The sequence below is a fragment of the Tasmannia lanceolata genome, unplaced genomic scaffold, assembly GCF_043159265.1.
Source record: "Tasmannia lanceolata isolate RefF3 unplaced genomic scaffold, GAP_Taslan_0.1 ptg000037l, whole genome shotgun sequence".
Taxonomy (NCBI): domain Eukaryota; kingdom Viridiplantae; phylum Streptophyta; class Magnoliopsida; order Canellales; family Winteraceae; genus Tasmannia; species Tasmannia lanceolata.
The window spans coordinates 56,087,595-56,159,683 of NW_027518714.1; the positions used below are offsets into that span (position 1 = coordinate 56,087,595).

Genomic DNA, 72,089 nt, shown 5'->3' on the forward strand with positions numbered 1-72,089 from the left:
CCCTTCAGCTGCTTTTAATTCTGACTCGAGGCAGGTTTCCTATTTAATTAGCTCAGTTCGTTGTGAGAATTAGAGTTCCATAAAATAAACACGAAAAATATTAAAATGAGTAGAATTAATATAGGCATTGAATTCCTGAATATCCTTCTTTCTGTAAAATGAATGAAGGCTTGGAACATCTCCTGACAAGTTTTTAATCATGTTTGAACAGAAAATCAGGCATTTGGGTATGTGGGTCGGATTTAAAAAGGTAAAATAAGAAAGAATTCATGGAAATTAGCACATGGTTCTTTGAAAAAAAAAAAAAAAAACAATGGAGTTTGAAGAAGAAGTTGTTTTTAAAAGATAATCTTCAAATCAATCAACTGATTTTGCTAAAACACATTAGCACACTAGATTCCTAGATGGGTTGGTTTGGAAAATAGTAAAAAAGAGACTATTGATGTTGACACTACCATGTTTTGATAATAGCACAAACTCAGCTTGTCTTTTCTTTTTTAGTTGGTGTCTAAGAGCTTTTGGGAATTGCAATGGCCTTTAAAGGACAAACTGAGTTTATGCTATTATTAAAATATGGTAGTGCATATATCATTAGCCCATAAAAAATTATCCCTTTTCTTGTCTCTATTTTCAGCTAGTTAAGATCTCATAGTTATCTCTAACAATCAATGCAAATACAAAAAAGAAAAAAAAATGCAAGTACAAATTATGAGGGTGGTAGAAAAAGGGCTTTTTACTTTCCTTGAATGGGAAGTATTGGTATGTTTTTCATGATTTCTTTTTACAGAAAATGTTTGAATAAGGAAAGAAACAGACAAGCCTGGATATAAGTTGGACTCTTTAATAGCCCCACCCTCCCCAACAGACAAACAAATAAAAAGAAAAAAGAAAAGAAGTAAAAGCATTGATAGGAGACCAGTCAAATGCACAGACATTTGCATGAACTTATAAGATTTTAAGCATTTCTCTCTCTATATATACCACCTTTATATAAACCAACTCCTCCCCTTACAAAATACCCACCTTCCTTCTCTACTACTTCACTATCCCCCCTTTTCTTACTTTTCCTTCTCTCAAATGGAAGCCTTTTCATATCAAAACCACTCTTTTCTTCCTGACTCTATTTTCTTTCCAAACACCACTGTTAAGATGACTGATTTACTAGAAGGAGATATGAATCCTTCTACATATTCTTATTTCTCATCAGATCCTCCTTCAGAAATTTCAATTCTTAGTGCAACCCAAGAAAGTGGAGTGATGGATCAAAAGCAAACAGAGGACATTTCCTCCATGGTTATTGAAGGCGTAGATAATATTCCTCAGCAACAGAATCCAATGGAAAAAGGGGAAATCACAAATGGGTATCACTACAATTCTACTCAACCCATGGTAAACAGTCAAATTTTCTTGGATTTGAGTTTTTTTGGATTGTGGGTAGTTCTTGGTTTTCTTAATTTGGATTCTCTTGTTCTTATTTTTTTTAGGATACAAAAGAAGCTAAAGGCAGGAAACAAAAGAAAAGAAATAGTAGCTCTGTTGAATCAGAAGAGAAGAAGAGGAAATGTGATAAGAATAAGAAAAAGGGCTGTGAAGAGGCCCCCACTGGCTACATTCACGTGAGAGCAAGGAGGGGTCAAGCAACAGACAGCCACAGCCTTGCAGAAAGGGTAGGTACTCTAATAATAAATACACTAACCTTAGTAGTACTGACCATTCAACTATTTTTGCATTAATCCTTAAGATTCATCCCAATAATTGTGAAATTCAACTGGGGTTTTTTAGGTAAGAAGAGAGAAAATCAGTGAGAGAATGAAACTTTTGCAAGAACTTGTGCCTGGTTGTGAGAAGGTGAGTTTCAGTCCATGATTAAGTGTCATTTTTCTACTTTTTCATGTGGTTTCATGTTCTGACATTTTCATGTGGTGCTTTATGGATAGGTGACTGGCAAGGCCCTAATGCTGGATGAAATAATCAATTATGTTCAGTCCTTGCAGAATCAAGTAGAGGTAATGATTTAAAACAGAGAGAAGATTGATAATGACTTCTCAGCTTAATTGTCTTTTTAGTATTTTAATGAAATTAATGGTGCTTTTCCATGTCCAGTTTCTCTCCATGAAGCTCGCCTTTGTGAACCCTACGTTCTATGATTTTTCTGCTGATTTAGAAGACTACTTACCTTCATCAGAGGTAAATAAAAAATAAAAAAAACCCTCCTCATTCCTCTATAAATTGAAATATAATGCGTATTTGGCACTCTCCCTCTCAACTTTTTATTGTTTTGTTACATTTGTAACGTTAAATTTCAGAATTTGGGGACGTTTCAATTACCATTGCCATCTGCACAACAATCCAACCACACCCAAACGGCAGCTTTTGCAGATGAAACGACAATAGCAACAACAAAAACAGCCTTCCCTTCAACAAATAACTACCCTCTATTGGGCACTTCACCTTGTCTTTCACTACATGAGCAGATGCCAAATACCTTCTCTCAGGTACTAAATATGAAGGGAAGAGGACCCATTTATTCTCTACAGCCCTGCTAGGGAAATTCAGAAAAAAAAGACCCCCCGTTTTCCTGACATAAAATACATATTTTTTTCAGGACAATCATAATCCATCTTGGGATATGGAATTGGAAGACCAGATACAGAGGGTTATTGGTCAAGCTGGATACAACATATGTAGTTTTCAGTAAATAACTGCCCTACAAACATTTGGTAAGACTCAAATATCCAGCCACTAGATAACCATGTAAATTAAGTCTACTGATATTTGCACCACCATGTTTTGATAATTGCACTATGTCACCTTGTCTTTTCTTTATTAATTGGCTTAAGCTTTGACAGCTGCTTAAGTAGTAAAAGACAAGGTGAGTTAGTACAATTATTAAAACATGGCAGTGAAAATATAAGTGGCCTAAATTAATGTTCTAATGTGTTTTAACTTTTAATTGCTTTTTTTAATTCTGTTTTTTCATCTCTACAGTTTGTAAGGTGACATTCGTTGGCCAACTACAACAAAATCAGAGAATAAAACCAACATCAGATCAAAGCTTTTTGATCAATGTCAGTTCCAGTGGAGTGGGTTTCTACAGGGCACTGAATATGAGAGAAGAACACAATGAAAAAAAAAAGAAGAGAAAACAAGATAACAAGAGGACAGATAGCCGACCAAATAAAAACCATATCTTCATGAGATTTCTTCTTGTTGGGTTTTTGACTATGGGTTTGAAGCACAAATTCCAAGGAACTGGTTGTTATGGTGAAAACCATACATTAAATAATAAATTAAATATAGAGCTAAATAATTGTTCATTTTTTTGTTTTCTCCTCTTGTAAGCACTACTCAGAGGGAAATAGAGAGTAATTGTGTTGTATTATAACGTTACTGTGGCTGATATGACTACTTACTGCAGTATTTTCTCTTGTTTTTTTATGGGTCTCTTTTGGAATCTTCTCTGTTATGTTATCTTTTTTAGTGCTAAACTGAAACCCACCTGGGTAACGGTTGTAAGAAGAGAATCTAAGTAGAAAATCTTATGAACTCCTTTCCTTAGATCTTCTGAAATAGAACCAGTCGTGTGGATTTGATGCCCTCAACTTAAATTTTCTCATATCTATTGCAAGATGCTGTACACATCTTTTCCACTACAGCCAATAATATAATATTTTTTCCTTGGATTTTCTACAGTGACATGACCATCAAGTTCCTTTGCTTTGGAAAACAAAGACTGACATGAAGATATGGTCTGAAATATTGAAATGGGTATTTCTTGTTTTTTAATTTTAACCAACTTCTACTCTCAAATCCCACAAGAATCAAAGGACAAAGTGAAATTTTGAATGAGAAAGGATCCCCACACTCCCTTGTTTTCATAATGGCACTCCTCCCTTAATTTTGCACTCATATAGCTGTCTATCAAAAGATAGAAGGAAAAATCGTCAACGGGGACATTAAAATACGAGAATTGCCAACGGAGACACACTTTTGAAAAATTGTTAAAGAAGGTTGGTAAATGGCGAAAAATGAAATTTCGGAAAATTTCAGTTTCGGTCCCCACCGAAATTTTGGATTTTAGTCGAAATTTAAAACCATGCTCATAACCTCCTTTTGGAAGTTCGATAACCCCATTTAGAGGGTTGATAACCCCCTTTTAGAGACTTGATACCCCCATTTCGTCCCTCTCTAACAATTTTTCAAAATGTGTCCCCAGTTGGCAATTCTCGTATTTTGATGTCCCCATTGGCAATTTTTCCAAGATATTATAGTTCACAAAAAGCTGTCAACAGCTTATCAAAAGGGTGGATTAAGAAGTGTGTCATTATCGAATAGAGAGGTGCAAATATCAAAGATAGTAGGAAGCAAACAAATTGGGATGATATCCACTCACTTTCCAACATGTTCACTCCAATTGTTTGTCTTTCCTTGGAAAAGACTGCATTGCCACCATCTTTTGTTTGTCTTTTTCCTGCAGATGAAGTTATTCTGAAGAGAAATACAAATGTGGGTGGAAACGCTTAGAAAGGAAGTGGAAGTATCATTTTCCATTGACAAACTATGTTTGTTAATTAAAGAACATTGATGGGATTTTATTGAAGTGTTTTATAATGATTAAGACACCGACAAATGAATATATCAAGTGGTTATGTCAGATTTGTTAATTTTTAATTTCGGCCTATTTATACTTCCTATTTTCACAGAGAAATGCTAAAAACTGGTGCATCCCACAGAAAACTGGAGATAAACAAATGCGATTGAAGGTATTGTTGATCAGGTAGTGGGCTCGATCTGGTATGACTAGTGTGAATGTATTAGATCATATTTAGAAAGATAACTAAAATACATAACCAGTTTAGAGTGTATCATTTTCAAAGGTAAATGACAAATTCACCCCTTTTCTTTACATGGGACAGCCTCCGCTGTACAGTGTACGTGGCAATCAGGCCGGTTGAATCCTTACCACGTGAAGTACATCAGCCCATCTGCAGTCATAGATACACTGGACAAGGCTGACCTAAGTAAAAAAAAGAAAAAAAAAAAAAAAAAAAGAGGCTGACACTTCCCTTTTCAAAATACGTAACCTAGATCAAAAGATCTGATCTAATACACTCTAACCACTAACCATTCATATATATATATATATATATATATATATATATATATATATATATATATATATATATATATATATACACACTCTAACCACTAGAACTGGTTTAAAGTGTTTTTTATTACTTTTCTTCCATGATCTATGTCTGCTGTGTTTTCTTGTCTTTTTTATTTGGCTCATTTCTCACCATCTCGGATGTGTTTCCCCTTCCTTTTTTAGTATAATGTTATGAAAAACCCCTCTAAAATTAGCGACCTACGATTTCAGTGGCAAAGTAAAACTAAAGGACAAACACAAGCAATAGCATAAAGACACACAAATTTACATGGTTCGGCAAAGCCTACGAGAAAATCCACTATAAGATCAAGAGAAGATTGGTATCTCTCACCAAACCCACATGAAACCCTAGCACACCCTTTTACACCCTTTTGAGCTCTCAACCCTCTTTACAAAGACAAGTCCAAAATAGCCCTTAAATCCCGGGGTCAAACTTACTCTTATTGGGCTGAAATCACTTAAAAAAGGGTTGGGCCAAGCGACGAACTAGTAAATTAGAAAATAATCGCATACCAACTCAACAAATAATCCCCTAGCTATTAAAAAATATTCCTTTTTAATATAATCTCGTAGCTATTGAAAATATAGTTCAATTATTAAACATCATTGAATCACATACTGGTAAATTAGCAATTGAAATTATCACAAACTGGTTAAGGATATTTCGGGACTTTGTCGCTTTTTAAATAATTCAAGTTTTATTCTTTACCAGAGAAAAAAAAATGCAGCACAATTGAAGTGATTATCTGATGATTAGAAGACAAAACACCATGGTGCATATGCCCGTGGTGTGGAAAGAAAAATTACATATAATAATTGGAGAATGATAGAGATTGTCTATCAATAAAAAGAACATAACAGCTCGTAGTTAAAAGCACAACAAAATGTCCAACTTTTGAGTCCTCATAAGTCCCATCTGCTCCTTGCATTGATGGCGAGCCCACATGTTCTTACTTATTTTTTGCTTATATATCTTTAAAAGTATGTAGTGATCTTGTATAAACTACATCATATATGTTAAAACTTGGTGTATGGGTTTCCATGATCTTTGTCATCCCATTGGTGCTTATGGATTTAAACCAGTGTTCCAAAACTTAGGCTTGGACGAGATCTTGCCTAGGTAAAATTGATTCTATTTGCCCAAGTCAATGATTGATGTGATTAATTTTTCATTACCCTGGGCATGTAAGAGTTCTGATTGACTTATGCCATGTTCGTTTGGGATTGACAACCAATTATCATAATAGAATCACAATTTCGGGTCCAATAATCGGATTGTGGAGTAACAATCGGTTGCAACAATCTCAAACGAACAGGGCCTTAGTGTTGATAAAATCCGTCTGGCAAATCCGATCCGATCGAAAATAAAACAAGCCACAAGATTAACACAAAGATTTACATGGTTCGGCCAAGCCTACATCCACGAGTGAGAAGCACGATCTTCACTCTGAGAAAACAATATAGAAGGATTATAATGGGTTAAACCCAAAACCCACAAACCCGCAACCCTTTCCTAGCTTCTCTCACCCAAGACCATACACCGAGAGTAACCTAAGAGAAAACCCCGAGAAAATTCCCAAGAAAAAGCCTGAGAACAAACCTAAGAACCGTACAGAAAAGAACCCAAATCTCTCTCTCTCTCTCTCTCTCTCTCTCTCTCTCTCTCTCTCTCTCTCTCTCTCTCTCCCTCTCTCTCTCTCTAGGTCTCTCTCTCTAGCCCCCCCTCTCTCTCTAGCCGAAACCCCACAAGCGATAGAACGTCTCTTTTTTTATCCTAGGAAACCGTTTCTAATTTTGCCTGTTGTGTTCTCTTGCTAGCTGACTCTTACCTCTCCCAAGAATCATTGAATAGAAAGATATTTTACACTTAAGTTTCCAACAAACCTAAAATATCTTCTTTCTTATTTTGCCTCCCACCGACTGTGGGAAACAAGGCAACTCTCCCAACAATCTCTACCTTGGCTTTTTCCCAGCCACCCGAAGATTTTCCCTTTGATGTCATTACCAGTTCGCTGTCGCCGCAAACCACCATTGGCTTTTTGAGGTTCCAGCTACACACCCTCGAAGAATCTGGTTTTGACTACTCTTGATCCGTTCAACATGACCAATGAACATGTGTTGCTGCCAACCAGTTGACTCACCTACTCAACCCTAGAGAGGGATCTCAATCAATCCTCCCCAACGCAGGTACTGTCACCTTCTCACCATCGTCTGCAACCTAGAATCCTATCTTTGAGCCAACTGCGAAAGAGACCCTACGCGTGCACGTTCTTCCACTTCATTTCCAAAAAAACCATCGAGATCTTAGGAACACCAGTCATCGTGTCCCTAACCGGACTATCCATCACACTTCTCTCCTTTCATCAGAACCATACAGCCGTGTGTGACTGTCATGGCTCCACCTGCAACCCCTAGAGTCCAACCGGAAAAGTGATACTAGATTCATTCGCATCTTTGAGACATATGCCACACCACCCAAAGTACGAACCACTTCATCGAACATCTTGATCTTGACTGTCCCAATTCCTGTGACATTACAAGTAGACCCATCACCAAAGGACACTACACCCTCCCTTGCCTCCTGGAACATATCAAAATATTTTCTCCTGGAGCATACATTAACAGAGCACGCTGAATCTAGAATCCACTCATCTTGAGTAGAAGTGTGATTACCCATGGAGACTATGAGAACGTCTCTAACCTCTTCGCTCTTCTCATTAGTTATCACCACCACAGTATTCACAGCACCATCTCCTCCCGGCCAGCTCGCTTCGAACAATCCCGCTTGATGTGGCCATATTCCTCACAATGGTAACATTGCATGCCCTTTTCTCTAACCTTGGATCTTGACCTGCCCTTTTCTAATCCCCTGTCACACGACCTCCCTCTTTGATTCCCACCATGAACAACCAACTTATTCTTTTGACTCCCATCAAGAATATGTTTCTTCCGCATCTCATTCAACAAGAATGATGCTGTGACTTCCTCTAACTTTATTGTATGCTTTATTGTATCCTTACCATACAATAAAGTTGTCACCAAGTTGTCATACTAATTAGGAAGTGAAGTAAGAAGCAAAAGGGCCTTGTCTTCTTCTGTATCTCATTCAACTTTTCATCAATCTTGTAGAGTTAATCCACAAGCCCGTTGAACACCGTAATGTGTTCTAGAAGATTTCTGTCTTTCTGCATCTTCAGCCGGTACAACTGCCACTTCAGATACAATCAATTGGCCAAGCTTTTTGACATGTAAAGCTTTTCCAACTTCTCCCATAATTTACGCGCTTCATCTTCTTCCATAACATTAAACATAACATTTTCAGCCAGACATAGCTGAATCATGCTGACCGCCTTTGACACAATGTCTTCCCACTCAGCATCCGTCATCTTCTCCGCCTTCAATCCCTTCCCTTTAACACGTTAGCCATTCCTTGTTGAACTAAGATGTCCTTCACCCTCATCTGCCTTAGGGCGAAATTGCCTTTTCCGTCAAATCTGTCAATGCTGAACTAAAGAGAACTAGATTTTACCGCCATCTCAAATTACTCAACACTTCTGAGTGTAGCGCTCCGCCTTGAACGAGAATCTCTTGGACAATCTTTCTACCCTTCGATGATCACTGTAACCACTGTCCAATCACAACACCCACTATCAATGCACTCGACCTCGATGATCGCTCCAACCACGACTCTAATACCACTTGTTGAGAAAATCCGTCAGAAAATCAGATCCGATCGTGCACAAATTAATGTAAAAGATGAAAATAAAATAAGCCACTAGGTGAAAACTGAGATTTAGGTGGTTCGGGTGAGCCTACATCTACGGGCGAGAAACACAATCTTTACTATGAGAAAACAATATACAAGGATTATAATGGATTAAACCCAAAACTCACAAACTCTTAACCCTTCCATACACCGAGAGTAACCCAAGAGAAAAACCCGAGAAACCCTTCTTTCACTTTTTTTCTCTCAAGACAAAACCTTCTTCTTCTTTCTCCTTCTTTCTCTCCTCTCTCCCCTCCCCCCCCCCCCCCCCCCCCCCCTCTGCCCAAAAAAAATTAAGGCCATGTTTGACAATCATAAAACTCAAAAGTACAAATACTCATGTCAAACAATGTCGGATTGACAATTCGGATAATTAATTGCAATAAAAGAGGATTGCGAAGTTATCATTCGTAAATGTTTCATCTCAAATATCCCTAAATTGATATTAATTCCTTTCAATTTGCTTATCAAGATTGTGTCTTTCTATTAGTAGGATAGTTTGCATCATTTCAGGGTAACGTATTTACAATTCTACGGTAGTGTATCAAGTCGTTAGACACACACTAACTGTGGAAGGGTGAACCTCGGCCAATGGGAGGCCTAGAGGGAGATTGGGCTTTTGCCAATGTTGCATTTAGTGTACTTTATCCCTAATTCAAAGGAACCTGTAGGTAAACTACACTTTTAGACCCACACAAATCATAGACTTGGTGGGGATTGACTGGAATCGCCACCTAGAGTAGGGCCTAGGACCCGATATGACTTCACTTGACATAGTCTTGCCTCCCAAGTTCTAGGTAAGGGCATGGTTACATGGATGGAAGGGTCTAGGCACCACCCGTGCCCGGGAATACCCGGTCTCCTAGTCCAATTAGGCTAACTTAATGTAATTTAGGTACTGGAATTCGAACAATTAGTTGCTGGGAAACGGAAATCCAAATTTCAACCCCTTTTGCAGGCTTATGATTGTAACAATTATGGTATAATCTTAAGCCACTAAAGCATACGATTATACCATGAACTTACAATCGTAAGTCATGAGAGAACTTGAAACTGTGGATTTTAATGGAAATCAACTATAACACACTGAAATTTCGATTGGCCTGGAAATCTTCATGAATGCTGGAAGTCCCAGAGGCCTTTTTCAAGCAAATATTCCCAAGTGGGATACTTGTTTCTCAATGTTCCCTCAAGGAGAGTTAGTAAATTGCAACTCTTAGATCACATAACCCAATAAAAGGGGTTGATGACCCAAACTTGGAATCAATAACAGAAACTAGGGGATGCTAGGCTTCATTCTTTGAACCTCATGGGAGTGATGAATCCCTGCACTTAACCTCCATGGCCCATAAGAACAACTGGAGGACTAAGGCATCAAAGAAGAGGGATAATAGCCTGTAACTATCTTTTACCTGCTTGAAATGGGGAAATTGCTCTGGGGCTTAGAGCCTAGAGTGCCCCAAGCTCCATGGCTTTCTCCCAAGCTAATTGACTACCAACTACTAGTTGAAATGACAAAACAAGATGGAAAAGGGAGGGAATACCAAGGGATTGAGAAATCCCTCAACACTCCTCTCCAAATGGGGGCGCCACTCTGACTCCTTAGGATTCCGACGGGATTCCAGCAAGGTTTCGGCCTCCCACAAGCACTCCTAAATCTCCAAAGACATTAAAGGGAACTAGGGTGTCCCACACAAGTGCACTTGGGAGCCCAAAGTGCTTCTCCTTGAATGCCCCACCCACCTACCTATTTAAAAGCGCGGAAAACAAGGATGATTCTCGCAACTTTCGATGTGGGACTAAAAGTTGTATTTTTTTTACAATTTTCTCAGGGGATTTACGATTGTAACTCAATACCACTTACGATTAATGTATTGAGTTACAAATCGTAAGTCAGGTCAGATGGGTGAAAACTGGGAATGTTCGGCATATTTGCCTATTTCTGGGTTTGGTCTCTGGACCTCAGATTGGTTAAGCTCGGGGCTAGGTTTGCATTCTGGTTGTGACAGGTTGAGACCGATAATTGGATCTTCTTTTAGGTCACAGGGTTTTGGGAGTCCTTCCATTCTCCGTGCCTCTAAAGGGGCAAGTAGTCAATTCACTCAGGGAGGTGAAGCCTTTGGGGACCATCATTGGAGTCATCATCGTGGCAACCTATCATTAGTCCGATCTTGAAAAAATGGGGTGTCTACACTAACATAAAACTATGCAGATATTATGTTGGAATTTTTGACTAAAAATTTGAGGGGGTAAGAATCTCCCTCTTGTTTTTAAACTCCTTGTCTTTTAGTGTTGCCTTGAAATTAACTTGAACCCAAGACCACGTGTGTTTGAAATTCAATGCAAAACATTTAGTCTCACATTAGAAAGTTGAATAAATCGTTGCCTCCTTTTAAGAGGTGGTGTGAAGACAAAGGCTTGGGCCTTTTAAGGGGCATGGGATTCAACCTAGCTCCTTCCTTCTTCATTCAGCATCCAATTTTCATCCAAAGTCTGCACCCAATCATCAGCTGACGTGGATTCAACCAAGCTATAATGCCCCACTTGTGGACCCCTCATTTTCCAAACTCTTCTCATTCTCAAAAATTATCTAAAGAAGGCACGAGAACAAGGGGTATCCAAAGGTCCCGTCACTCGTCTCCCTCAAAAGCAACCCCTTTCCCATGTCATCCATAATCTTGACACGTGTCTCGTTACATAGACATCCCATCCATCCCCGGCCATATTGATCCATTACCATCATGTATGTCATCATCACCTCATCATTCATCCTTAAATATGGGACTTCTTGACTCCTTGCCAAGCCCTCTCCCATCATCATCATCATCCTTGCCCCCACACATATAGATGTGGAGCTTTCCATGTCATGGGGATATCCAACATGTCATGACTCCATGTGCCAAGTCATGGGGCCCGGGGCGTTCCCCTGTCTCTTAGAACCCATGCAATCTCTTAGAACCCAAGCAAAGTCTATCAAAAGACAAAGCATAAACTGCCACGTGGCATCTGCCGACATGTCAATTTCCTAACCAACAGAAATCACTAATGTTGAAAGAAGCTGTTAGAAATACAAGTGGATCCTTCAATTCAATATTGAAACCCCTTGGACAAAAGGAAAATGGTCCTATATCTGATCTTCACCAACTAGAAAGAAATCTAGGTCTAGTTAATATTAGATTGATAAGGAAAAGGCTTACAATAAAATTGGATGGAGACCCATTAACAAGTCCTAGATAAATTAGACTTTCATAGTAAATATAGAGAAATTATATGGTGGACGGCCGTGCACGCAAGTGCAACCCAAAAATACAGTGGGGCCACATTATTTGGGAGATCGAAACTATTCATTTGTTGGGTTAAGACAGATATAGTGTGCCAGGACAATCTTCTCCATAGGATGATCATAACCCTCTGATTTCTGGAGGTTTCTATCTACACCTAATCCCACAAATGAATGGTTTGGATGCATGGGGCCCATTGTATTTTTTGGATGCACGTGCATGCTCGACTGTCCACCATATAAGTATTAACCTTCTTAAAGGGCAGTGATAAATCGACTCCCTATGTGTCTTTCTCTTTCCTCTGGGTTAGAGAGAGAGAGAAAGAGGAGAGATATAGACAGATGGGGGTCAATTTAAGATATATGGGAGTCGATCTATCACTCCCCTTATTAAAAACTACATCACCAATTTAGAAATAGCTTATGATTCTTATGTCAACATGTCTTATGGAAGATGGATAGGTATTGATGGTAAGTTTTGTTTCAAGGTGTCAAATAAAATGAGTAGTTGTTTGTTGGAGATATACACTTAGAGACTGAGTTGATTTGGGATATGTATGTGACAAGTAGTAGGAGTCTTTGATGTCTTACGTAGAGCGTTTGTGTGAGTTGTATTAGAGGCTTTTTATGGGAATAGTTGGTTTAGTTGAATAGAGTCATGCCATGGGGCATGGCCATTGTATTTGAAACTATTCTATCATTCAATGAAAGGGATGAAATTTGAATCTCCTAACTGTGGAAAGCACATATCATCTTTGGTATCAGAGTCAGGTTGTTCTGATCAAGGTTTAAAATTTCGGTTTCGGTACCGGTTTCGGACCTTGAAATTTCAAAATTTTGACCGAGATTTCAGTCGAAATCTGCTACAAAACCCAAATTCAATATTTTATTCAATATTAAATTTCGGCCGAAATTACTGAAATTTCGGTGAAATATTAAATTAATATTTAGAAAAACAGATTTTTTGGGTCAAATTTCGGAAAAACCAAAATTTCGACCAAAATTTCGGCCGAAATAAATGACCCTTTCGGTTTTCGCCGAAATCCGAAATTTCGGTGTCGGTCTCCACCGAAATCCGAAATTTCGGATTTCGGTCGAAATTTAAAACCATGGTTCTGATATGGCTGACAGATCAAGACTAGCCAAGCCCGTTGAAGCGATCACTCAACTCAAGGAAACTTCTGATCGACAAGGCCGTGTCTCAGCGATATGCGGGAGAACTCCACAAGACACAATCAACTACTGACCGTGCTTCTTCACAAGATCACTGCCATGAGCACCAAATACGATTAGTTGTCTAGAGATCTGGGACGTGATAAAAAAGAGGCGTCAACAAATAGTTAATTTTGTCAATCGACAAGATGATACCCGTCACACAACACATGCTGGGACTATCCAAACTCAAACAATGCAGTTGGATTTTTCTCGATTCGATAGCCAAGACTTGTTTGGGTGGATTTATTGAGCAGAACAGTTCTTTGCTTATCACCAAACTCCAGCCGATCAGAAAATAATGATCGCTTCTTTCCACCTTGATGGACCAGCTCTTCAATGGTATCGGTAGATGGAGAAGTTGGGTGACATGGCAGACTGGCACGCATCTTCTCGAGTTTATCTCTTGAGTTTTTCTCAGAATTCTCTTGTATACAATCTTGGGTCAGAGGACAAGGAATGGTTTGCGGGTTTGTGTGTTGGCGGGGTATTTCCATTGTAATCCGTGTATATTGTTTTCTCATAGTGGAAGATTGTGTTTTCCCCTGTGGAACTAGGCATCTTGGCCAAACCACGTAAAGTATCGGTGTTAATCTTGTGGCTTGTTTACTTTATAGTTTACACTTTTCCATTTATTTGTGCGTGATCGGATCGGATTTTCTCAACAGTTAGAAATCAAGAAGGTTCATTTCTGTTACAGTAACTAAAGTTTTTTCGAAACTAACGATGTAGTGGAATACCTAGCCCTCTTCGGTCTGTTTGAATACCGAGAATAGGAGGAGAGGGGAAAAGTAAGGACGTGGCGACTTAAATGAATGGAATGAAAAAAAAAAAGCCCCAAACTTACGAGACAGAAAGACGTACTGTTGTGTCTTCTTGAGTTGAATTGAAGAATGGACTCGGGGAAGCTAACAGTATTGCCGACCTTCTAGCTAAATGTATGCCAATACTATTTCAAGTAATCAAAAGGCTGTTCCACCACCACAAATCCGTTTGGTATTAAGACAAGAAAAATCAAATAATATGTATATCCAACTATCAAGTGTATAAATAAATTTTATTTTTGCCAAGAAAAAATATAGCTAGGGGAAGTGAAATGTTATCAGCGGAACCTTATTTTGATATTTGCACAAAGCCACCTGTCTTTTCTTCTTTAATTAGCCGGTGAGAGTTTTTTAGGAAATGTAATAGCCTTTTAACAGCTCTATAAATACTAAAAGACAATATGGGTTTGCAAAAATATCAAAATATGGTTGTGCTGATATCATTTCCCCGGGAATAATATTTTAACCCCCCTTGTCCAGCATTAACACCTATATTTCTTTGTCTTTTCCCTAAAAAAGGATCCATTTTCACTTCCTTTTGTTTGTCGTTTTTCTTTAACTTCTAGTAAAATATAAGCAAAATTGCTGGCTGAGAAAAGGGGGTGGTAATATCTTTTCCCCAAAAGATAAATGTCAAAGTATAAAGGAAATGATATATCCGCTCCTTTTGATCACCAGGAACACCCCCTTGTACATCAGTGTATCAATGACTAAAGAGGGGCTGCTGCACTTATGTCAGAAGAATCCAATACCCCTATTGCCACAAACACTGGCAGGGTGTGTTCTTGGTGATCAAAAGGGGCGGATATATCACTTCCCAAGTATAAAAGATTAAATACTACCTTCTCCAATAGCTTAAGCTTTTGGAGTAATTTGTAAGTTTCACATGGTATCAGAGCAAATGCCTGGGTTCAAACCTCCTTGATAGCAAAATCCACATGCAATGGCAAAACCCAAAAGAAGGGGCCACATTTGCCACATGTAGGCCAACCCCCTAAAAAGAGGGGTCACACGTGAGGGGGAGTGTCAAACTAAGGTGAATTGACATGAACAGTGTGCAGGGAGCGCATGCATAATGCGCCTGGGGGGGGGGGGGGGGGGGGGGTATCATCTCCCTAAAATTGGTATATCATGGTACCTACCCACGCCCACATCCATTCACTTTTTCCATGTGGGGTATTTGCTTTTGTGTGGAACCCCCAACGTTCCCTGTTCAAGTTATGAATGCACTGAGTTCACGGTTCAAGCTAGTGCTTAAAAACTCAAACTCGGACAAGAATTGTGATACAGTAGAATAGAGAGTCGGCTCGGGTGAGTCAATGATTTATAAGGCCAATTTTATATCAACTCAGCTGAGTTAAGCAAGTGTTTAATTGACTTGGTAGGCCTAAATTCAGATTCCTAAGATAAGGATTGAGTCAATGATTCACTCAGTGAGCTTTTGAGCCGAGTCATCGCTCTGGAGTTTTTATACAACTCAACTCAACTAAGCCTTTGTCCCAAACTAGTTGGGGTCCGCTAATGTCCTTTAGAAAATTTTCACGAAGAAGGTGAAAGGATTTACCCGGCTCGGCTCAAGTTGACTAAGTCTAATCTTCACTGGTTATCTAAGATGCTTCATGAGGCCATTTTTGTCTCTCATTCAAGCTTCCCTCTCCACAAAGAATACGAACTTGATCGTTACAGCTTACTAGCAACTAATACTACTACTATGTACAGACCCACAACACAGTATTTGACAATCACTCTTGTTTTTTCTTGCTTGGCCGGAAAACAACCACGTAAATCCCAATCCCTCACCGGAAACCTCGCGAAAACACGTAAGCCAAAGGTCGGGCTCATGTCCCTCTAGCTGTTTCCGGCTAGCTGACATTGGACAACAATGGGATGGTCCATAGACTAAAAAATAATTTAAAAAAAACTTCCCAACTCTCTTCTCTTCATTGTTTTTTAGTGTAAGAGATAAGGACATAAGGTCCTCAATTTGCCATGAGAGAGAGAGAGAGAGAGATAAGGGTGGTGATTTTCAAATTCATTATCGTCTTACTCGGAGGGGTCAGGGGTGCACCCGGTCCCGCAAAGGGACAAGGGTGCTAGGCGGTGCAGGGCACAGTTGGGACGATTGGGACCGGCCCCATGTAGGCGCTTGTCGTGGGGGAGGCATGCCCTTGTGGCATGGGGCATGCTCCATTTAATCCCTCTGTCGACCATGTCAGGGAGAATGGAGATTAAAGGAGATGAAGGTAATGAGGACGAAGAATGAAGGTGACATTGATTTAATGTAATGGTGTCCACATCTGTTCTAGCTAGTCATGGGCTGTTTATCACCCCCATGTACATATATTGTTTCTTTTAATGGAAATTTTTTCCATAAAATATAAAATTCTTATCATTTTTTAAATGGCAAAGAATTATTTTCATAATAAAATTGGAGAGCACTCTCAAGATTGAGATGATCAAGTACACAAATCTATATTGTTGTTGTGCACTAGGCTAGATATCTTAAATTTTAGCTTCTTTTTTTTTTTTTTTTTCGGTGACGTAGGGTGTCCCCACGCCCTTTGGAAGTAGGACTATTCCTTACGGATGTGCGTAATAGCCCGTAAACCACGTGCATCGGGTAAACCCGGGTGGGATTCGATCACTCGTCTCCGGGGGCAAACCCGTGACTTATGCCGAAGAGCCACACCCGTCCGGGCTCAAATTTTAGCATTTTGTAAACTCATTTTCAAAGGAAATTATATATATTCCAAAAAAAAAAAAAAAAAAATTCCCCATTTTAAGGAAAATTGCAAACAACTCGGGATTTTTTTCCATGGAATTTTTTATACCTCATGCATAGCATGACTGGGGCCACTGTTATACACAGCATTTTTTTGATCGGGTGAATCTCACCATCTCCACTCTTTTCTGTTCTAATTAGCTTCTAAGTTCTGATAGCTTTTTAGGAACTGTTATTACCATTGACAACTGTTTAAACAATTAAAGACTAGATGAGTTGGTGCTATTTTCCAAACAAGGTAGTGCCAATATCAGTTGCCTAAATTTAGCGTTACATCTGTAGACTCAATTTTATGCATCATAATTTGGTTTTTGTCTTGCACATTGCAACGTCTGTCTTGTCGTATGAGGATTGCTACTACGCTGTGCGCGTGATGTATCTCATATCAAATAAATTTTGAATTCAGTTTGCTTAAGCTTAGTCTACTACAAATTAATCATAGTTTGCTTAAGCTTAGTCTACTACAAATTAATCATGGGTTTCTTAAAGCAAATTAAATTACTTGATTTCCAATACTAAGCTATGAACAAGTTGAGAAGTCCCTAGTGTAATCTGTGTGAAAGGGAGTTACATGTATTTTGTACTCGGTCTCACACGTCATATGATTCAGGAAGGAGATTTGCCTTATCAAGGACTCTCAAGTCTGTTACTTCATTTTTTTTGGTAGGTAAGCTGGGATCAAACCTCCGACCTCTAGGTTGAAAAGCAAAGCCTTTACCATTGATCTAGAGGCTCAATCCCTTGCCTATTTACTTCATGAGTAACACTTGTATCGTCATCTACAATTGTAAGCATAAAAAATTTCCAAACTTGTATCATCATCTGTGTTATTGGTGAAGCCTGATCTCAGTCTAATCAGGAAAGTACTGTACACTCTACCCCGAATTTTTTAGGGTATTTTAATACTGGGGGTAGTTTCGTACTTTCATGAATTAGGGTTTTTTCTCTTTATTGTAACGCGTCTTAAAACGCCATATAAAAGGAATGTGTTATCAGGAGATGCCCTAGAGAGGTGTGAGGGATTTGTAATCTTTTCTTCAGAATAGTGGAATCGTTGGCTTGTCGCTCTGCCGTGGACATAGCCCATGCCAAACTGGTTGGGTGAACCACGTAAATCTGTGTGTTCTATGTGTGATCTTTCGTTTTATCTTTGCATCGTTATTTTGCTGCGTTGTTAATTCTTAACAATCTGCAATTGCAAGCATAAAAAAATTTCCATGTCTTTGAAGTATGGAAACTCCACTGAAGAAAAGTGAAATGCACAAGATTGGAGAAAATCCCATTTTGGCCGGAATGCTTAGGAGTGGGAAAACCCTCGCTGGAAATAACTGTAGAGAAAACTCACAAAGATAACATCTATAGGGGAATCCGATCTCACAAATTTGTGGAGGTACCCTTGGTACAAAGGGAAGTGAGATATTGCCATTTTTTTCTACTTGGTAGAGTCCCTCTAGTGTATTTATGACTACTCTTTTACTACTCTTTTACACTATAAGTGGCTTTCCCACGTAAAAAGGGGCAATTATTTCCTTGAAATCCTCAAATTTGTGAGGGTTTTCTCTTGTGCTGAACCTCACCATATGTGTGCATGTTCTCCCCTCTGCATATGTATTTTCAACGAGTGTGGAACCTCAAAGTCATGGAGCAAGAACATTTAGTGCAGATCCTCAATGATGGACCTGTAACGTTCAAAGACCGAGCACTTCACATCCATGATCAGACCATTACGGACCATCGGATCGCCCGACAGTACAAATCGCCGATTAAGCACGAGATGGTGCTGGATCGCATTTTCCAGAGTCGGATCGTTCTCATCAGATCGGAAGAACAGCCCATAATTTAGCCATCCCTTAATGCATTTAGAACCAAACATCCCATTAAACCACTATAGAATTCCCTACATAAAGTATTCTATTATTTGAGTAAAAAAATTTCAATGCCCTTTTTCTTTCCTTTTCCTTTAAGTTCTCCCTAAGAGCCTATCCTACATAATTTGGTATTCGAGCTTCTGCTCTCCGCCCCTACGTAGCTACGTCTTTGGCATCAGAGCAATACGTTGCGTCGATTCTACATCACTCAACTTCATGGAGATCACTCTTTGTTGCTATCCAATCTCAAAATACCACGGTCACCCACCAAAAACAAAAAGAAAAAAAAGGAAAGTAAAGGCGGCCCAGTGCACGAGGCTCCAGCCATTGCGGAGTCTGGGGAGGGCTAGATGTACGCAGTCTTACCCCTGCTTTGCAGAGAGGCTGTTTTCGTGACTCGAACTTGTGACTACCAGGTCACAATGGAGCAACCTTACTGTTGCGCCAAGGCCCGCCCTTTAAGGTCACCCACCAAAAATGTGAGAAAAAAAAGCCTAGCCGGTTAAAAACCGGTTTAGTATTCTTTTTTAATTTGGTCCAAGAGCGTTGTTGAAATTTTGATGCCAATTTTTCATTGCTACGATTTGCAGAGGTGGTATGGGAGAGAGATTTTAAATCCTATTTTAAAATAGTGTGCGCGTCAGACCAGTATTTTTCAATAAGTACACTGGGACCCACTTCGTTGGATGATCCAAACCGTTTATCGACCACAACCTGTACCTAATAAATCATCTCCATAGGGATGATTCTAACCCACCGTTTTCAGAGGACGGCACATTATAGAAACCTCTAGATTAAACGATTAGGATCATCCTAAGGAGATAATTTATAGGGTACAGCCTACTTACGTTGTAGCCCATCAAATGAATGGTTTGGATCATCCTATGAAATAGGCCCCACTGTACTTTCTAAAAAATACAAGACTTCAGGCGTAGAATATTACCCTAGATTTTTCATATGCTGTAAGGCCGCCGTATATCCAATATTTTTCTAAAAACACTGTGCGGCTTACACCATAGGATGATCCAAACCGTCCATTTGATGAGTCACACCCTAAATACCTTGTGCCCCCAAAATCATTTCAATAGGATGATGCCAACCCTCCAATCTATAGATCTTAGCGCTAGGATCATCCTATGGAAATGACTTTTTGGGCACACCGTATTTACACTATGGCACATCGAATGGACGGTTTGGATCATCCTTTGGTGTAGGCCGCCCAGTACTTATTGAAAAATACTACTGGACTGCAAGGGCTTACACCATAGGAAAAATCTCCCACCGGTTTGGACGATCCTAGCCGTCTGATTAATTGCATCCAAACGCGAAGGAATTTTTTGGGAAGTGATATTTACGCCCCTTTTGATCACCAGGGACACCCAGCACCAGTGTAAGTGGCAATCAAGGCCACTGGATTCTCAAGTCGGGGTCTCGGTGAAACCCTATGATATCAAAGACGACGAAATTGGTGATAAATGGACTTCGGAAGAAAGGTGTAATATTTCTCACAAACTTAAGTTTGTTCTGATCGATTTACAATTGTTATGTGCAATGTAGTTAATTTATGATTTGCTTTTAGTGTCTACCCAAATTGGATTAGTTTGTTCTGAATTATGTACTTAGTGCAGAATGTTATATGTGATGTAATTCATATGAATTGAACACAAAGATTACTCAAATAGATGAATGGACCATCCACCTTACATTGCTCTTGGGTAATAGTCTGAGAGAGCTATAGGTAGCAGTCCACTAGTCCACATTTGACTACCAATTATCTGTTTGTTGGATGGTTTTCATTGCCTTAGAAAAGTTATGTATGGTTCATTGGTAATGGATGGTCCAGATCTAACACAGCAGATCAAACAGGAAGGCCGTAGCCAAAGCGTACAACCTACAATAATCTCTAGAATCCAATAGAGAAGAAGGAAAAGAACCCTAGTTGTTTGTGATAAAAACAAATACCTGTCCTATTCTACCACAAACCCAACTACAAGACTAAACAAACTAGGGGACTATATCTTTTTCACTTCAGAAATCCTAAACGTAAACTTACAAAAAAAACTACTAGAATTCTGGTTAAAAGCAAACCATAAGTCCTAGTGTCCTACATCAAGCTTGTTGTGTTACTTGCTTTGTTAGGTGTAGGCTTCTCTTATCCGCTCTGGCCCCATCTTGGTTATACTTGGGTGAACTAAGGGTGCAAGTTTGGCCCTGTCAGCCCTGACCCTCCCCGAGCCTGAACAGGGTCAGGGCTGGATTTTCCAACCCTGAGGGCGGGTCAGGGTTCAGTTTTTTAGACCCTGACTCAGGTCGGGTCGGGTTATGGGTTAATGCCTCGGGTACCCTGACCCGACCCGACCCTAAGTTTTCTATTATAGAATTGAACCATCTATGCATGTTTCTTTTGCTAATGTTTTCTATTATCTTGGATTGGTGTTTCTTTAGATTATTATTATTAATTGTCTTTGTTGCCCGTCATGTTGTTGAATTCATATTGTCTTATTTTGTTCCCTTTCTCTGTTTATTGATCATTTTGTTCTATATGATAAGTGGTTGCTTTATTTTTGGCACTCTTAACAGGTATTTGTACTAGGATCAATTAGGGCCAGCACTGAGCCCTGTTGGGCGGGCCATGGGTTGAGGTTTTTCGGCCTGACTCAAGGTCAGGGCGGGTCAGGGCCGAGATAATGGGATCCAGGGTTGGGCTAGGGTTTTGAAAAACCCGACCCTGTTGCAGCCCTAGGGTGAACCATTCAAATCCTCTTCAAGTCCCTTAACTATCTGGGAGGTGGAAAGTCTAGACTCCGGAAAGTGGAGAATACACATATGAGAGTTGGAGATAGGAGAATCAATAAATCGAAGTCGATGTTGGACAAAACCACTACCTTCCATGATGCTTCACAATTCACTAGTTTTTTGTGAATTATTGTGACGCAAATTGCAAACCGATTCACAATATTGTGTAACGTTGATTGGACCAGAGCACAATATCAGCATCTTAATGGCTAGTACGTATGGTTTGCACCATAATATGCTGTACATGTGCTGCATTCATAGTTGTAAATTTTGTTTCGTTCGCCGTTTCGTAATGTAAATTTTGTTTCGTCGCCGTTTCGTTTTGGTCGGTGGAATGGAATGTTTCAATGTTTCGGCCGTTTTAGCATTTCGTTTCGGAAAAGATGTTACATTTGGAGAATTTTTTTAGTATTTAGTTTTTTTTTTATAAAATCCAAAAAAGGAAAATGGCTAGAAAAATGTAAGAAACCATTATATGGACCAAATTTAATATAAAAAAAACACATTTTATGGCTGAAAACATTAAATGTATTTCAGTACATTAATAAAAGAAAGAAAATTAATAGGAACAGGAAGACATCTTCACTTAAAATCGGGAGCCGGGAGGGCGGCGAAGCAATCTTCTATAAAATGGGAGCTATTTCTCATTTGGAAAATGTTGTCATCAGGAAATGGGTTTTAAGAATTTTTATAGACTTTTACAAAAGATTATGTGACTAATTTTTATATGGAAATCTTTCACAGACAAGTCCCGCCGTTGTAAAATGTTATCTTTCTCCCTTCTTGGCCGATGATGTTTCATTTGATCCTTGCAGGTGCTTATCCCATTGGCATTATATTTGAAGGTGTGCAACATCTTCGAGTGTGTGGGACGGAATGTTAAGGAGAAACGTTTTGTCTCTAAGCGAGGGATTAGGATTAATTACGAGTGTTTAGCCCACGGTGAGCTCCAAGAGGTTCGACAAACGTTTGCTCGTGTTGTGTTTGACACTATTTATCCTCCCAACAGAAATCACAGTTCTTGAAAATTTAAAATGAAAGCTTTTTTGTTGAGTTTTAATCAGTCATTATTGCCTTTCTTTAAAGAATAATAACATTTAAAATGTGCAGTTAGAATGTTTCAAATGCTAGCTGCTCTCTCTGCCTTGCATTGAGGGTTGTGTACGATGGTTTAGTCTTCGAATTTGTAGTTCAGATTCTCGCTTTGGGTAAATGGAGAGAAGCTCTCTTGGATGAGTAGTTTATTATTCCAAAAATTGCCAAATAAGAGACAAGTTGTCCCCTAAACGGCTACAACAAGATTGCCCCTACATACAGTAGAAGTAGCTTACATATCCGTTATATGCTACTCATCCCCATTCCCCATTACATTACCCAGTAGCCTACGTGTGTCGAATCCAAGCAAAAGTGCCATATTTGAGGGGCCCACAAAGTCATGATACGTGTCCGCTATGCCACACAGACTTCTCCACCTCATTCCAACTGGCGATCTCTTAGATGAGTGTTTTTAAGTAGACTTCAAATTCTTTTTTATTCAAGAACATTGTTCTGGTTGTTTTAGGGCCGAATTTAGAAGGGGTGTAAATGCTTGTTTTAGGGCCCAAAACGAATGGGGGCCTTAACCAAAACAATGAGATATTATATGATCCGTATAAATCAGTATTTTTCAAAAAGTATCGTACGGCCCACATCATAGAATGATCCAAACCGTCCATTTGATGGGCCAAAACGTAATTAGGTTGTGCCGCAAAAATCATTTCCATAGGCTGATCCCAACCCTATGATCTAATTACGTTGTGGTCCATCAAATGGACGGTTTGGATCATCCCATGATGCTATTTTTTGAAAAGTACAGCTTTATACGACCAAATTGTCCTCCCAAAAAGATAGGCAATTGATATTTGCACTACCATCATAAAAGACAAAGTGAGTTTGACCCATTATTAAAACACAGTAGTGGGAATATCAGTAACCAATGGAACCCAAACCCTAGCCCTACCGTCTATATAAAGAGACGCTTGCTATTGAAAGGGCAGTAGAGATGAGAAAAGTTGTGCCTCCTCATTGTATCTTTTTTCTTACTGTTTATCCTATTGTTTTCTCTTCTCTTCGATCATCTCTTCTTTTATTTTTTATCCATGCACTATGTTTCTGTGGTTTTGCTGTATTTGAGAAATTGGGGTAACGAGCAGATGATGATAAAGAAAGATATCACTGATTTTTCTCCATGAAGCTTCAAATATCGAGCTTTTTAAAACTGATGCTCACTCTCCCCATTTTTCTCCCTTCTGTAAAATTTCTGGCTTGGTTTCAGTGTTTCTTTCTTTTGCTATGTTCTTACCACTCATTTCGGTTCTTGAAGGTTTCTAATCTTGAATATTTTTCTATCTTTTGTTTTCCATCAGATTTGCTGCTGGGATTTCATTAGCGCTGCTACTTTTTTATATCACCATGGTTTTTTATGGTAGCCCTTCTGCTATATTAATTCTTTTGGTAGTTAAGGTCTTTGGTGATAGCCCCTGAATGTTCTTCATTCATTTTCCATGGAGAATTGTTGGGAGCTAACATAAACAACCATTAAATAGTCAATTTTTGTGGGCACAAGGTAATTCTAGTAGCATTACCATAATCAATAGGTAAAATCCTAGACCCAGTATTAGAGTCATCTAATAACATCAAACTAGCCTTCTGATTGGTCACTACAAGCATTTTAGGGTACTAAAATGGATGTCCTAAGAATACCCAAATCTTGCTTGCAGTGATTACTGTAAAATTCATTATAACAGATAACCTGCATCCCTCCTTCCATTCCTACAAAATTTACTACAACTTTCAGATGAATGTTTCTAATATCTCAGGGGGGGGCATTCAAGAAAGGATTTTGATCGAAACAGTTCCACAAACATCATTAGAAATAGCAGAGGCTTCAATGGCACAGAACAGGCATGATTTTTGCCACTAAAAACACCCTCGAGAGTTATCTTCAAAACCCTAAATCCGGATTGCTTTGTGCACAATTTCTGTTGTGCAACTACATCATCAGAACATGATCTGAATCTTCTGTATATTCTAAAAAAATCATCATTTTGAGGGTCTTTACACTGAATGGACCCCAAGTCTGCCTGGCTTATGCAATCAGATTGGTTTATCAGACCAAATGCCATTGAAAACGAATTGATTGGATGATCTAGAGTCATGATCCTTTAAGCCCTGTTGAGAGATCTTTCCAAGGAAAGCTAAACCGTTGATTTTTGTAGTCATTGGCTGTCACGTGATGTTCTACAAGATCAATGGTCATGATTTTGCATACGTGTTTTCATGTGACATCTGAACTTGCCTTAAGATGATACAGATAGGATCATGTTTAAAAAGGCATTAAAGGTATGGTTAAAATTGTTCATTATTAGGCTTTGGCCAACATAAAAGGTATACACAAGTGACCCATAAGCATACTAAACCTAAAAGGGTATATGGTGCATTGGGTAAAGAAGTAACAATAGAGTCTAAAAACAGAAGCCAGATCACCTCATGACCTTGGCAAAGCAAACTCTTGGTAACAATGGAGTCTATCGAGTGTACAAATTTGGGAGTTGGAAAAAAAAAACACTAAGGCCCCGTTTGTTTAAGATTATTATAACTGCTTGCTGAGGGACAAACCTATTCTTGGACTCAAAATTAAGTTTAAATTTGCGTCCAGTAATCGGTTTAGCACTCACAATCGGTGGTCATAATCTAAAACAAACAGGGCCTAAGAGACTAAGAACAGAATCGCCCCAAGCAACTCCACTTCGTTTCGCTTCGGAATATTAGTGATATTCTCCCCATTGCCTGAATATTGTGGTTTCTTGGATTCACGAGCATTCAGCATTCGAAGTGGAAAAAATCTCATCATTTACCAGATTTGATATAGGAGTATGAAAAAGGCAGCGACATCGGAGAGGAAACTATTGAGGTTTATATTACAAATTACAGTAGAAAACTGTACGTCATATGCCATCAAAATTTAGAAGAGTTTAAACGAGTCATCCAAAAATAAGTTTCAGGTATTCCCAGTTTCCAAAAGTGCAATAAAATACCTAAAACATGTGAGGACTCGTCTCTCTTCCAAAATGATTTACTCCAGCTTCTTCCTGCCTTCATCCTACTGCTTCTGTGGTTCAGCTGGGAAGTATTTTACGCCAACAAGGTCGCCTACTCTACTGATGACCTGATATGAAAGTGGAAAATAGTTGCCAGAAACATCAAGGAGGCCAACTGATATCAGAAAATAGAACTAGTGCTAAAGGAACCATAAGGTGAACAGAGGAGTTTGTGAACTGGAAATACCTCCAACCCTTTCATCAAATCTTCCTTGGTATGAGAAGCTGATATGCAGATACGTACCCTGGCTAATAGTAATGGTGTTCCGGGGAATGCAACTGGCACAACCGCAACCTACACAAAATGGCAGCAGCTATTAGATTATGATGGATGCTATAAAGCATAACTAGTGTTCTTACATGTGGGTCCAATAGCATAATAAGCATTTTACCACTAACAAAGAATTTATAACTTATTTAAGAAAACAAGGTTAAGTCAGGAGAGGTTACTTGCCATAGAAAGAGTAACCTCAGCAGCATTCCAATGAAAGGTTCTAACATGGGAGAAGGCTCATAGTGATTTCCAAATAACAAAGAGGAATACGTGTAAAAAATGGCAAGTTGAGATCTGAATATGATTTGTTAATTGTTATTGAAGTAATACATACTGAGACTCAGAACGAAATAGGTGTATGTCTGCTAACACTTGGAAATCTAATGATCCAACGAAACAGGTGTATGCCTCCAACTGTTTGCTGTTTCTCTAAATATCATTAGTATCAGAGCCCGGAGCAAATAGGAACTGCGCTCAAGATCAAATTGGTATTTCCTTTCCTCATCTTCCAAAAACCTTGTATCTCTTTTCTAGAATCATTCTCAATAATCTCCAATCCTAGGCCTAACGTCAAATAAGAACTTCTTCTCTTTTCTTCCAAAATCCTTCATCTATTTTCTTGAATCATTCTCAATAAACCCAAAATCCTGTTATTCTCATAACTTCCACGGGGGTAGGGAAGCTTGGGGTTTTAGAAGAGTCTAAGGTTGGGAGAGTCGTGGGAGCGTAAACGTAATATTTCCATCATATGTCCTTGAAAATTGAAGTACATTAAAAAAATATTAAATTCTAACTATCTTCATATAAAACTCACAATTTAAGTACATCAAAAGGTAGTAATTTCTAACCGTCTTCATTTTCATGTCCTCTCCTCATGCCTTCTGAAAATTTGCCTCTGTGCTTGGTCCAATGAAGTACTTTGAAAAGTTGTAGGAGTTCGATAGAGGTAAGTTGGTGATGGGGGTACAAACGGAGTAATAGGAGCAGGTTGGGAGCGCCATGGGAGTGGTTTCCATCTATTCTGGATCGCGTTCCCTAGAAGCTCCTTCCTAAGGAGTGCCGAATCGCGGTTCCAAGTCGGGAGCGGCACCCTGAGGGAAGATTCCAGCTTCTAAGCTTAGATCTCTAATTTTATTTAATCTCCCCTAATTTTCTTTGGGAAGTGATATATCCGCCCCTTTTGATTACTTGGGACACCCAGCAGCAGTGTCCGTGGCAATCAGCCCCATTGAATCCTTCTGACGTGAAGTACATCAGCCCTTCTGCACTCATTGATACACTGCTGCTGGGTGTCCCAAGTAATCCAATGGGCCAGATATATCACTTCCCTTTTCATTTTCTTCCATATTTCTTTCTCCAAAGACTAAGGGGCCATTTGGATACGCGGATTTTAGAATCCGGGATTTCCTCAAAATTGTAGCTAAGAGACAAGAGAAGAAGCAGACCAGCCGTCGTTTTTGACTTCTCGCCCTTCTTTCCGTCAACAAGAGAGTAGCAGATCCTTCCATATTTCCAGATTTTAGAAATCTCAGTTTAAAACATGAATTTCTCACTTAAAATCCAAGAAACGTTGTCAAGACAGCATACAACAACTTGATCATGAAGCCTCTTTTACACTGTTTTCAAACTAAAAACCTGGATTATAAAATCTGCGTATCCAAACGGCCCCATAAAAGTTTCAATCTTCTTAGGTCTAATTTTATTTCATCTCCCCTAATTTTTTTTTTTCTTCCATATTTCTTTCTCCATAGACTAAAAGTTAAAATTTTCTATCTTGTAAATTGTGATTCCTCCTTTTATCAGTCGAGTTTTAATGTTCACCTATTTCAAGTTAGGCCCAATTGGCAACGATAACATAGCAAGACCCGTATAAGAAAACAACTTTAGTTAGCATAAGTGAGGCTTATGTTCTAGTAACATACATAAAACTTGAGGAGCGTTTTAGCACCCTAAGTCTCTCCACTGTAAATTGATATTTCAAGTCTTGTACCATTATTTCCAGATTTTATCATTCTTTTCATAGCAATTTCAAGCCACCAAGCTGCAGTGTTGTACAGCCTGAAACCCCCTCTTTTGGTCCATATCACCTACAAGTCTCTTCATCTTCAGCCTCTTTCTACTACTTCCTCATCTTTCTCTTTCTTACCTCAACTTAGTCCAATAATGTTATTTAAGGTTAATGTATTCTACGAAATGTTCAGATCCTTACCATGTGGACAAAGGCTCTCGAGGCACCTTGATGGCTATTTTCCTCCTCAATAAGTATATTTGACAAAAGATGAAGTTCATACAAAAGCTTCTTTGGAAAAGAATTATGACTTTGTGTGGAGCATATGGGACTTATTTACAACGTTATTGGGTGTACATAAGCCAATTGGTAAGGCCTTTCACACACAGATATAAGTGTACACAATTAGATGGATGTTACTTTATACCCCTTAGTGAATGGGCTATACAAAGAGAAGCATCCTTATAAATGACTCAAGGTTATTAACTTATTATAAATGCAATGGGAGGAGCCAGGTCATGGGGCAAGTTTTCCCATCTCCAATTTCATGGGTGTGCATATTTGCTTTCCTAGTCTACTCTCTTCATGATACTTTGAGCGTTGATTAAGTACTGTTTGTCATGGTATCGAACCTAGGTCAACCAAGCATCTGAAGCTTTTGGTGGTTCTCAAAGGATCCAAGAACGAATCCAGTCTTCCTCTAGTCATATGTTTTAGACTCATCAACCAAACCCTAGAACTACAACCCTAAACCTTAGATTTGACACCCATAACCCTAGATCTAAGTCCCAAACCTCTATATCGCAACCCTACATCTTAAATCCAAACTCAAAACTCTAGATCTTTGTCCCAAATCTCTAGATTTACAACCATAAAGCTTAGATCCAACACCCAATCCTCTAGATTTACGCCCAAAACCTCTAGATCTATAACCCTAAACCTTATATCCAAAACCCAAAATCTAAGTCTCACACCTCTAGACATACAACCTTAAACCCTAGATCCGAAACCCAAATCGCTAGATCTTAAGTCCCACACCTCTTGATATACTATAACAATCTTAAACCCTAGATATACAATCTTAAATCCTGCACACAATTTTGGCTGTAAATACAGAACTATGTTAGATAACCAGCTGAAAGGCTGAAACTCACATTTTGTTTAAGGCACTCTCGGGAAAAGGCAGGGATTTTTGCTGGATTGTAAAGCATTATTGGCATTATTGGAGAATCAAAATCACCAAGGACCTCAAAGCCCATCTTGTGCAGTTCTGACCTGAAAAAATTGCTATTCTCGCGGATTTGTGAGAGTTTCTGAGCCCCTGTACGAAACTAAATGTCATAAACAAATAAAGGAGAAAAAGTTTTCAAGGCTTGCAATGAACACACTTTAAACATTAAATAACCTATTGTATTGTAAGCTAGGTGAGAGAAACATATTTCATACCTCTATTAGAACCATCCTCTCCAAGAACAACTTTAATAGCAGATAGAACTTGTTGTACAGCAGGTGGTGACATGGATGTTGCATAAAGATGAGCTGGACAACTGTGCTTCAAATATTGAATAAGTTCCTGAAAATTACAAGATAAGGTTAAACCAAAAGAGATCCACAACCAAACCCTAGCTTCCTATAATCACCCAAATATATCCTAATACTCTTAGAAACACGAAATAAAAGAAATAAATTAAGCATGACACAATGTCACCATAGATGACTCTTTTTTTTTTTATGGGTAAGCTGGGGTTTAACGGGGACCCCTACTGATTTATTAGATATAGAAAAAGATATAACAATAAAAACAAACCAGCCCTAACTCGGAACAAGCGAGAAGGGGGGGACCAAGGCTATACAAAAATGAGCGACAAGCACTAAGCCTAAGAGGACAAAGGGATCAATACTTCTAAATTACATAATCATCTAATTTTGAAGGGGTGTGATGGGCTCTTTGTGAGCGCTTTGGCCAGGTTTTCTTGGGAACTTCCTGCCAATTTGATTTTCCAAGTTCCGGGGCCTCCTCTTCACCGTTATCCTCATGTTCGACTTGAATCAGGTAGACTTGATTGAGTTCTTCCGCCCAGGATACATTCTTTTTTGGAGAGACTCCAGGGCTTTTTATGCTTGATTAAAGTGAGGGCGTCTCTTCAGGTTCGGAATAGTCCTCTGATCCGGAGTCGTCCTCGCTCTCTTTGTCTTCCGTCTCTTCGACTTCACTCTCCTCAGCACTTACTTCAGATTCAGGGGGTTTCTCTATCTTCTCCGCTGCCACTTGGTCCATCTTCTCCTTTAAACGAGGGCACATGCTCGGGGATTTGATCTTTGCAGCTATGTCAATTGGCCATTCACTTACATCCTCCAACGATTCAGAATCATCCTCCTACATGTCATCAAGAAGGTTGAAACTGTTATGAGTAGCAATACCACTCCCTTCCATCAGACTTTTCCCTTTATCTTCCACTCTTCTGTATATCTTCTCTGGGCTCGATGTGTTATTTTGGTTTGCAATTCGGATTGGAATGGGTTCAGTTTGGCCCCTGGCTTGGGTCACATTAAAACTGACCTTTTAGAAAACCAATAAAATTGTGAAGGAAAAATGATGTGTGGCATTCACATTTCAGAGACTGGTTTAAGAAAAAAAATGACACGTCCCTATTTTCAACTTTAATTCTATCTTTCTAAAGCAAAAAGTGCATGTTGTGCTGCAGACCAAAATGTTACTTCACAATATTATTCTAAACATAGAAATAAATAGGGTGCACAAAAATAAACTAACCTTGGACCCAGCAATGTACCCTCCACATGATCCAAATGATTTTGTAAAAGTTCCCATCAAAATATCTACGTCAGCAGGATCCACACCTAGGAGTTCACAAACACCTCTTCCTGTTTTTCCAATTGCTCCAATGCTGTGGGCCTCATCTACATAAGTGTATGCCTGCTTCAAAAATAGAAATAAAATGAGAAAACAAAGAATATTAAAGTTCTCACAAAACATTTGTAAGTTTGAAAAATAAGAGCACATCACTATAGATCAGGAACTGGTTACAGAGACATGAGTGAAGCATTGCTGCAAGAACATGTATATGAATCAACCATTTCAAAGTGAATATAAAAAAAATAAAAAGCATCTAGAATGAAACTATATTATAGAAAATTGAATTGGCTTTATACGATATTAGGTCGGACAAAAATAGATTTCTCTAGAGACCAGATTGCTATAAAACAATAGGCTTGACACATTAGATGTCACTAAAAGCTGCAAATAATCAGTCTATTTTAGTATTTTATATGCCTCGGTGAACACACTAAGCACTTGCATATTAGACCAACATTCCTAAATCATTGACATAAGTGACTGAGATTGTGATAAATATGTAAAAGAACAAACCATGTGGGTTACTAAATGAGTGTAGGTATAGCCAATGTTTCAAAACTCCAGCTCAAACGAGAACTCAATTAAGGCTAAAGGGAGTCAACTCGAGTGAGTGAACGATTGACGCAGTGAATTTTTCATTAACTTTGGTGAGTCGAAGAGGTTTTGGTTGACTTGGTACGGAAAAAATCGAAATCAGACGAGAACTCGGCTAGGGTAAAAGGGTGTCGATTCGGGAAGTCAACAATTGAATAGGGGAGTTTTTAACAATGGCTCTAGCCCTAAACAATAAACAATAAGTGAACATGGAGATTAATTGATTAACATATGTGAAATGGTCAGATAAGCACCTGTAAGTAGCGCCATACCCAATGATTCATGACAAAATGTTTCTTTCATTAAAATAAGACCATTGCCAGTAGCCTTCGCAAATAGACCACTGCCAGTAGCCTTTGTAGATAGACCACCAATCTTTAAGAAGTTACTTCATCTTCTTCCCCCAGGACAATCATGTAATTGGGAATTTCAGTAACATTGTACATGTCACGCCTCGAAACCGTATAAACGGCCCAAGACATGACAGCGATGTATACCTACAAAGCAAGCTCTACAAGTATACAAGGTAAGTGAAATGATCAGAACAAATGCAGAATCTTCATAACTAAAGAGACTAACTACTGTCATTATTCAATGTTCCAAAGCCCTACATGTGCCCCTAGTTCAAATGAGCTGACAATATTTTCCTGCCTCAATACAAACAAACTCTCATGCCGAACCGAGCACTCCAGATACATAAGAGCTCACCATGTTGTCCCATACCAACACAGCTAACTCACACGCAAAACAAAAGGCTCTAACTCCTTTTGAGAGACTATGCTCTTTCACGCAAGTACAACTAATCCACATGTTGAACCAAGTGTCCTCGGTGTGATGCAGCACCGTGAAGAAAATTTGAGGAAAGGGGAGAGAAATAGACGAAAGAGGATAGAAGTAGAAGAATAGGGGAAGAAAAGACGAAAATAACCTGAAGAAGAGACGAATTTAGGGAGAGGAGAAGAAATCAGAGGAGAGAAGAAGAATAGGGGAAAAGAAGTAGAAGAAGAGAGGAAATTACAGGGGAGAATCTCAATTTAATTCAATAATCATCAAAAGTTACAAAATAAGCTGTAAAGAGGCCAATATATAGGCAACTAACAACCTAAAAGATAGAAACCTTTTTGCATTAGGTGACGTACCTTTTTGCATTAACTTGTTGTGCAAGCTTCCTCCCTTTATAAATGACATGTACTATATTTCTATATTACCTTTTGCGTTGACGTTCTATTGAATGACAAATGAGCAACATCCTATTCTTCCTTGCAAGGTAACTTTCCTTTTGCAGATTATTATCCAAGAAGAAGACTATTCCGGTTTCTTCTTTCCTCGCGGAAGCTGTGAAAACTGAAAAACGGAAAATATTTTCTGCCGGGAAAGGGATTGGTGAGAGAGATAGTGGTGAGAAAGGGATTGGCGTGCTGTCTTGGTAAAAATAACCGAGAATTTCTGGGTGATTGGCTGAATACAAGTGAGAAGAGGGGTTGTTCGGGTGAAGAAAGTAAGGGGCTGCTAGGGACTAGTGTTTCAAGAGGTTGAGTTGTAGAGTGCTGATAGGTAAAAGGAATTAGGGTTTTAATGGGTTTGGGTCTTCGGTGGACTATTTTGAAAGGATGCAACGTGGGTGAATCCGAGGGGTGGCTATGGGCTGATTGGTTTGGGTACGAAACAACAAGAAGATATGCGTTAAAGGGCTGTTGGGGTAGGCTGTGATGAAGGCTTTGAAGTAGGGTTTTTTTTTTTTTTTTTATCAATGGCCGGGAGAAATCACAGGAATAAGGTTCGGGACTGGGATTGATGTTATGGATTCGAGATGGCTTGTAATTGAGGGCTGAATATGCAGGGAAACTTTAGGTTGCTCGCAGAGAAGATTAGCAAATAGGGTGTACGGTTTGGGTTGCACAGTTAGGGTTTTAAATCTGCAAAAATCAGCAGGAGGAATTGATTCGGTTGAAGGACAGACTTGGATATTTTGCTCTTGAATCTTTAGCTCTGATACCAAATTGATGCAGCACCGTGAAGAAAATTTGAGGAAAGGGGAGAGAAATAGACGAAAGGGGATAGAAGTAGAAGAATAGGGGAAGAAGAGATGAAAATAACCTGAAGAAGAGACGAGTTTATAGAGAGAAGAGAAGAAGAATAGGGGAAAAGAAGTAGAAGAAGAGAGGAAATTAGAGGGGAGAATCTCAATTTAATTCAATAATCATCAAAAGTTACAAAATAAGCTGTAAAGAGGCCTATATATAGGCAACTGACAACCTAAAAGATAGAAACCTACTAAAACAAAAATTCGTAAAAGACTAAATGACTAAAATACCCATAATAATATACTAATTGGCAAATATGCCACTTATTTTTAGCCTAATATTTGCATCACGGTGCACGTGAGTCCATCTTGTGGTCTCTAAATAGCACAACTAATTCATGTGCTAAACCAGGCGTCCCCGGTGCACACGAGTACATCGTGCCATCTCCCCAATCATTCATCATTGATGCCTAATATTCTCAATTTAGACAATAATTGTCTTAAAATCCAGATCTTCAACTTTTCCAAAATTCTGATCGATAGCTAGTCAATTCACCCATAGTCAAATAAGAACTTCCCCTTTTTTGAGTCTATTAGATTTTTGATATTTTCTTATTTGAATGAATCAACAATCATCTTCTCACCACTTACAGGGTTGCCAAGCTAAACTTGGATAGTTCGTAAATTCATGACTAGTAATTAATAGTTCTCAAGATCATAAGATAGATCCTTCAAAATTCCCAAATTCTCAAGTTAACTTCTAACAGTCTAAATGATCATAAGCTTAAGTTCTCATAGTGTACTGTGAAACAACCAATTACCAAAAGCTTAAGCTGTTGGAGAAAGGCGTTATTTATTCTTTTATACCTTAACACTCCCCATCATGTGTGGCCCCTCTTTCTAGGGTTGGCCTACACATGGCACATGTGACCCCTCTTTTGGGTTTGGCCATTGCATGTGGATTTTTGCTATCCGGAAGGTTTGAACTCACAACCTTTGGCTCTGATACCATGTTAACTAACCAACTTCTCCAAAAGCTTAAGTTGTTGGAGAAAGGCGTTATTTATTCTTTTATACTTTAACATGTACAAAACCAAGTCTAATTCCACTAGTTCTTAGTACCATCAAACACATTCAAAATCAACGAGGTCGTAAATCTAGTTCAAACAATGCAGTAGATCGTGCCTAAGATCCTTTGGTCTAAAAAGTCACCAATTACATTCTAAGTCTCAGAAGGTTACAAATCATCCTCTTGTAAATCTGCTAAGAACTTGCATGGTTCTAACATCCAAATTTTCCACCCAATCCTCACTTCTCAGATTTCTAATACCTAGCACCTAAAGCCTAGGCTCTGATTCTGAAACCACTTTACAGTCATGCCACGAAATCGTATAAACAACCCAAGATATGACAGCATCGTATACCTGCAAAGCAAGCTCTACAAGTATACAAGGCAAGCGAAATGATCAAAACAAATGCAAAATCTTCATAATGAAAGAGACTACCTACTAGCATTATTCAATGTTAAAAAGCCATACATGATTCATAACCATTAACAAATGCTCTGCCACTTTTATCATCTAATCTCTCTACTTAACAATAACATAAAAAGTCTTTAGCACATTAAATTCAATACTCATTGTCAGAAATATCCAAAGAATCTAATGAAATAACTGTGGAAGAATTCTAAGGCTTCGCTTCCTCAGTCGCACCATGAGGATCAACTCAACTCAACTATGCCTTTGTCCCAAACTAGTTGGGGTAGGCTAATGAATCCTGTAGAAAATTTTCATGAAGAAGGTGAAAGGATTAAGTCTACCCAGCTCAAATTGACTAAGTCTACTCTTGACACTAGTTAGGTTCGTCTATATGGATCATTTTCTTCCAATCTATCCTATCTAAGGTCACGTTTTCTGTTATGTTCTAAGCCCTCAAGTCTTTCCTCACTGTTTCTACCCAAGTTGTTTTTGGTCTGCCCCCACTCTTTTTACTCCATCAACTTGGCACGAGTCACTTCTTCTCACTAGAGCAGCCAAAGGCCTGCATTGAATATGCCCAAACCATCTTAAGCGGTGCTCTCTCATCTTCTCCTCAATTGGTGCCACCCCCACCTTTTTACGAAGGTCTTCATTTTTAATTCGATCTAAGCTTGTGTGGCCGCACATCCATCTAAGCATTCACATCTCCACTACACTCATTTTATGCACATGCTGCTTCTTGGTGGCCCAACATGCCGAGCCATACAGCATGGCTGACCTCACAACTATCTTATAAGACTTTCCCTTCAACTTGGTAGGTATTTTACGACCGCACAGAACTCCTGAAGCATGCTTCCACTTCAACCAACCTGCTCTTATTCTGTGGTTAACATCCTCTTCAATCTCTCCTTATGTAGGATTGAACCAAGATAGCGAAAGATATCCCTCTTAGTTACCTCCCATTCAGTCATATTTACTACATCGTCGCCCCACCTCCGTACATTACTAAAGTTGCACTCCATATACTTTGCCTTAGTCCTGCTCAGTCTCAAGGTTGCCAGAGCGGGAATCGAAGGCTCCCAGGGAAGAATCCTGCTCAAGGTTTCCAGAGCGGGAATCGAAACGAGAATCGAAAGCGGGAATCGAAGGCTCCCATGGAAGAATCCTGCTTCCTTGCTCAGTCTAACACCTTTGGATTCCAAAGTAGTTCTCCATAACTCTAACTTAGCATTAACTCCTGCTTTGGTTTCGTCAATTAATACTATGTAATCTGCAAATAACATACACCACGGCACCTCGTCCTGGATACCCTCCGTAAGTTCATCCATAACTAGAGTAAAAAGATAAGGGCATAGAGCCAATCCTTGGTGTGGTCCTATTGTAATTGGAAACTCACTAGACGTCTCATCCATAGTTCTGAGTCTTCTGACACTAGTTGCTAATCCATTCGCACCACGAGGATCAAAATCTAAAAAATTGTTAGAAACCACAGTCAACCAAAGCTCGGTACACAATAACGAAACAATTCAGTGTGGGTTATCATGCAAAAATGAATCGAGAGAATGACACATAAACCAAAGTATGATAAGCCAAGATTTCGAAGATTTGCATACGATCTAAGTAATCTAATAAAGTGCAAAAGACGAAGGGATCACATCCAAACAGTGAGTGGTCTAAGGTATGCAAAACAAAAATTTTAATAGGACGATGTTCGAAAGAGAAAACATACAAAGGATCGAAGGAACAGAGTTCTTACACAACGGGAGGTCAAAAGACAAAGTTCCTATACACAAGGGGTCAAATAGACAAAATTCTTATACAGAGGGATCAAAGGTACAAAGATTCTTATACGCGCGCGTGCCCGGGGGGTAGGGGGGTCAGAGGTCAAAGTTCTTAAACATAGGGGTGTCAAAGGTCCATGTTCTTGCTACAGTTATGAAAGGAGAGAGAGAGAGAGAGAGAGAGAGAGAGAGAGAGAGAGAGAGAGAGAGACGAGCGAGGGAGAGAAGAGTTCGTGAGAGAGACTTCTCTCCACCCACGAAAATAATGTCTCTGAAAATGACATAAATGCCCTCTAGGCTTGCACACATATTTAACAGTTCTTAAACACAGGGGGTCAAAGGTTAAAGTTCTTATACATAGGGAGTCAAAGGTCAAAGTTCTTATACAAAGGGTTCGAAGTTCTTATCCAAAGGGGTCAACGTTCAAAGTTCTTATACAAAGGGCTCGAAGTTCAAAGTTTTTATACAAAGGGGTCGAAGTTCAAAGTTCCTATACCAGGGATTCGAAGTTAAAAGTTCTTACACACATCCGGTCATTGGCTTAGTCATACAATAATAATATAATATAATGTGTTATATCGTGGTTCTAATGACACATTATTTTGCATCGACGGTCCACGATGTCAACACTAGTTCCCGGTTCTTATACATATACCTGTCGACAGGGCAACGTATGTCCCACATTAGCGGGATATAAGTTTGTATGTTCATATGGCTAACGTATTTTGGGATCCCATTGGCGGGGTTGTTCTAAGTTCATAATAAATTGAAGCCTCACAGAATTGTTCATAAGAAGATCAAAGGTCTAACATGGATTTACTGAATAACCATCGAATAGCACAAGATCAAAGGTTGTTCACAATTTCATAGGTTTCAGATGAATAATAAGGATGCAAAAGAAGTAATGAAATAAACAATGTTTAACAGTACCCAAAAAAGAGTCATTTGTATCCAAAATTCTATCGTTGGCTCAAAAAGAGGTCTAATCCAGTTTTTAATCAAAAGGACAAAAACGCCCTCTCTAGTAAAGAGGGGGACGAATTTTTGCTAGGGGCAATTTAGGGATATAACAGTACGTGTAACAAGTAAATTTTCCAAAACCACGCACCTTTAAAATGGTTTCACGTCAAAGGGCACTCGAAAGTGCATCAACCAGGAATACAGTGATTCTGGGGAGATCTATATTCAACCTATTAGAGCTTAGTTAGAACCATGGTTTTTCAGTTTCGGCTATAATTTCAGGATTCACCGAAACCGAAATTTCAGCCGAAATCAAGAAATTTCAGTAATTTCGCCTGAAATTCCGTAAAGAAATAAAATATTAATATTATATTCAAATTTCGACTGAAATTTCCGAAATTTCGATCAAAATTTGGTACGTTTTGGTAATTTCGGTTTCGGAACGTTTCAGTTTCGTTGTTGACCGAAATTTAAAACCTTAGTTAGAATCAAACATGGGCACAAAAAGAGAGAAATCTCCATCATTAGTACTGCGAAAAATGGGAGATCTGCAATCATTTTATCATTATAATGCAACCATGAATACGTTTTTATAGATGAATAAGCACTAAGCACTAAGAGTATACTGCATATGCATGGCCCTTTTAAGTTTTAAAATGCACAAAAGAGAATGTTCATGGGTACGTTTCCCCACATCATAAGGAGGAAAAAACAGTAGTGGTACCCACCGGCAAAGAACTTATTTACATGGGTATGCCAACGCCATGTTTTCACTCTTTCATACACACAAGGATGTTTACACAACTTTGCATATTTTCAATTACATAGAATGTTTCCTATGTGATCTTTTAATTATACAAACCAATTTTTTTCAGCAAAAAATTAACAGTTGACATACGAGGCTAGAAAGATAAATATAAAACTGGGAAAATTACTAAAACCAACATGAATTGCAAAAACTTCACAGAACTTATCAGTAGCATAAATTGAAAAACCTACCATTCTTGGACTTATTTACCATAAACTACTTAAGCAAGACATCCATCAGTTAGTGTAGATTTTCAAACTATTGCCCCCCTAGGCCTAGAACTCCAAAAAATAAAAAAGATCCACGGGTCTGTCTTTCCCTCTTTTATCTGTAATGAGCTCTCCATATGCATTACAAACAGATTATTGAGTTTGCAAAGAAAGTGTTCAATAAACTGCCCAAAAGATTTAGTTTCTTGAAATTGAATGTTCAATGGCTGTCTTTCCAATAATGGGTGGAAACCATTTTGGAAATGAAAGTCAAATGATTCAGGGTAATTCCTACATTTTTAGACTTTCTCTGGAATATGCCCACCAAAAAGGGAAGGAACTCGTGTAGTTTTGAATAAAATCTCATGGTCCCCTTGTCAGAAGATATTTGCAACTCCGCTTTTCCTTCTCTCTCTATTTCCAGTTTCCTCTACAATTTTAAACGGGGTTCCAGAAAACTGACATGGCCATGGTACTTCATTCATCGCCAAACCCACATGCCATGACTTCACGTGGCATGAGATAGAGAAAGAGAAAGAGGAGGGGGAGGGGGGTGTTCACAAGTGAGGGAAAGACATACTAAACATGTCAACAATTACAAAGCTGATTGTAATTCATTTGTACTTAGTTATATTATACAATTAAATCATTCCGTTAAAGACATAGAACTATCAAAAAACATGTCATGAGTTTTGTTAAATTTTAGAGGTAGGTAACAATTCGCTTTATCACTGTCAATCTGAAGATGAAAAGAAACATCCACATATACCCATAAAAACCATCACTCAAGGAACATCTACAACTCAACTCAACTCAACTAAGCCTTTGTCCCAAACTAGTTGGTGAAGGAACATCTGCAGAGTAAAATATTTCCCTACCTTGTTATGGCTTTTTTTTGTTTTTTTGAAAATTTTACTTGATGTATGATCTTGTTATGGCTTGAATTGTAAGTTATTAAACATTTTCAACATTTACAAAGCCGAATGTCTACCAAAGTGTAATAAATAACACTATACAATTAATCATGAAGGTAAATAATTTATTATACAATTGATCATGATGTTAAAGACAGAACTATAGAAAAAACTGTCATAAGTTCTCTTAATTTTTGAGAGATAAGTAACAATTAGCATTGTCAAGGCCAATCTGAAGATAAAAGAAACATCCAAATGGATCCGCAAATACTATCACTCCAGAAACATCTCTACATGTATATAAATCATTAAATTTCAAGGGATAAAAAATATTCAACAGCAAAGGAAAATAGAAAGTGATCATATTGAATTGGTAAAACCTTATATTTCTTGCAGACTGCAATTATCTCCGGCAATTTGCAAAGCTCCCCTTCCATGCTGTAGATTCCTTCAACAAAAACTATTATCTTTTTCCAAGGTCTATGTGTGCGTGGCTGTCCATCAGCAATCTGTTCTCTCAGCACTTCCTCCAAGTGGGATGGTGCTAAGAGCATGAAAAAATAATGTTAGGAGGCTACACTCTTTTAGAAGTTCGTGAAATAAAAGTTTTCTTGAAGTCTCGGTATTGTGGAAGTTTGTGAGAAAGAACATTGTTAGAAGGCTAGGATCTTATAAAAGTTAGTGAGGTTGATAAGAATAATTCAAGTAGAAGTCTATTAAAAGGGTACATTCATGTAATTTTGAAGTTGGAAACAACAGTGCCTCTGAAGTATCAAACTCACTGTTATGTTGGAAAACACGGATTGTGGCTCCCGATCCTCGAGCACCATTGATCATAGAGTTGTGGTTCAAAGAATCGCTAATTATCAAACCCCCCTGTGTATAACCATGATGAGCAAAAGTTCATTTTTTGTATAAAATAATAAGATTATAATAAAGGAGGGTGGGTTTGGTGTCCCATGTGGACACTGCAGATTGTGTCCCTCCCATCACCATTATATATGTAGCACGGCAGTCAGATGATCAGGACTGTCCACATCTGGTGGCCTAAAGAGCATGGCCACGGTGCAAAAGATCATAACGATGGAACAGCCGGGCAGTCAGGAAGATGCAACTACTACAACTATTGTACATTGGCCCATTCAAGGTGGAGCTAGCCATGTCATTGGTTAATCACCGGTAACATGTAACGTGTAATTAGGTACTTGGTGATATCTCTTACGTAAACATTACATGTTGCTGGTGATTAAACAGGTACCGGGTGGGACAAACGAAATGATTGGTTAATCACCAGCATTTGTACACAATTTGAAGCATCCTGCCGGGCCATCTTTCCTTTCTCCTAATAAAAACTCCACAGCCATAAAGAAAACTAATTATTTTCAGCAAATCCACAAACCTTCCCGATCAGAGCTGGAATGATAGCAGAGTTTGTCACATAACCCATACCGAAACATACAGCAGATGGCTTTCCGACAAATTTTGCAACAGACTCCTCCAATTCCGCATGCAATGTAGTAGTGCCTGATGCCATAACAGCATTAGCTGAATAGATGAATGGCAAGTTCATCGACAATTGCAGTTTGTATCAGAATCAAGGATTGAATATTCGGTTTCGGTTTCGGTTTCGGCGGTTTCGGCCTCAGCCGAAAACGGTTTCGGTGGAAATGTAGGTGAAAATCTTATAATTTCGGCTGAAATTCGGTTTTAAATTTTGGTCCCGACCGAATTCGGTATTTCGGACAAAAATTAAAACCATGATCACAATACACGTACCACCATCTACACGACTACTGCAGGTACTTGGTGAAAATTTCTTTAAAGATTCAATTACACGGGGTGTACAATATTCATCTGCTGCCGCAAACCCAAGGTAGTTGTATGATCCTAGGTTCAGGCATCTACTTGCCTTTGTGGTTCGTCTGCATCAAAAGCAATCAGTTGGATAACAAACTCAACACGTTCAAGTTTTGGTAAAATATTTTATTCAGAAATAGAAGACGAATAAATGGAAGTAGACAATGCAAAGGTGATGTCAACTGATCATTAATTATTATTTTTTTTAAAGTAGAATAGAAAAACATCATCTAGAATGTTGAGATATTTTACCTGACGTCTTTTTTCCATGGCATTTATAATAGTATAATAATTATACTTTTAAGTCACAAAAAGACATTTGTTTAAGCAGTAAAAGCAGAAGTCATTAAAAGTAAGAGGATAATCAAATGACTTACAATAAACAAAAGAAATTCCAAGATCAATAGGAGAACTCACAATAGTGTCTTGTTATTGTCATTAGAGTAACGCTCTACCACATCAATCCAAGCTGATGGTGGACTTGATATTGGTCGTTCAAAACAGTCCTGCCAAAAAATGAGAAAATAATTGGTGTAACTAATGTTTGCCACTAACATCTTAGAAGCAATACATCAAAGCCATGTATGGTAAAGACGGTAGAAAAATACATGGACATTTATGTGCATATGTCATGTGTATATCCAAACCACCCAATATCTACGGATGAGGTGGGGCTTAATTCCAACATTAACTGAACAGCCCAGTGAATCCCTAAATAACTACATTGATACACTTAACACAAAGGCAAATTACCCTTATGACAACTTAATTGAAAAGTAAAAGTGCTTCTTGTGAGAAATGGCATTAGTCCATAACCTATCAACATTCCCCTTAAATTCGAAGAGTAGATGTCAAACGTCCAGATTTCTTTATTCATTATTTTAGCATGGGCTTGATAGCACATTCAACCTAGTCCCTAGTGTTGACGTTTTTTATGGTGTGGCCCACATTGGTGGGACCCACTTAAGTGAAAACGTTAGCTTTTTTATTTTTCCTTTTCCACTTTGTGTTGTATTTGTGCAACGGGAATCTCAGGGATAAATCCCAAGTGTTTGAGAACTCTAAAACACTAAGGGGTCGTTTGGATACTCGGATTTTAGAATCCAGGTTTTAGTTTGAAAACAGTGTAAAAGAGGGTTCATGATCAAGCTGATGTCTGCTATCCTGGCAGCGTTTCTTGGATTTTAAGTAAGAAATCCAGGTTATAGAATCTCCAACATCCTGAGATTTGTAAAACATGGAAACATGGGACGAGCTGCTGCTCTCTTGCTGTCGGAAAGAAGGGCGAAAAATCAGAAAACAACGGCTGGTCTCTTTCTTCTCTCGTCTCCCATCTAGAATTTTGAAGAAATCAAGGATTCTAAAATCCGCGTATCCTAACGGCCCCTAAGTGTTAGTGTGGGACGATACGTAAATCCAAACTCTATATATATGTGTGTGTTGAGTTTGATGGAAACACACACATACGTATAGCTAAAGTTCCATCATAAAGAGGGTCCCTAATCTGAGAGGAAAATTGTGCCTGCGATTCCATCGATCGAGCTCTAAGGACTTCTACATATTAGAAGATCTTTCTTCTCTTGTTCGTAGCGCAGCGGAGATCATGTCCGTGGTTCGCCAAAGTTAGAGAGATTCGTGATCTTCGATTCTAATCGCCATGGCCGGAGGTAAGTTCCGCATTAATTTGGTTCAATAAATATTAAGTTGGTATCAGAGCCACCTTTCGGATTGTGGCAATTGAATAAAGGTCGAAGAATTCGAATCAACGTCTTATTCATCCGCCCTTCTGTTTTTAAATCGTAATTTGATTTAGTGAAATTTTGAGGATTGGATAATACGAAATTGATCTGAATCATAAAATTAACGTCCCTCATATATAAACAAGAATTTTGGGGCATAGATGACAGAGAATGATATTAAAATCTGCAAATTCCATGTTTTTTGCATCGTATTAGTGCAGCCCGAGAACCTCGTCGTTGCCGTCCATCTGGCAGTCCAATCTGTGAAAAGCTGGCATGGTTGAATAGCCGGTAATCCCATGATTCCAACGCCGCAGACGGCACTCCAATCGGACGTGTGGATTTTCTCCTGCGTGCTTTTAAAGATTTCCCCATAAAACATGATTCCCGGAATAAAGTTGCAGATTTTAATAATAAACTAATTGAGAAGAAGGTGTGTTAGACGTGCACGCCATCATCATGACCGGGCCGTTTCGTCTTTTCTCTATTTTGTCTTTTTCTCAGATTTACATTGGGCATCAATTTGAGCCTTTAAATCTAAGATTCGGAAAAAATTGTTAATCTTTATTGAACAAAATTAATGCGGAACTTACCTCCGGCCATGGCAATTAGAATCGAAGATCACGAATCCATCTAACTTTGGCGAACCATGAACACGATCTCCGTTGCGCTACGAACAAGAGAAGAGAGATCTTCTAATCTGTAGAAGTCCTTAGCGCTCGATCGATGGAATCGCAAGCACAATTTTCCTCTCAGATTAAGGAGCCTCTTTACGATGGAACTTTAGCTATACGTATGTGTGTGTTTCTATCAAACTAAACACACACACACATATATATATATATAGAGTTTGGATTTACATATACTCCCACACTACATACACTTAATGTTTTAGAGTTCTCAAACAATTGGGATTTATCCCTGAGACTCCCTTAGCAAATACAACAGAAAGTAGAAAAGGGAAATAGAAAAGCTAATGTTTTCACTTAAGTGGGCCCCACCAATGTGGGCCCCACCATAAAAACGCCAACATTCCACCACTTGGTGCACATTGGTATACCCACATAGTAACTTAGAGTCTCAAGAGACTTAAATTTTGATAACTTTATGGCCATTGTTTTGAGAAAAACATCAATCCCAAATATCTCTAACTCTGACATAGACTTTATCCAAAGCTGATTCAACTTCGCCTCTCGTGAAGTGATAATCTTATCTCTATATGCTTTCATCTTTGGAATTGCATTTATTGCATTTATCAAAAAAGATTGCTGAAGAAGAAAATAAGTGAAGATCTTTGGAATTTTTTTGAGCAAACGATTTCAGTTGTTGAATCTGTGGTGACTCTGCACTCATTATGCTTGATATTGAAACAGTTTTTGTTTCCTCCCCCCATGATACAAGTTTCCTTCCCAGGAAGACTTAATGAGCTGAAAATAAATCCTTTACGAAAAGGCTCTCCTCCATATTCCACATCAGTAAATGACAGATATTACCCATGCACATATAGACCTAACATTTTCTTTCCCAACCTTTTTTCAGTATAGAGTACCTAACAATTAACATACTTCAATTATACTTCACACATTATATTCTCTTCATATCCATATATGCAGTTCATACATTTATTGCATGAACTGGCAAACTTGAGTCCCCCAGAGTTTTAAAATATCAATATTTGCAGGCATAGTTTCCCATTCGAAAACTGATAGGAGCATCTACCATATCTGCTGATATGCCTGCAGTTTCTTTTCTTTTCTTTTCTTTTCTTGTCTCATGATGCCAAACACGAAGGAATACTTATTATGGTTTCCACCCCAGATTTCACCTTACTTTCTTTTGAATGGTTTTTGCATTTACTTTAATATCTATGTTTTGATAATTTTAATGTGACTTAAAATGTTTATAGAGAGTTGGTGAGACTTTCCTGTCTGTTTATCTGTGAATCTTTGCAACTACTACAAGAATTAGATGTCTAGAAGCAAGTGAGCAAGGAATAAAATCTCAAAACTAAAACAAATAGATAATGGCCAGTGTTTCAAGTGCACTTGTTTCGGTTTGTTACGGTATGTTTCACGAGTGTTTCAGTTGTTTTGCCCAAAATATTCATTTAGTCAGAAACAATAATAGGAACAAGTGGGACCTTTAGGATGCAGACCTTCCATATGCATGAAAAGCCCTTTCCTTTTTCTTTTTTTCTCATTTTTTTTATTCACTTATTTATTTATATTTTTATTTACTTTTTTATTTTTTATTTTTTATTTTCGGGTTCGGGGTGGGGGGGGGCACAACCCTTTGTTTGGACTGTATTGCCTTACTGTTAGACAGTACTGCCTTTGTGTGGACTGTGTTTCCTACTTGACAAGTGTGTTACTTGGCTGCCTTATTACTGATAGAGGATTTCACAATGGTTTAGTTCAGTTTCCATTCTATTTATGAATCTCCACAATGAATGAATATACTTTGCTGCCTTATTACTGATAGAGGATTTCACTATGGTATAAGTTCAGTTTCAATTCTATTTATGAATATCCACAGTGAATGAAACTAAGCCCAATTTTTCAAACATCATGGACAAGCAAGGAATGCACCTTACTTCTGTTAAACTAAATATGCCTAGCTACTTTTTGCAGGCCCAATTTGTGAAGGTATACCTCATCTTCCAAAATTTAAGTAAAAATCATTATAATAACTTGTAACTCGTCAGCTTTCACATCACACCAATTTCCACTTCATCAAGTAAAGAAATATGTCAAACGACTTGTGACATCAGTCGTACAGCCTATGATGTCGTTGGAAACCTCACCTCTTGGATTACTACCCTCTAATCAAAGTTTCATGGTTCGGTTTCGGTATGGAAAATGAAGACATGTCGTTTTCGAATGAAAATTTTGGTTAAAAACATGTAAAATTACAAAAAGGTATTGAAACATATGCAAACGATAGAAATTTGAGATGAACTTCAAGAAATGTTAGAAAAAGCACAAATATACACTCAAAAAACATTATATAAGTAAAAAAATCACACAGTAGTTTAACAATGTTGAACACCTAGAGACATGTGTTGTCACGCACGCATGATAATTCAATACATACCACATTTCACATGTAATTCAAATAAATATTTATACATAATACTGTAGACGCCCCATTTTGACCGGGCCCTATCCCCCCTTGTTTGAGTAACAACCTCTTCAAATCAGTGTTTTGGCATTCCAAATTGCACCCTAAGCTAGGTTAGGGTCCCACCAAGGTCCTTGCAAAATTCCGTCGAATCCGAGCACGTTTGCCTAGCGAACGAGCTGAGACAGTGTGCGCAGTGCAAATGCAGAAGGGGGGTGGATTATCCTGGGAGATGCAGAACAAGAATGTGAATAGGACACGATTCAATGGTGCGCCCATCAAAAATTCTGTCAGTGGTGCGCTCATCAATTTTGGTAGTGTTGTTATCAACATCATATATTACCTATATATACCATTTTAAGCTTTCATTTGTAAGAAAAGAATAAGGGTTTTGTTAATCTTTAGAGAGAGAGGGAAAGAGTGGGAAACTTAGAGATAAAGAAGAGCCGATCATCTTCTCCGGCCAAGCACGGCCAGCCATGACTTTGTCTTTCCTTCTTCATTAACTTTTTCTCCTCTCTTTTGCGCAAGCCCTAGAAATTTTTAAATCCTAGATTCAAACCCTAACCTCATCCAAACCCTAATTGAAAGCTTAAAAATCTTAGATCTGTTGCTCTCTTCCTTTAGAACAACCTTTTAAGCCTTAGATCCTAAAGCTTTAAACCTTCAGCTATCATAAAAGGCCTTTGATCGGAGTTGTTTTGTATTAGATCTGTTAATTTTGAGTTTGGATCTGAACGTGTGGGTTCATCTTCTTCGGCAGCAGATTTTTGGTGTTCGACAAGTTCTTTTTGAGCTTTGATCTCAAGGTATTTGGCCAATTCCTCATCAATATATTCAGGTATTTTCCCAGTCTTATAGTATCTTATTGTGTGAATGGTTTCAAATCATAGATTGAGATTCTTAATTTGCATTTTTCTGTAAGAGCGTAGAAGCTAGTTTCTTTGAGTTTTTTTTTAAAGCCTATGTACCTTTAATCTGAGAAGCTAAGCTTTGGTTATGCTGTTGCTCAGATTTATGGTGTTTGAGTGCTGTTGATATCTCGAGTGTGAATTTTGCCTCAAAAAACTTGAGTTAAATTGGTTGTTTTCATCCGAGCTGATGTTTTCAATGATTTTTAAATTAGTTGTTCATAATTATATGCCCTGTTTTTATCACAGTACATGTAGGAAAGTTTGTTGTAAGTTCATGTTTAAATTTTAACCATGATGTGTCTTTATGAATGAGGATTACAGCTGAGGACATGAGTCAAGTTGAGATTGTGCATTTAGTGTTGTTGTCATGTTTTGATAAGAGGGGGCTGATTGTCATGTGTGTTAATCTTTGAATCTACTTACATTTGATGGAAATTAGGCATTGCCTTGTGTCCCCAAGCTCTATCTATAAATAATCAGAGACCCCTTTCTTTTCTCTCCTTTGGAGGAATACTTATTAGAGGTGCTATGTTAAAGCAATGCCTTGGTGTTTGGATGGAATATGTAGGAATTTTCCCTGGTAAGAAAATGCATTCAGGTTTCTAATGGAGTAGATTTTTTTTCACTTGTTCAAACGTTTGTTTCAAAATACACTACAGTGTAGTCGAGGTGTGTTTAGTTTTGTAATGGTCATCAGTCGAAGTCGAAGCTAACCTGAACTAATGTTTTGCCAACTATACTTCATAAAAGGTGCAAACACTATTCTTAGGGAATTTATGAGTGAATGAGTTGAACATGAACTAATGATGCAATAGTTTCACCTGAGTTGAATCTCTGCTGCCCATAGGTTTTTTTACGCTCTATAACTATGATATGTGTGTGATCAAAAGCTTATAGCTGCTGTCCTATAGTTTTTTTTTTATATATACCCTATAGTTATGATTTCTGTTTGTTTGGAAGCATGGCTGCTGTCTTATAACCTGTCCTTTTATGAATCTGGCAATCAAAGTGTTGCAGCTTTGAGTTGGTAAGACATACTACTGGGTAGTTTCAATAATGACTTACAATGTATCCTAGTTTTAAGACCCGTCAACCAATGTTTGTCCCAAATCTCATGCCTGTTTGTCTTGATTTTCTCATCATATTTGTTCACGGGTAGCTCATAGCATGATCTTTATTATGTCATCAAATGACATTAAATTTATCAAATGGCTTTATCATGGGTCTGATCACCTTGCCACTTTTATCATGTTAACTATAAGCTATTTTAGGGTTTGCTGTCATAATTCAGGGTAGCTTAGGTCTTTGATGTTTTATTTTGTCATTATTGAATCCCTTGTATGTATGATTGTCCTCCTGAGATTTTGATGAAGATACTGTTCAAAAGGTATATTAACTTGTATCTGTCCCTAGCTAGGATGGATAGATTGGGGTGTAATTTCTTTTATTTGAATGGTACAGAATATGTCAAGCAGGACTTGATTATTTCCCTTGATTAAATGACCATGTTATAATTTCATCAGTGTTTAAATAGCAAGTTCAACTACTGTTTCCTTTTGAATGTAACAGGTATAGTTGGTTGTAATTTCGTTGGCTTCATGTGATTAAAGGAAGAAGGGTTTTAAGTGATGGTCAAAATTCATTAGCTTTCATTTTTTTAGGAGACATGCTTTGTTGCATTTAGAGAATTTACCCTTTGGGAAACTGTCCAAGTTCCATTGTGAGTTACACCCCTCGTTAGAAGACTAACTTTGTCTTATAGTTACTCATATTCATTGCAATGGCGATAAAGGCGTTAGCCCAAGCCCATCCTTAGAGGGATATACCGGATCATGGCAGTATCCTCTGTTCTTCTTCCCTCATCTTTAGGTAGAGAGTACTTAGCCTTTTAGGTACCCTCGAACATAGGTGCCCTCCTTCATTGCAATGGCGATGAAGGAGTTATCCCAATCCCATCTCTTAAGGGACTTGCTCGGTCCTAGTAGCATTCCCCTCCTTTCTTTTTCATTTAGCAGACTTGTCTAGTCTTTTAGACACCTACCCTTATACATTAGCTTTTTATTCATTACACGGGCAATGAAAGAGTCATCTAGAGCCCCCACTAGGAGACACACTCTGTCTCATTAAGGCAGTTCTCCTTTGGAGACAAGCCTTGTTGTTTAGAGCTTATCCTTAGGGAGTTTGTCTTGCCTCATTTGGAGAACCCCTTACTAAGTTAAAGATTAACTTAGTCTGTCTGTTACCCTATCTTATTTATCATTGCAGAGGCAATGATAAAGTTACTTGGAGCACTCCATAGGAGACATTCAGTGTCTCATTAGAGTTGGTTGTTTCCCTTATAGGAGACATGCTTTGTCTCATTGGTCATAGTTGTCCTCTCTTTTAGAAGACTTGCTCAGTCTCACAAACATCATTTTATCTCCTCTTGTTCTAGAAGACATGCTTTGTCTAGATAGCACCCCTCTCTTAGAGTTACCAATAGTTCATTAGCATAGGAGTCTGTCCGTAGTTAGAGAATCAGTCTTTCAGGAGTCAGTCCTATCATCGTAGAGAGCTAGGATTCTGTCCAACTTTTTATAAGTCATGTGATTCTGTCCAAAGCCTTGCAAGACATGGGATTCTGTCCAACCCTTGCAGAGTCGTGATTCTGTCCAACCTCCCGCAAAGTATAGGATTCGGTCCAACCTTTGCAGGATATTAGAAGTCTATCCTACCCTTATGATGATAAGAATCTGTCATCTTGAGTCAAAAACAACAAAAAACACTTGAAAAAATCTGAAAATCCAAAAACATCTAAAAAGTCTTGAGTCAGTAGGAGTAGTTAGGAGAGTCTGTTTCCGAACTACGTTGGCTTGATCTTCCACGAGGTACGCAGGCAGCTTGGGACTCTCATCCCAAGTCCAGTCAAACCTTTCAAGCTATACATTTTAAACCTTCCAAAAATACAAAAATTCTTCAAACAAATCTTTTACACTGGTTTTCGAAAGATCTTCCCCTAGAATTAGGAGTTTGTCCTAGATATTTGGGGTGTCTTAGAGTTAGGAGTCTGTCCTGGTTATGTTGATGCTTTGTGTGTCTTGTCGTGTAAGTGTCTCTGGAGATAGGAGGGCTCGAGTTGTGGTCGGTTAGACACTTAGTCGAGCCAATGGCTAGATTAGAAAACACTTAGTTAGCCCATGGTTTTCCTTATAACACACAGCCTAGTTACACATAGGATATAGGAACCACCTGCATTAGCTTAAGGCTAACCAACTTGCATTAAGTAGGGCATATAGGGAGTCCTAAAAATTACAATTCACTTGAATTTAAGCAATCGCACAGGAAGCTTTAAAAACTAGTCGAGTCTAGGATAGTGGTACTAGATGGTTAGGCATCATAGCTTAGAATAGGCCACCGAACTATGTTGACTCTGATTCTTCCCGAAGCCGGGATACTTAGAGCAGCCGGAATGACCATCCTGGTCCGAGTCAAGTATCACATTAGAGTCTTAGGGTTTATTGTCCTAGAATCGTAGGAGTTTGTGGTCTGATACTTGTTTGTATGCTTGAATGATTGTTTTCTTTAGATGATTCACATGCTTAGCTGTAGCATTTGCATGTCTATTTTATTTAGTCTATTGCTTGCTCATATGCTTAGCTGTAGCATTTATCTGTCTCTTGATCACACGCATAGATGTAGCCCTTTATTATTGTTGATTATTACTTTTGTTATCATCTACTAACGTTTGCTCACTGTGCAGATTCATCTCTTTAGATATAGATGTGCATGTGTATGTTTACCGCTTTCTTAGATGCGTTGTGTTAGGATTAGATATGGTCGATGGAGATTGGTAACAGGATTATCCATTATCAGATCGACATTAGTTTTCTCCGCCTCTTTCTGAGAGACGGTGAATTCTAGTGTTCATTCTGATAACAGGTGAAACTGGTATCAACTCTCTTTAGGCGTGGATGTTAAACATGAAGTATGGAGACAGGTAGCAGGGTTATCTAATATCGGAATGACCCTAGTCTTCTCCGCCTCCCTGAGAGACGGTGGATTCTGGTGTTTGTTCCAATGTTAGATAATTCTGATATCACTTCTTCTTAGGACCTGGATGTTTATTTTTCTTTTGCCTACCCCCGAGTCATGCATGCTTAGGTTGACGTCTTCTCGGGGATATTCGTTCCCATTTCATATGAATTTCACCCAAAATTCTTCAAAGTTAATAAATAAATTGCATAAGAGACCGGGTGTTTACGCTCGGGCGAATTGGGGGCGCCTAACACCTTCCCCATTCGTCATCGGGCACGGACTTGTGTATCTCTGGTTATCCATTGCGACAGAGTATAGTATAGGATCCAAGGCCTACTTCCTTGGATGGCGACTCTGAGTTACTTTAGGTACGTCTCGGTTCCGGGCTTGTCCCCGAATCAAGAGGTATCTCACATACATCGCCACTCATGCTGTGAGGGGCACTCTTTCGAGAGTTCCTTGGTAGAGCTCTCCTTCACGTGTGGAGATCTCAGAGGATTGACGTGGATCTCGTGTCCACGCCACCGCCCTCGGGATCAGGGTCCACAAATACAAACACCATATTTCACACGCAATTCATATCATATAATTGTGTACCACATATTGGTATAGTATATTATTTATACCAATAATACACTTACAATTTGGACTGTATTGCCTTACTGTGGACAGTGTTGCCTTTGTGTCTCATAATGTGTAGTATACCATTAATACCATATTTCACACGCAATTCATATCATATAATTGTGTAACACATATTGGTATAGTATACCGTTAATATACTTACGATTTGGGTTTTATAATGTGTTTCAGCTTTGGTTTGTATTTCAGTGGGAATGAAAACAGAAATATTTCGATCATTTCATGTCGGTTTCGGTGGAATTTTAAAAAGCATGCCTCTAATAGAACTATAAAAGATATTAGCTAGTAAAATATTGATCAAGAGTAGAGGAAGTTGTGACAAGCAGAGATCAAGAAGGCAGTTGAGAGGTAGGTTGCTCCCCTTATAGGTTATCTTAAGCTTTACGTCAATAGGAATCTCGGTGTCACAAAAATTTTGAAGGATAAGTAGGGATCATCGGGGAAAAATAGGATGGCATACTCAGAGCCTTTAACATCAATGACTCCAACAATGCGAAAGGAACTCTCTTCTTCAATTTGTCAAATCTTTCTTTTTATTTGCTTGGGCAATTAATGATAACGAGACATTCGTCAAGGGTGTAGAAGCTCACCAATAAATATCTAGGAGGTTTTAAATATTTGTAAACCTTTTCCAAATTTTGATAATCGCTAGGAGTTAAAGCTAGAGTCAATCTCCCCAAATGGGTTCATAAAACATATGTTGTTTATGGACCTCGGCATTCCCACTATCGTCCGCATGGATAGATGCTTAGATTCCTTAGAAAGCTCTACCACCCATTTTGCGACATATTCCCACTTGTGACAGAATTCCGGCCTTTTTGGGAGTCAAATTTGGCCATAGCTGGTGCATTCATCCCCTCCTCATCTTTGTGCAACTAAAGAAAGGAAGAAGATTGTTGAAAACACTCAAAAGGTAGGAAATGGTAGAGCAAATGGCTAATTTATTGGGGGAAACGGTTGAAAGGAGAAAAATCTATTGGCGGCCAAACATGCCTTCATTATTTCTTCAAATAATTTTCTCTTCAACTAATAAAAAAATGTTATTGAGTATACATATATAAACATTATAAATTTTCAACTCTCTCATGAAAGTTAGAATTGACATTGGCCATGTGTGTGTAATGGCTAAATTAGTTCCATCCTTTATAAAAGCATGTCTTCTATTCTGACAGTGATTGATCACCTTGGTGCCCTATTGTGCGTGAGGCGCACAAACCCCTTCCGTGGTTTACGGGGCAGCACCCTGAAAGGAAAATTCAACTTTTCGTTTTGCACTAAAGGGTGTTTTGGTAATTTCTTGATGTAGTGGCATTAATATATAAGCCACGTATTAGGTCACGAGTAGTGAGATTTTGTGAGTTTTCTTTTGCTGAGAGGAAGAATGAGAGTTTTCTAACGCTAACCGAAATAGTAAAACTCTTCTTCCGTGGGCATAGGCACACTACCGAACCACGTAAATCTTGTGTGATAGTGTTTCTTGCACCTCTTGTTGTATGTTGCACATCGTGTTTGATCCTATTTTGAGAGATTAGAGATCACTCGATTTACTACACACCTGACGAGAATTTAGGACATCCTTGGAGGTTTTCTAACCCAATTGAGAAGAGTTTAAACATGTATTGTTCTCTTCAGGTGTCTTTCAATCATCATTCATAGGGAGAATCCCAACACAAATTTGCTTGCTAGAGATGGTGTTCATGGTTAATAGACTACCGGTTGTTTTCGGATCTCTGTTTCCTTTGACCTAACACATCATGATATGTCTACATACTTTCTTTTCATTTCCTAACACTATTCACTTTTATTGACCAAAAAGTAAAATAGAATTTGTCTTTGGACCAATACTATATGCATAAGGAACTGTATTACTTAAGCCATTTCCCGCTCACATCTGTTATAAATAAGCTATTAGGAATTTAAATTGCACCAACTTTCCAGCATTCTCTTCTGTTTTCACAGATGTGAGAACCTGCTTTGAAAAAAAAAATGCTGGTTGTTGAAGACGCCACGGATAGACCTACAAAACTTTCGCTACATTCACTTGTATTTTTGCGGTCTCATTTTTATTTTTGGTTTTTTTCAGAGAAATGATATATTTGCCCCTTATTTTAGTTGGGACAGCCCCCAATAGTGTAAAAGAGTGGCCATGAATACACAAAATGGGGATGTCCTAAGTAAAAGAAAGGATAATATATCACTTACCTCCTTTTTGTTGAAATATAAGCTGTCCTTAAATTCTCTTATAATCCCAAATACGTCCAATAGGTTCTCTTTAATCCCAAATACGTCCAATTTACTATGCAATTTCGCGGAAATGTATTTCGTAGCTGGATTTCCACGAAATTGCCCATGTCTATCTTTACCCTTCCAAGTCCAACCATTTGTTATTTGACATGAAAAAAAGAAAAAGAAAATCCTCGAATTATATCCCATGTTTTGAAAAATCTCTCCATCCCGTGCGCCTCTAAATAACTTCACTCTATCACTCTCTTTCTCTCGCGCTTTGCCCTAATTTTACCCTCTGTTTTCCGATAACAATAAGCATCCCGGACCAAGGAAGCAGGATTCTTCCCTGGGAGCCTTTGATTCCCACTTTCGATTCCCACTTTCGATTCCCGCTCTGGCAACCTTGGGCAGGATTCTTCCCTGGCAGCCTTTGATTCCCGCTTTCGATTCCCGCTCTGGCAACCTTGTCCCAAACTACCTACCGAAGATGTTCAGATCTCTGGCGATCGTCCAAGAGAGGTACTATAGTCCGATAGTGTGTCTTCTTTTGAGAGGCTATGGGGTTGAAAGCGCCCTACCGCTTCATTTTTTTATGAATTTTGCCAAGCAGTAGTATATCTCGATGAAAACCCTTTCATAAGGGTAATTATCCTTGCAACCCCCATAGAGGATTTTTGTGCGGGCATCAATGACCGTGCAATCGAGTTTCTTAGAAATCATCCGATTCATTTGGAGCAGCAAATCGCTTTCATAAAAGGTGCGAACTCCGCTTTTGATAAGTGTGGAAAGGTGATCATTGATGAAGTAAAGGTCTCACTGCTGAGGCTGGGGAATAGATTTACTCACATCGTGAGACTTGAGATATTGCATCACCAATACTGTTTTTGAAATGAAGGACGGAGATTTGAAAATTCCTAAAGATTTAGGAGGGGCATTAGAAAAACTCCAAAAGGTCATCGGCTATGGCAATGCAGTGGAGTTTGTCCTTACAGGCAGGAGGATGCTCGCCTTATAAGCAAATCCTTGGGATTGGTCTGTGAGATTTTTTCTTCAAAAGCTGGCTTGCAAAAGAGTGTTTTAGAAGTAGCAGAAAGTAAGCTTCTCCTTCTTGAGAAATCGTACTTTTAACTGTTAAAAATCATGCTCTTAACAGTTAAATTTTGCTATCGAAATGGATTCACCGGCCAACTTGAAACAAATTTGACAAAGATCACCCTAAAGTCTGATGATTATCGTGAAAGGTTTTAAGATTAGTTTATGGATTCATAATATGGAATGGAATTATATGTTATATTGCGCGTTCGAAATTTCAAAACATTTTAAACGTTTAGCACCGTTGATTCGTGAAATGTGGGGGTGTTATTTGCCTCAAGGACAACAGATTTAGATCCGTGCCTGACTTGGATAAGTTCTTTTTTCTATATATTTGATTCCTTTGGCAGGATTGGATTTGATTACTTGTGATTGTTACATTATCAAGTTTTATTACATATGGCTATTCAATCGGGTATGATTTTCATATAATTTCTAGTCTGCTGACCAGAGGGTTGTTTGGGCCATTCGACATACAAATATATGTGGAACATAAGTCAATTGGGCTGCGTAGAAGGAAGATTAGTCTAGTATATAAACATATGTGGGCCTTATTACAAACATAACATAAGCAAGGTTTTAAACTTTGGCTGAAATCTGAAATTTCGGATTTCGGTCAAGACCGAAACCGAAACGTCCGAAATCCGAAATTGGCGAAATGTACCTAATTTCGGTCGAAATTTCGGAAATTTCTGTAATTTCACCGAAATTTGGAATAAAATATTAATATTTTAATCCTTTACCAAATTCCAGCTTCGGTAATTTCGGACAATATTTCAGCCCAAATAACCGACATTCGAGGCCCTTTACCGAATTTCGGCTGAAATTTTGGTTTGGGTCCTCACCGAAATTAACCCCGAAACCAAAATTTAAAAACTTGAACAGAAGTCAATTGGGCTGCATAGAAGGAAGATAAGTCTAGTATATAAACATATGTGGCCTCATAAGGGCCAAACAACCCTCTGGTCAGCAAACTAGAAATTATGAAGCCACACATAAGGACATGATCTTGGTCCAATCCCTAAGATTTCTCATTCTCAAGATAAAAGGACAACAAAAGGTCAACTGTATATCTTTACTAGAGGTAACCTTAAGGATTTTGATGGTGCTAGAACTAGTTCGCCAGGCCTAAGGCAGAGTCTGCTTCCACTTCAGATCCTGCCACCTATTATTGTAATCCCAGTATATGGATCTCCAAGCACACCTTTCCTCTCCCCTTCATGACTTTTGTGAAACAACCAGTTACTCCAAAAGCTTAACCTGTTGGAGAAGGCGTTATTTATTCTTTTAAACTTTAACACTCCCCCTCACGTGTGGCCCCTCTTTCTTTGGGTTGGCCTCCATGTGGCACATGTGGACCCACTTTTGGGTTTGGCCATTGCATGTGGATTTTTGCTATCCGGGAGGTTTAAAATCAGGACCTTGGGCTCTGAGACCATGTGAAACAACCAGTTACTCCAAAAGCTTAAGCTGTTGGAGAAGGTGTTATTTATTCTTTTATACTACTCTTAATTTAATTATATTTTTTATAATTTGTTATGCCTTCCTCTACTCTATGTAATCCTCCGTCCTCTCTTAAAGTCCTGTATCTCAATGGCTGGTCACTATTGATTTAATGACAGTTGAACACACTATCATTTCACGAGAAAAAAACTACTTAGTATTTCAAAACCTCGAGTAGTTACAATAACTGTTGGGTTATTGGAAGAGCTTTGGAACAATCACATCCGTTCCAACTAGACCCGGCAGACGACCGGTGTGGCATCACCCAATGGTGAGAATTAATCCAGCGACAAGGATGACTTTGCCGGATTCCGATGATGCACTAGAACACGATGCCTCTAGATTAAAAGATCGACACCAGTCTGATCTTCATTCTTTGCCCCATGTAGAATCTGCACACTCCTTTGAATTACTGCCCTCTTCTTATAAATCAGTCAAATTAACAAAATTCAATCGGTCATTATCACCCAACAAAGCAAAAAAGGAGAAAAGGAGGTTTAAGTTTTTCTAGAGTTCTACTATCTTCCTCTTCATCAAAGGGCTCTCCCCAGCAGGGGGTATACTTCCATTTTCCTAAATTTGGGACTATTTTGATCCAAAAATTCAGTCAATGGAGATCTTTTTCTTTTCTTTTTTGAGATAAAATATCAGTGCATACATACCGAGGGTAGTCATCTGATGTTTAAGATTAATTTTTATCATTGTATAAAGCAGCAGACTATATAAAACGGTCAAAATATTTAGAAATTTGGAAAGAGAAATATAATATATAATTTCATTCCATATTATGAATCCATGAACTAATCTTAAAACCATTCACGATAATCGTCAGACTCTAGGATGATCTTTGTCAAATATGTTTCAAGTTGGCCCGTGAATCAGTTTCGATAGCAAAATTATCGAAACTTCAACAGTTAAGAGTACGATTTTTAACAGTTAAGAGCACGATTTTTCAAGAAGGAGAAGCTTACTTTCTGCTACTTCTGCAATGCCCTTTTGCAAGGCAGCTTTTGAGGAAAAAATCTTACAGACCAAACCCCAAGGATTTTGCTTCTGAGGCGAGCATCCTCCTGCCTGTTAGGACAAACTCCACTGCATTGTCATAGCCGACGACCTTCGGGAGTTTTTCTAATGCCCCTCATAAATCTCCAGTAATTTTCAAATCCCTGTCCTTCATTTCAAAAACAGCATTGGGGATGCAATATCGCAAGTCACACGGTGTGAGTAAATCTATTCCCCAGCCCCGGCAATGACCTTGTACTTCAGCAATGATCACATTTCCACACTTCTCAAAAGCGGAGTTCGCACCTTTTATTAAAGTGATTTGCTGCTCCAAACGAATCGAATGATTTTTAAGAAACTCGATTGCACAGTCAACGATGCTCGCACAAAAATCCTCTATGGGGGTTGCACGGATAATTACCCTTATGAAAGGGTTTTCATCAAGATATGCTACTGCTTGGCAAAATTCATCAAAAAATAAAGTCGTAGCGCGTTTTCAACCCCATAGCCTCTCAAAATAAGACACACTATTGGACTATGGTACTTTTCTGGGACGATCTCCGAAGATCAGACAATCTTAGGGAGGTAGTCTGGGATGCTCATTTTCGTCGGAAAACAGAAGGTAGAATTAGGGCAAACCGCGAGAGAAAGTGAGGGAAAGAGTAAAGTTATTTAGAGGCGCGCGAGATGGAGAGATTTTTCAAAACACGAGATATAATGTGATGATTTTCTTTTTCTTTTTCCGTGTCGAATAACAAATTGTTGGAAGGGTACAGATGGATATGGGATTTGCTAGGCAATTTCATGGAAATCCAGCTACGAAAAGAGAATCTATTGGACGAATTTGAATTATAAGTTGCCGATAAGATTTTGATTTGGATTTCTCTGCAGCGCTTTTTGCGTTGTGATTTGGATCCGGATCAAATCCTTTGATTTCCAAATCAGCCACTAACGGTGAAAAAAATCAGATTTTCAACTATGCTGTGGAAATAAGTAATTGGAAATCCACAGATCTGGCAGTTTCCTTCACCCTCTTTCCTCCTCAACCTCTCCACTCCAGTAGGGAGTACCCCCTTCCTCTCTCTCTCTCTCTCTCTCTCTCTCTCTCTCTCTCTCTCTCTCTCTCTCTCTCTCAACATGAGCTAGCAGATCTACTCGTTTTGTATTCAAAACTCAATTTCAAATCCAAATACAAAATATGAGGTATCCAAACGAGCCCTAAGAGAATATAAGGACAGCTTATAATTCAACTAAAAAGAGGTAAGTGATGCATTATCCTCTCTTTTACTTTGGACATCCCCATTTGTGTATTCATGACCACTCTTTTACACTATTGGTGTATGTCCCAACTAAAATAAGGGGCAAATATAACATTTGTCTGGAAAAAAAAAAACCAAAAACAAAAAAAAAAAATGAGACCGCAAAAATACAAGAAGTGAATGCAGTGAAGTTTTTGAGGTCACTCCGTGACTTCCTCAACGACCGGCATTTCTCTTTATCTCTTTACCAGTTTTCTTAACTCAATGGCATCGAAAACCAATACAAAAACCCTTAATTATTCAAGAAAACAACAAATATAAAACATCATGCACTTTACACAAGTGAGAATCAAGAAACGAATAGGAAACAAATAAATAAAATAATTTACTTACCCGGATACGAAGATACAAACGCCGCACATAGAAATCCTCGAAGCCTAAACAAATCGGTGCATATCCCTGTTCACAAAAAAAAAAAAAAAAAAAAAAAACAATTGACAGTTAACAAATCATATACAAAAGGACTGCAAATAAGTTAAAAGAAATCGGATCCAAGAAATAAAAGATACCTGGAGATTGTTGTTGCTCAACCAATCGAGGATCTTCCGGAATAGATCTCTGATGTGGCCAAATACGAAAAGGAGACCGTAGCTGAAAAGCGTGGTGATAGCAGTGAGGTAAGGGATCGAAATCATATTGGAACTGCCGGAAAAAAAAAATAACCTAAGGAATAGAAATCACGATCATTCGAACTCGAATAAAAAAAAATGATGAATTTTCTAGGGTTTTCGGATCAATGATTTTCGAATCAAAAGCTTCTGCTTCTTTTCTCGTCGATGACCTAAAGTTTTTTTTTTTTTTCCTCGTCTTCTTGAGATCGGAAGAAAGTAGAAGAAGAAAAAAGAGGTTTTGGATATGGAAACTGATTGTTTTTTCTTCTTCGTCTTTTGTCCCTTTGATTGGAGAATTTGAAGGAAACTTCCGCCGGTCAGAAATAATTTTCGAGATAGATTCCCGTGTGGAGCCCACAGAGAAGAGGAATGTTGAATTGTTGATGTCTCATCCATTTGACCAACCGGAGTTGGTGGGTCAACCAGATCAACGGATTATAAATCACTAGGGCTGAGGACCTTCCTCTGTGATTGAGTTAGTCTTGGGAGATGCAACTCATATGATACGTGATTGAATAAAGATGAGTCACAACTGATTTGAATCGTCAGGTGTAAATGGATCGAATTCGAAGCAGATATCGCTGTATCTGAATTCGAATTTGTTTCCAGTATACAATATCCGGATTCGAATTCGACAGATATTCCATTTTTATTACCGAATTCGATTCCAGCAGATATTGTCCGAATTCGAATATTATCCGAATTCATTTATCCGATATATTTGAATATTTGGATGTGCAAATTCGGATATTATTCGAACTGTTTATCAGAGAGAGAGAGAGAGACAGAGAGCAAATCTTTGTTCGACTAGGAGAGTAAGGAAGGGGATGGGATTGAGAAACCCTAGCAGAGCTCCTCTTTTAGTGCGTGTTTGGCGTACCGTTTAAAACACCGTTTGGCGTTTGAAACACCGTTTTGCGGCCAAACGGCCGTTTGGGAGTGTTTGGGTGCGCAGCCACCTTTTGAAATACCGTTTTGAGGGTTCAAAACGGTGTTTTGCAAACAGATGGGGGGGAGGTCCGTTTGCAAAACGCTGTTTTGAACGGAGTTTTTGGGCTATGGGTTTTTACGTGTTTGCCCTCACCAAAACTCATTTTTACATATATGCGTGCGACTTTATGCGTTACGTCAAATACCAAAAAAGTGGGGGTATTAATATCATTCTTGAGGACACAAATTTGTTAAATTGTTAATATTTAATTCAAAACAATGGGGCTGCTGATATCATTATATGATCTCTTAATTTTGATTTTTTAAAGACAAAAGAATTAAAAGAAACCCTAGTTTCTTACTTTCTTCATCTACTTTGCAAAGTTGCAAATCCACTCGTCTACCTCAGCCCCTCCACTCATCCGTCAAATCCGGCCATTAAGAAGAAGAACCCCAAAGGTATAGCCATTTTTTTTTTGGCAATGATGTTTAATTTTAATAGTGTTTGAATGAGATCCTAATGACCTTTTAATATTTGGCCTAATGAGAGAGTAGTTGAGTTACACTGAGGCCAACCAAACAATGCCATTTTTGGTCATTTTACCACTAAAACTTCGTTTTAGGGCATTTGCAACCAAACACACAATACCTCTGTTTGCCGTTTAAAATGTCGTTTTGATCTGGCGAACCAAACATGAAAACGCCGTTTGGCAAAATACCGTTTTGAACCAAAACACCGTTTTGCAAAACGGCGTTTTAAACGCTATTTCAAACGGTACGCCAAACACACCCTTAGTCTTTTGCTTTTGCTATTCCTTTTTTGACTTTTTGCGAGATTTTATATGGTGTAAGTGTGTAACCGTGTAAGCCCTTATAGTCCCGTATTTTTCTAAATGTACTGTACGGACTGCACCATAGGATTAATAGCTGGGAAAAAATACAGCGGGGCCCCTTTATTAGGTGATTTAAACCATTCATATTTTTTGGGTCCACTGTGATGCCCAACCCCTCAAAACAGGGGCCGATTATCCAAGCCATCCATGATGGGCCATAACATAAATAGGTGTTGCCCAAAAATTATGGGCGTATGATGATTTCAATCCTTCCATTTAGAGGTTTCCATAAGGGTAGTGATAAATTCAGCCCTTGTTTCAAAATGGACAGCCCACATCATAGGATGATCCAAACCGTCCATTTGATGGGCCACAACGTAAATAGGTCATGCCCAAAAAATCTTTACCATATGATGATTCTCACCCTCCGATCTAAAGAGGGACTCACATTATGGAAACTTCTATAGATCGGACAGTTGAGATCATCCTAAGGAAATGATTTTTGGGGCACAACCTATTTACGTTGTGGCCTATCAAATGGATGGTTTGGATCATCCTATGGTGTGGGATGTACTGTCCATTTTGAAAAATAGGGGGCGAATTCATACATAGAAGGGGCTGAATTTATCACCACCCTTCCATAATATGCATTTCCTCTATAGATCAAAGGGCTATGATCATCCTTTGGAAATAATGTTTAGGGCACAACATATTTACGTTGTGGCCCATCAAATGGACGGTTTGGTCATTCTATAGTGCAGGACGTACAGTACTTTTAGAAAAATACGGGACTCTAAGGGTTTACACCATATAATTTCTCTAGTTTTGCTTATAAAAACCATATAATTTATCAATGCCGATAATCAGATTGAGATCGCATAAAGAATCTGAGGATCGGCGAACTTTTACTTCATTATAGGCTTTTTTCCCTTTAGTTTAGATCCCAACCATTAATTTTGCCTTTTCCACCAATGGCCATGATTGACCCCTTTTATATGGCAAAAATGTAAATATAAGTATATTTGAGGATTTATTTGTCATGGCAGTTATTTGATGATATTATTAATAATAAATATTAAAAATTATTTTAAAAATAATAAAACAGATCCAGATATCGAATTTGAATACGAATTCGGATACAAGGATACGGATATGGATATTCGGGATAAACGGATGTACTTCTCGGATTCGGATGTTAAACAGATCGGATGTACCATTTACCATATTCGCATCCGCTAAGAGCCAGATATCTCATAAACGGATTCGAATAATATTCACTTTAAACGGATTCGGATGCGGACGGTAATCTAATTTTCGAATATCCATTTACACCCCTAGTTCCAACATAGAGATGCAAGTGTAAACACTAAACACTAAACATTACACTTTGAGGGTTTGTTCAATTTCCATCTTTGGCACGGAAACGAAATGGAAAAGTGCCTTTTTTCGTGAAACTCGCTTGACCAGTGGTTCAAGTGCCTTTTCAGATCAACGATTAGGGCTTCTTTTAGATCAGCTACTAGGTTTTTTTTTTTAAGTTTAATTTCTTTCCCTATTTTCCTGTAACAAATTGAGCTGGGATTGTTGTTTGCCTCTCTTTCCCTATTTTCCTCTCTTTGTTTGGTCGATTACATGTCTGGGATTTTTACTGTGTTATGAGATTTTATTTTATTTTTGTCTAATTTTTTTGAGGTGTGCGCGTGTGCGGGGGCGCTGGGGAGGGGATGCAGCTCAGGTTGGGTTGAGGCCAACCTTAACCCAACCCGAGATAGCACTCCCCCAACCCTAACGTAACCCAACTCGGGCCTCTGGTTGAGGATGGTCAACCCTAGCCCAACCCGCCTCTAAATTTCTCAACCCTAACCCAACCCATCTAACCAAAATCAGGTCGGGTTGAGTCGGATTGCTTCGGGTTCACCTTCGGCCAAATAGAAAAATATAATAACCCATAGAAAATCAACATAAAATTACAGGGTGGAGGTCGGGTTCGGGTCGGGTTGCCAAGGCCTCAACCCCAACCCAACCCGAAATTAAATCGGGTTGGCTTTTCCCAACCCAACCCAACCTAACCCGAGGGAATGCCAACCTGACCCAAGCCAAAATCGGGTTGAACCCATCGGGTTCGGGTTGAGCCCGACCCTAGTTGCACCCCTAGAGGGGGGTCTATTTTCAGTAGGGGTGGTTATTCGGTTATAACCGAACCGAAATTTGGTAACCGAAATAATTTTGGTTACCAAATTTCGGCAACCGAAACCGAACCGAAAAAAAATTATGTTATTCGGTTATAACCGAATAACCGAATTGTGGGAGAAAAAGAGAAAAAAAAGCAAAATCCTGGTTTGGATCGGAGGGCTAGGATCATCCAATCGAAATGATTTTTTGAACACAACCTAATTAAGTTGTGATCAATCAAATGGACGTTTTTAATGATCCTACGGAGTGCACACATAGCACTTTTTTGGGGAAAAAATGGTTTTTATCATAATTTCGATTAACCAAATTTTTTTTTAGATAACCAAAACCAAATAACCTAATTTCCAAAAAAACTAACCGAAATGGAAAAAAACCGTCGGTTCGGTTATAACCGAATAATGCTCACCCCTAATTTTCAGCTCTCTGGATATTAGGGTTTTTATAGTTTTATTTCCCTCTATTTAATTTGGTTTTTTTATATATTTTTTTTCAAAACAGATTTCATGGGTGGGAGTTTTACTGTGATTTTAGGAATTTTTTATTTGAATTCCTAAAATCAAATACAAAATTCCTACTCTAAATTTAGTTACAAATTTAGAGTAGGCTTAAATTATAGAAAGATAAGGTTGGATCATGTGATCTCAGAACAAGACTACTGTGATTTTAGGAATTTTTTATTTGAATTTTCTATGCATTATTAAATTTATTCTTATTTTATTAGAATGGACTTCCGTATACCGTTTCTCTCTATTGGGTTCCGGAGGCCGCCTGTGGTTTTCGATGGCAATGGTTTTCAATGACATGTCCTTTAAAGTGGTGGTTTCTTGGATCTGCTTGAATGGATTATTCTTCTTAACATTTATGTGAAATTAAATTATTTACTAGATGCCCTCCAGCATTCGATGAAATGTTTGTGAGGAACACCGTTTCATTATACACCTTAATTCAGTGTTAGGCTCAATGTAATGAACTCATTGATGCAATTGAACTTTTCCTCAGGCTTCACATCATAGAGAAGGCCACGAACTTAATACATTCTTGTTCATGACGATTTTTAAGCTGTGTGTGAGTATTGGGTTTGTAGAGTTTGGCCACCATATCCATGCCTGCATTTGTAAGCTTGACCACAATTTGGATGCATTGGTGGGAACTGCTCTAGTTGATGGTTGTTCGGGTAAGGACATGGTTTGTTGGACTTGAAGGTATTTGGGGTATCTGAGAATGATTATGTGGAGGCCTTGAAACTCTTCTTTCGAATGAAGGATGGTTGGCTTAAATCCAAACAATTTTAGAAGAATATTTTAGCATGTTGAACTTTCTCACAATGTTGGAAATTTCAATATTCTAGCTAGGAAACCAAAATAAGTCATAGTTTTGTCCACACAATGGTCGAAGGGTTTGGGAACCCAAGCCAGAAAATGTATGTAAATTATAAATACCGTTAATTCATGGAACCTAATGTTCTCAGCTTTGGGAACCTTTATCTTTAGATAGGGGTGCAACTTAGGTCGGGCTCAACTCGAACCCGATGGGTTCAACTCGATTTTTGCTCAGGTTGGGTTGGCATTTTCTAGGGTTGGGTTGGGTTGGTTAGGGTTGGAAAAGCCAATCCAATTTAATTTCGGCCTGGGTTAGGGTTGAGGCTTTGGCAACCCGACCTCCGTCCTCAAATCTTATCATGATTTTCTTAGGATTGTGTTTTTTTTCTTGTATTATCTTGAAGCCGAACCCAACTTGACTCAACCCGCACACAACCCGAGTCAACCCTACCTGATTTGGAGGTGGGTTGGATTAGGGTTGACCATCTCAACCCAAGGCTCGGGTTGGGTTAGGGTTGTCCTCAACCCGACCCGATCCGAGTTTCACCCCTATCTTTAGAGGACCATTGAACATTTTGAAAGGCAAACTGATGCAGGAGGAAACACGCAATAAAAGAGCTAATGAGGGTCCACACCTATGGTAGGGGAGCCCGGGAATTAATGTGACTCCACATATCGGAATCAACACAGAACCCAATTTTCGTGTATGAACAAGGATATACAATACTCTGTAAAATAATGTAATAACAATAATCTTCCAATTAAAGACAATGACAACTTAAGGAAAAGCTAGTCTTGTTGTCTAAAAAAAATAGAACTAAAGTTAGCTAGCTAAACACCATTAGCTAGAGAGGAAGGCCCACAATGCCCCCTTTACGGACTCCATGAATGGCCCACTATGCTTCGATGGACTCCATGAACTTCTTCTTGTCCTCCTGTGGATGTGCCCCACTCGAGTAGGGGGCGTGGGCACTCAACCTGCAACAATTCAAACGAGGGCTGCTGTTAGTAAAATATCCTCTGTATCATATCCTCGTTATAGTTTTACAATAAAGTAAGGTTGGGTGTTGGACGTACATGCTCTTAGTTTAATGGGAGATATGTTTGAACACGAGAACCAAAGTGGTCCAACCCACGTGCTTTCCTTTTTTGGTAGAAGCTTATTAAATTTGAGGAATGTTAAACTAAAGTGCACCCTTGTGAAAAAACAGCTTCAAGGATGCCCCCATTGGACCATCTCAACTAGTGCATTTATTATTGCTTTAATTTTATATTTTAAAATAAAAGGTATGATTAATGGATCCTCCTTTTCTTCCGAACAAAAGGAAGGGTCTTCTTCGGTGGATCCCTCTTGTTCCTTCAGTCCCCTTCCTCTCGGAAGTTGTTTCTATTTCTACATCTGTTTCTTCCTCACTTTCCCCCCTTTCTTCCGTTTCTGAAGTTTCTTTCAGTTTCTTAGTGACAATAGGCGACGGTATTCTACCTAAATAGTAGACACAGATGATAAATAAGAGAATACTAAAGATTTGAGCCATAGAATTTCTCAATTCTGACACAAGGTACTTATTCGATCGAATAAGTACATTAGATCTAATAGAATTTTTTTGCCGTAACCAGAATAATACCAATCCAACCCATTTCATGAATAAAATGTGACCAATTAACCAACCAACAAAACTACTTGTTACAAATAACATCTTGTTGTTGCATCGAAACATATAAATGTTGACTAATCTGGCTAACGTCGAACTTGGTAAAATGAAATGGTTGAATAATTGAAAAATGAGATTATTCAGGAATACACATTGAATGCTGAGATTACGCATTGAATTTCGGGTAGTAGATCCATAATAAAAAAAGTGTTTGTGATTGTTCCAGAAGAAATGAAACAAAAGATTCGGTAGAACTAGGACAGTTATTGTATGAGGTCTACCCAATGCTACACTTTAATGAGATTGTCAAATGGGGATTCCTTTGAAGGTTGTTTTTGAAGGAGTGGTTCTATATGGAGACTTTTAGTAAAATAAGTCTTGTATAATTGATATGGACCACCCTGCAGATATATCAAAAATATTTCCAATACATCGCTAAGCCTCACCATATTTAAAACTATAATTCTTGTTTCAAAAGGCCATGTTCGTATTGGATTTTGAGAATCAATTTTGAGTCAAAAACTAATTACTAGACTCGAACTTTCATTTAATTTTGACTTTAATAGGGTTATGGACGCAAAATTAATTCTCAAAATCCAAAACGAACATAGCCTAACTATCGTACATTCGTACCCAAAGTAGTTTTCTCACCATTTCGCTAAAATACTGAAGAAAAAACATTTATAAATATTCAAAAACCTATTTATATTTTTCTGAAACTAATTTCGTATTTTTCAAAAGGTTGTTTTCTATATTTTAAGAAACCATTTTCTTTTTTCAATTTGTGAAATTTCTTTCTTCTTTACCTTCAAATTTTTATAATGCTTTCAAAAAAAGAAGATAACACTTGAGAATAGTAGATTTAATATTATAGGTTTGACAATAAAAATTCCGAAAAGCACTCTGGATTATCCAATTAATCGAGATAGTTTATGATTACAGTAGGAATTAAAAATGCAAACAAAGCTTTTACTATGCATAGATTTAATAATCTTTTACGTATTATGTATGAAGTTATACTTAGGGGCACCCATAAAAAAAAAAGATATATTTAGAGGTGCAACTTGGGTGGGCTCAACCCGAACCTGACGGATCAACCCGGAAAAAAATCGGGTCGGGTTCGGGTTGAGGGCTTGGGCAACCCGACCCGAGTCAACCCGATTTAATAATTTTTTATTATTTTTAAGCTTAAAATCTAGGGTTGAGTCGGGTTGAACTCGGGTTGGCAAAAAGGGTTCCTCGGGTTGGGTCGGGTTCAGCCTCGTCGGGTTGGAACTCAGGTCGGGTCGGGTTCGGGTTGGCCTCAACCCGACCCAACCCGACCCGAGTTGCACCCCTAGTTATACTCTTCTATTAAAAACAAAAAAAAAACTAACTTAAAAATGTCATATTGGGAACTTTCTTCCATTCCCACCTCCGAAATATCATAATTTAGATTGGTGTACATGTGTGTCTAATTTTCAATAACCTATGCATATAAAAAACATCCATCTAGCAGAAATTGAAGTTTGGGTGGTTGCAATTGGGGTTCAAAATTCAGAGTTTTGTTTTATTTAGGAAACAAGGGGTTAGAGGCCCCCTTCATATTTTCAAACTTTACCTGCAACGAGGCTAGGGCATTTATCTTCTACTACATTTTTTAATTCTTGTTCATAAATGGAGCTAGTCGAGGTACCCTTAAAATTAGGGCAATCTGACCATATACTTTGACTTACCAAATAATCGAGTACAAGTACATATATATCCATTCCAAAAAAACATGAGTAAAAAAGCACATTAATTACGCATGCTGAGTAGAGTCGTGGGTGGTTATTACAAGTTACAACTGCCCAAGAAAACGTGCTTATCCACTAATTATTTTTTAACGGCAATGATTTTTTCCCCCGCTGCAGGATTGACGTGATTTGACGCGAAAAAGCGTTAACAATTCACGTTAAAAGTGGGCGCATAATCCTACAGGAGCGAAAAAATCATCTCCCTTTTTCGCACCACCTGTAGGATAATGCGCCCCACTGTTTACGTGAATCATGGCAGACTAAACGCTTTTTAACGTCAAATCACGTTACAGGTGGGCGCATTATCCTACAGTGGGGCTAAAAAATCATCACCTTTATCAATTAAGCCTCTTCACTAACGTGCGCCTAAGAGTACAAGAAACCCTGTACCTTTCCCTGCGCTTTAACAGAAACCTCTGCAACGAGTGCTTTCTCGCGATAGGAAGGTCTACACATCACATCAAAAAAACAACACATTTTAGGCAAATTTCAACGGAGATTTATTCCCTGACATGATATACTTTCCGTTTTTGGAAAAATCATAAACGGAAAATCCCGTACCTACTCCGTTAAGTCTCTCCAGCAATTGCCGGCCGTTGCCGGAAGAGTCTGCCGGTGCCGGAGCTCCGACATTTCCGTTTTCCGCCATTTTTATTATTCTTTCACCCTAAAAACAAAAAATGAACAAAAAATTAAGATAAAATGGTGAAATTCGACTTAATCGAGGCAGAAAAAAAAAACAACGAACCTGATCTCGAGGAACGTCGAAGACAGAAACAGTTCCGTTATAGAAAATCGTTAAAGGATTTTCGACAACTGGCCTGAAACATTGATTCAAACAAACAAATACATAAAAAAAAGAGGAAAATGAAAATCTGTGTACTCTCAAAAAACAAAAAGGGTAAAGATCTACATTCTGGTTCTTAATTTTCAGATCAGTGAAAATCACGTACTTGTAAACGTGATTCATGACAGGTAAGGCCGAAGTTAAGATCCGATTCCCGGAACGGATCGGAATGGGATTATTCTGCCGGAAAACTGCTTCTTCCTTCGACGACAAGCTGTTTTCCAGCGATTTTCTGTTCAGGCCTAAGTTTGAGACTCCGGTAGTGATTAATGACTTTAAAAGCTGAGGATCGATCCTCGAAATAGCGTTTTGCATGCCTGCAGCAGAATTAGGGTTTAGAAAGGGAGAAAAACGATAGATCTGAACAAAAAAATGAAAATTAGAAAGCGGAGATCGATCTATCACCTCGTACGGTTATTTTCTGATCTATAGATTTCTCAAAGGAATGTTTCTCTTTGTTCTGTTTCTCGATTCCGAAGAAATCGAGCTCGATGGTTGCTCTAGACATTGTTCTGATCTCTTTTTTTTCTTCAGATTCTTGTGATGAAAATAAAATTCTCTGAAACTAGGGTTGTTGCTCTATAACACAGAGAGAGATTAACTGGAGATTTTAAATGAGAATAAGTGGAGAGGAAATCAGGGTTAGCGAGCACGAGAAAAATGTGATGATGGGACAACAAGCAAAAAAGCAAGGGCAGGAGAGAGAGTACACGCATTAAACCAGTTGCATTCAAGACGATAGAGTGAAATTACTATAATGTCCTCTGCTCGTTATCCGTGACGGTGAGCATGTGTGGAAATGGAAAGACGAAAATGCCCCTTGAAAACGTGGAAAGAATAAAAAGGAGAGATTTCAGGAACGGGTCATTTGACGAGACTTAAACCAAACAGGGGATGGTAGGAAGAATTTTCGTGATCATTTTAGAAATGCTTTTCCTTTCCAAACTTTTCTAGAAAATTCCTCCATTCCAAATTGGGCCTTTGTTAACTCATTTCCAAGGAAAAAAATTTCCAAAGAAATTTTTTCTAATTTTCTAGTAATTTTGCAGGCCTACTAGACTCTTGAATTTATTTTCCATAGATTATTTATTCAATAAGATTTTTTCTAGTTATAAATGAAGAAATTATATGGTGCAAGGCTTTACAACAATAAGGACCTTGTACAGCCCTCTCTAGTGTAAATGTTCACCCCTTTTTGCCTGGGACAGCCCTCTCTAGTGTAAAATAGTAATCATAAATTATAATTTGGGAGAGAGTTATGAAAAAAAAAAAAATTGGGTGAGAGTTAGTTGTATGCAGGGCTCCTCCACCGGCACAAAAAACGTGGGCCAAATGCATGAAAAATAAAGGGAGATGATATTTTCACCCCTCTGCGGTACGCATTCGCTCCCTTATAACGTGAACATTGGGCAACTTTAACGCTTTTTGACGTTAAATCACGTTAGAAAGGGGCGAATGCGCACTGCAGAGGGGTGAAAATATCGTCACCCAAAATAAAATATCCAAAGACAAAAGTCCTCACAAGTCACAAGAGACACGTGATCTCTCCCCTTGTTTCTCACCTACGTCCCCATTTTCAAACCCTGCAGTGTGACTGACGTACTTTTCGTCCGTTTCTACTGACGGTGGCCGTCTAAGCACCGTCAAGTCAGATGTCGCTCTTCTAGGGCCACGCACGTTATAGTTAACGGTAGGAATGACGTGTTGAACTCCGGTTGCTTCTAGAGGCTGCTGTACAATTGGCCGACAGTTGGTTCTTTCTTCGTAGTTGCAATCCGACACGTGGCGTATCGGACTGATAAGATTCGGTCTTTAATATAAAGTTAACGCGTTTTGAAGGGAGACTTTGATTTCAAATTCATTAGGGTCATGGCACGTGCTGTTGAAGGATAATTACAAGTGTCTCCAAATTAGTACTGGGACAGTGGGACATGTTACCGTAAAGATAAAGATCATTAATGTTTGGGAAATGATTTTTTCGCCCTCGTTAGGATAATGCGCCCCTTGAACGTGATTTGACGTCATAGAGCGTCAAAATCTGCCCACAATTCACTTTGCTAGGATGGCGCATTATCCTACATGGGGGCGAAAAAATCTTCTCCCTAATGTTTACAAGATACGGGCCCATGGTGGCCGACCATATTAACGGCTTCGATCGATTATTAACATGTACGATGGAGATTGGAGCTGTGGTCGATTCACATGTACGATGGACATCGGAGTTCCGGAACATTTACCAGATGAGCGCTGCTATGGAGACCGAGAGTGTAACCGAACAAATCCAGACATGCCATATGGCATGGGAGGGCAGTTTTGCCATTTTAAGGAAAATGGACCAAAGAAATGGGAACGAGAATGTTGACGTGTGAAGAGTCAATTTGTTCACAGGTTATCTTTACCGTGTGGAAAAACAAAGAGGAGAGCCCATTTGTTCCGTTCCACTCTTGGTAGTGGGTACCCATCTCAGTTACCATGTGTTAGGGGTAAAATCGGTATATCTGACACCGAACCTCAAACCCCTTCTCCATTACTCAACTTGGTCGACACAATCCCCACAACCACGCTCACTAACGAACTCCGGGCCCGCTGACGCTTTCTCTATGATCGCAGGATTATAAGTTCTGCGAAGTTAGTTCATTTCATTAATCTTACCAAGGGATTTACCAGGGATTTTCATTTCGCGGATGCTATTGCATGAGAAACCAGCCACCTTAGATTAATGAAATGAATAAGACAAAAT

The 72,089-nt window shown here is 38.6% G+C and overlaps 3 protein-coding genes and 1 non-coding gene across 5 annotated transcripts; 2 read left to right on the plus strand and 2 right to left on the minus strand.

The window, feature by feature from the left end:
- The first annotated feature begins 900 nt into the window (after positions 1–900).
- LOC143862001 (basic helix-loop-helix protein 80-like) lies at positions 901–3,436 on the plus strand. 2 transcript variants are annotated; one of them, XM_077372990.1, is made up of 8 exons: positions 905–1,389; positions 1,485–1,667; positions 1,783–1,848; positions 1,938–2,006; positions 2,104–2,187; positions 2,307–2,495; positions 2,606–2,720; positions 2,989–3,436. In XM_077372990.1, exons 1-7 carry the CDS (start codon positions 1,078–1,080, stop codon positions 2,696–2,698), a joined length of 996 nt encoding a protein of 331 aa, XP_077229105.1. In that variant the 5' UTR covers positions 905–1,077; the 3' UTR covers positions 2,699–2,720; positions 2,989–3,436. The 2 variants fall into 2 exon arrangements, with proteins under 2 accessions (XP_077229106.1, XP_077229105.1); XM_077372991.1 differs by lacking the exon at positions 2,606–2,720 and having other exon boundaries at positions 901–1,389.
- A 20,448-nt stretch (positions 3,437–23,884) lies between these two features.
- Positions 23,885–23,965, plus strand: LOC143862757 (small nucleolar RNA SNORD36). Its single transcript, XR_013240467.1, has one exon. It is a non-coding gene; the product is annotated as a small nucleolar RNA SNORD36 (small nucleolar RNA).
- Positions 23,966–25,630: 1,665 nt separating this feature from the next.
- Positions 25,631–60,106, minus strand: LOC143860581 (long chain base biosynthesis protein 2a-like). The gene is made up of 12 exons (XM_077371290.1): positions 59,699–60,106; positions 59,523–59,588; positions 42,036–42,124; positions 41,538–41,683; positions 41,161–41,285; positions 40,544–40,637; positions 40,142–40,305; positions 30,893–31,054; positions 29,566–29,692; positions 29,274–29,440; positions 26,025–26,132; positions 25,631–25,905 (listed from the first exon to the last, which is right to left on the minus strand). Exons 1-12 carry the CDS (start codon positions 59,822–59,824, stop codon positions 25,840–25,842), a joined length of 1,440 nt encoding a protein of 479 aa, XP_077227405.1. The 5' UTR covers positions 59,825–60,106; the 3' UTR covers positions 25,631–25,839.
- Positions 60,107–65,794: 5,688 nt separating this feature from the next.
- Positions 65,795–70,037, minus strand: LOC143862086 (protein TIFY 9-like). The gene is made up of 6 exons (XM_077373085.1): positions 69,755–70,037; positions 69,456–69,666; positions 69,251–69,323; positions 69,064–69,169; positions 68,893–68,950; positions 65,795–66,053 (listed from the first exon to the last, which is right to left on the minus strand). The coding sequence occupies exons 1-6, from the start codon at positions 69,855–69,857 to the stop codon at positions 65,972–65,974; spliced, it is 633 nt and encodes a 210-aa protein (XP_077229200.1). The 5' UTR covers positions 69,858–70,037; the 3' UTR covers positions 65,795–65,971.
- Positions 70,038–72,089: the final 2,052 nt, after the last annotated feature.

Coding starts and splice junctions, on each gene's coding strand:
- LOC143862001 (XM_077372990.1), top strand. CDS start 1,078: ATGGAAGCCTTTTCATATCAAAACCACTCTTTTCTTCCTGACTCTATT. Junction 2,188..2,306: donor ACTACTTACCTTCATCAGAG/GTAAATAAAAAA, acceptor GTTAAATTTCAG/AATTTGGGGACGTTTCAATT. Junction 2,496..2,605: donor TGCCAAATACCTTCTCTCAG/GTACTAAATATG, acceptor TATTTTTTTCAG/GACAATCATAATCCATCTTG.
- LOC143862086 (XM_077373085.1), bottom strand. CDS start 69,857: ATGTCTAGAGCAACCATCGAGCTCGATTTCTTCGGAATCGAGAAACAG. Junction 69,324..69,455: donor GTCATGAATCACGTTTACAA/GTACGTGATTTT, acceptor TCAATGTTTCAG/GCCAGTTGTCGAAAATCCTT. Junction 68,951..69,063: donor GGAGAGACTTAACGGAGTAG/GTACGGGATTTT, acceptor TGTGATGTGTAG/ACCTTCCTATCGCGAGAAAG.
- LOC143860581 (XM_077371290.1), bottom strand. CDS start 59,824: ATGATTTCGATCCCTTACCTCACTGCTATCACCACGCTTTTCAGCTAC. Junction 59,589..59,698: donor TGAGCAACAACAATCTCCAG/GTATCTTTTATT, acceptor TTTTGTGAACAG/GGATATGCACCGATTTGTTT. Junction 41,684..42,035: donor GACAATAACAAGACACTATT/GTGAGTTCTCCT, acceptor CTTTTGATGCAG/ACGAACCACAAAGGCAAGTA.